The sequence below is a fragment of the Urocampus carinirostris genome, chromosome 13 (genome assembly GCF_059441175.1).
Source record: "Urocampus carinirostris isolate Australia breed hairy pipefish chromosome 13, RoL_Ucar_1.0, whole genome shotgun sequence".
Taxonomy (NCBI): domain Eukaryota; kingdom Metazoa; phylum Chordata; class Actinopteri; order Syngnathiformes; family Syngnathidae; genus Urocampus; species Urocampus carinirostris.
In genome coordinates, this window is record NC_142361.1 from 15,142,154 (window position 1) to 15,214,242 (window position 72,089).

Below are 72,089 nucleotides of genomic sequence, written 5' to 3' on the forward strand. Positions count from 1 at the left end.
ATATCTTTTTTAACTTTAAATGTTTTGACTTTTCCTAGATTGGTACCAATATTAGAATAAACAAAATGTTGTTTTAATTTATATTTTCATGTAAGCTGTATAAAAAGTACAAAGATGGTCCTTAAAATGAGGACAGCACAAGAGTGAAAAAACTGATTTAAACAAAAAATATACACATAGTACACTGTAACACCCCAGGAGCAGATAAATAACATATATAGAAAAATAATAATACTCTGCTGCCACCTACTGATGTGGATGAATGTTACAGTGAATGGGCTGATCACTGGAAGAAAGCAAAGCTACTGAACAATGTCATGCTTTTTTGCAAAGATAAAATTGGTTAATCTAAATTAATATCACGCCACACTAGCTCAGGGGTGCCCAAACTTGCCAGAAAGTGGGGCCCGATTTGGTTAGCTGAAAATGTGTGAAGGTCGATTAGTCAGCCTGGCATTCTTTGTCTTTAATAAATTCACCCTCAGGGAAAGGTTTACAGTGCCTGGCAATCAGCGTCGCGACCTCATAGCTTGCCTTCGTAGCATTTTCATTTGAAACGTAGGGTCTCGTAAAAAATTTTGTTGCTGTGCCGCTAAAACAGCTTCCAGTTGCTTCACCTTCTCACAGCGTTCGTTTCCAGTTGGCTTTTTGTAGTCAGCCTTTTTCGCCTGGTAGTGCTCCCTGATATGATATTTTTTGAAAACAGACAGTCTTTTGGCAAGTTAGGCAGACGCAGTTCGGATTTCGGTGAAGAAAATACTCACTATTCCCACTTGTCCTGGAAAAGGCAGCCCTCACTGTCAACTTTCCTTTTTTCATTTACGGTTGCTAGGTCGGAAATGGGCTTACATTCTCCCAGAAAGCCATGGGTGTTTTTTTTTTTTAATATACACTGCGCTCAACATTACTGGCGGTAGAATAAAACTTTGATCATGTGCCGTGACTGGCCCCAGGGCCGGACTTTGGACACCCCTGCACTAGCTTTTGTCAATGACTCCCATTGTAATGTGGAAAAATGCAACTCTTGAACCGACATTGATTTAAAATGGATGACGAACTAAATGCATTGATTTCACAATAGGTTCAAAATGTCCACATTTTCAGGTTGTTACTGGAAGCAGAAGAAAGAGGAAGGTAAACTCGCTAGCGGCATTTTGAGTAAACATAACGAACCAAATGTTCTTTTCTCTTGTTCGTGTTCTCGAAGTTTGCTTCCCGGGGAAGACTTTAAATGTCAGACGTCCTTCCACTTCTTTAGCCGCGGGCTCTGCGGACAACACGTGAGCCGCAATTCGACATTTTGCTCAGAAGGCAAACGCGTACGGTTAATTCAGCGCCTCTCAATTCTTTTCTATCATGATCCCCCTAGGAAGAAGAAAACCTCCTGTGCTTTAAACCTGGAAAACGATTGGCGAAGCAATAGGTTGAATGGGTGCAGGCTTAACTTGAGGAGTTTTATGAACGTGTTAAAATAGGTTAGAAACTTTATTCGAACATTAAAATAAAAACAGAACCAAAACAATAACGCAACAACAAAATAATGTTACATAATATGTTCGAAAAGGGGTAGTAAGAAGCAAATGCTTATATTCTCTACCCTTTCATCTTCCCTATTAAATAGACCAATGATATAACAACAATTGTAATCATATTAAAAATAACAGTTATGATATAACAATAGCAACAATAAAGCAAAGTTAACCAAAGTTCTAGACATATCATTCCCAATCTATCGTATCACTCATACCCCATTTTCTTCATCTCGGTATTCTGCCATTGTATTTTTTTTGTATTTAAATTTGAACAAGTGAATAGGATCAAGTTCATACAAACAGTACTCCTGTTTAAAGGGGCAGTGTGTATTATTTAGCGCACGGGTGATAAACAGGCGGCCGGCAGGCCGGATCAGGCCCGCCAAGGGTTTGAACCTGGCCCGCAAGACAACACTAAGAAGCACAAGAGAAAAATAAACTGCAGTTTTGAAATATGTCTACTTGAATCAACTGGAGCTGTATTTCACTCTCTCTCTCGCTCTCTCTCTTTCCTTTTTTTTATCTCTCTGGCAATCTTTATCTATTCATTTTTCTCTTTTTCTTTCTTCATCTCCTTTCCTCCCTTTTTTTACTTACTTTCTCTCTTTCTCATTCTCTTTTCCTTTCTACCTCTTTTCTGTTTTCCTCTTTCCTTTTGACCCTCTCCCTCTTTTTCATTTGTTTTTTCTCTTTCTCTTGTTTTCTTTATTTTCCTCACTTTCCTCTCTCTTTCTTCTCTCGCTCACTTAATTTGTCTTTCTATCTCTTCTTTTCTCTCTTGTTTTACTTTCTTAATTTCTTCCTCTATTTTGTAGTTTCTTTCTGTCTCTCTTCCTCTCTCCTTTTTTCTCCCATTCTTTTTTGTGCTCTATGTATTTCTCTTCCTCCCATTTTCGCTCTCTTTCCTTCTCTCTCCCTCTCTCTCCTTTTCTCTGTCCCCTTTCTCACTCTTTTTTATCCCCCTCTCTCTTTCTACCCTTCTGTCTTTCCTGTTATTTTCCAATAAGCAAAAACACATGAGCTACCATATATACGTGCATTTCATTAATTCTTGTGGGATGAGAAATTTGCAATTAAAGTGTACCATAACACGAACATCACCTAGAGACCTGACATTTTACTGGTAAGCCTATCACCCAAAACCGAAAACATTGTAAAACGCAGGAGGGGAAATGAGAAGAGAAATTGTGCAGATTGGTCACTTTAGTTTTCGTAGTTTGTATTTCTCCATTAGCTTTTTAGCTGTCGTTTTTACAGTTGCCTAACACTAGACAGCGTCATATCGTGGTCAGATAATACACACCGTCCCATTATCTATTCAATAAAACTATTATTTCTATTGCTGACTAATACTATATGAAACTAATTTATACTAGTTTGAACTAATATGTTGCCGTTTGTAAAACAAGCATAAGAAAAAATCCATATGCTGAGCTGACTGCTAATCACTCAATGTTTGGATTTATTTCAGACGGAATGAAAAATTCAAGGTGCGAGTTTGTGATCCTTAACTTCAAGCGGGATTTTACTAATTACAAACTGGAAATAAGGTTCTAAACACTGAAAGTAAACAAATGTATGGTATTTTCAGTAGTGGAAAAACTACGGTTCGCGGGTTTTTTTTTTAAATCCAGCCCAATGTCATGTTTTTGGGTTTAAGGATTCAATGCGACAAGATGTGGAGCAACTAAACCACGTTTAATTCACAATTTCCACAATAAAACGATACATGTAGACAATATTCCACCACACCCCCTGAACATTTAATTACAAAAAAAGGGCAACAAATCTTTTTTTTGCTGTTAAGTAGCTCCACTTTTGGGATATTTTTCAGGCATTTATTTTTTATTGAACGAGGAAGGCAGGGGTGGGTAAAGTATGCCCTACGGGCCACATATGGTCTCTCAGTTTTTTTAATTTAGCCTGCTATACAAGAAGAAAATGGTGCAAATGAAAAAAGGTTGGTTCTGCATTTGTCCCCAGTGTCCCTCTATCCATAAAATTAGTTGTTTTTTTTAAATTAAATACTGTGTATATTTTTACCTAATCCAATTTTTGAAATTCAATGGTCACACCCCTGAATAAAACCATCCCAGCAGTTGTTGACTGTAGATTTTTAATGTTCCCTTTTCAGACGAAACATAAAATTACTTAATATGCATACAATTTTGATGCTCAATGCTGACACACAACATGTTTAAGTCATATATAGCAATAATGAAGCTTTTATTAAATAATGAAATTTCACAAGGCAAGACAGGCACAGAAAAAAATTCAGCCAGACTGGACAATTGATGGAGGATGTAGACTAGGGGTCGGGGACATTATATATATATATATATATATATATATATATATGTTATATATGACAAATTTCAGCAAAACCGCTCTCCAGACCTAAATCTAAATTTTCAGCGTGCTTCATTTCAATTTGTGATGTTGGATGATCTGACAACATTTATAAATAAGATCAATGCCAGAGCCTGTGTCCCATATCAACAAATATACCACTTTCAACTTGTCTCCCCCCCTGCATTTTGACCTTCGTTTTGCTTTTTTTTTTCCATAAATAATGGTTTCAAAACAAGGTGCAAGCAGAGATCTTTGGAAAAAATGTCACAAAATACTGCAAATTGCTGTGCTTGGCTGGTGTTTCTGGCTCTTTGATGAGTTTCTGTGGGTGTTTCTTATTAAGTGTGTCAACAGTGAACATACACTTTTGTACTTTCATATGGAGGATTCCATAGCGATGTACAGACAAAACGGGGTCTCTTAATACGACACCTTGACTGTAAACTAACGGGGAGAATGCTCTTTTTTAAGTGGACTGAACCATCTTTCCTTTAAATAGCAATACGTCAGCTACAGTATGTACGCATTATTTCTGCACTCATCAGAATTGGAAAGTTAAAAAAAGAAATTGGCATACGTAGAATTTTTATGTACTCATGAAAGGAGCCATATGTGGCTCGTGAACCATAGGTTCCCTACCCCTGTAGACCGACTGCCAATATTGGAACTTCAGAGGTGTCTGTGTGATGTGTATATTGTGGTCTGCCACATGTTCAGAGCATTTTAAATACACATAAATTGTCACATGTGAAATCAGTTTGTAACAGAAAAAATAGAAGTATAACAATTCCAACACGTTCTCTTAAATTTACACAACAGAAAAGCATTTCAATTCATGCCACTTATGATCATCATATGACCTGACTGGCACTCTCTCTTACCCATATCTTAAAAAACAAGGAAGAGATTTGGCATTTTGTTTTACATACATTCTCAATAGTGCAAATGTCATAAAGGGGAAGTGAAAGGCTATGACAACAATAACAGTAGTGTGTGTGTGTGTGTGTGTGTGTGTGTGGATCATACCATTGCCACCATGTACACCCCAAGCCCTCAACCTTAAATAAAAGACATGTCCTGGGAAATTGTAGAGAATCACTGTGCTGTTGTTTTGAATAAAAGGGCAAGAAAAGTTCGGAAGGTTTTCATCAGGCAAGTATTCATTTCTGCTAAGCGACACGTGATTGCTCGCTGGTGTTCTGTATCAGCAACACATAAAAAAAAAGTAGTGCACGACGGTTTGCCTCTGAATATATAAATTCTTTTAAAAAAATATTCTTAAAAATGAAAATGTCAAATTGAAATAAAATGACCCTACTCTCACTTTTGATCTAGGCTAACCAGATGGATGAAAGGTAAAAAACTTGAGATTCACATCAGTCTGGGCTGATTTCACAAAATGTCCAACAAGGTGCTCGACTTAATTCCAGTCTGACGTTTCCTTCTCTTACAATCGCACTTGCAAGCTGAGGAAGTGGGCCGTAGGTCAGCGAGTTTACCGAGGCGACAAAAACGATCCATACATTGAGTAAGGCTGACAAACAACTGTTGATCGTCTGCATAAAATAGGTTAGTGATGGTGCCTCAATAATAATGGCTTTTTTCATGTAATGTTAAGGGGATTCATTATATCAAGATTTGTCTTTTGTGCCTGTTGAAAAACGAGGATAAGTGATGGAGCCATAGGAAAACATTGCTTTACTTATCTGATTATATTGGAATATATTTGTTAGATTTTAAGTAGGTTAAATTAGGTTCACTTAATGTGCTACTTTTCGAAAATATCAACATTCAATCGGTCCGCTTGTGGCCATTTTTTTTTTTTATTTGGCCTTCATTACATTTGAGTGTGACACCCCTGGTTTACACAATTCTCTATTTAACCTTTTAATGAAGTTACAATCTTTAATTCAAATAGGTTGCTAATAACTGGGTCCGAAATGTAAAGAAATCTGTATTTAATCTCGGTGTTAAACGTCGCAGACTTCAATTCATGATAGTCCATGCAAACATTTTGAAAGACGCTGTGCAAATTTTAGGCCTTCAGGCCTCCTCTAAAGGGATTCAAGCAGTGTTGACCAATTAAAGTGAGCAACTTGTTGCAATGCTCGGACCCCAAGTGTAAAACGTGCGATTTTCTTGCTAGCTTTCAGCCGGTGTAGCCTTCCACCTCCTCGTCGTGTGACACCCTGACAACGGCATTGCGTCTCTCATACGGGCTGTCGTCTTCGTCCATTTGCTCGCCCCTCATGTACACCTGCCTGTCGTCTTCTTCCTGGGCGTCCTCCTCGGAGATCTCTTCGGGCGGCTCCGGCTCGTTTAACTGTTCCGACTCGCTGGGTTCTGGCGTCCTCTCCAGCACCACCAGGGGCGCCAACGAGTCAGGAACTGTCACTGCCGGTTTGCGTATCTCCTGGATAACTTCGTCAAAGTGCTGCGTGACACACGCGTTGTGAGAGTCAGAAAAAGGAATTTGAGAGACTTTAGGATGTAAAGGAACCCACCAGGGAGTGTGGCAAATATGACGAGGCTTTGGTCTTTTTCCAACAGAGCATGAGGAGGATGGCAGGGACTGCAATCAAGGCCAACACTGACACCACGACCCCAATGATTATGTTCCCTGCAGGTAAACATATATCCAAAAATGGCCAGACAAAATGTCACATATCAAAGCTACAACTTTATCCGTTGACAGAATGGTGCATCAAATTTAACTGCAAAATTGAGTCCTGCCATCCATTGAATTTAATGACTAACAGTGAAAAGCTGCAATTGAGCGCACTTAACTGTTATCGTGCACGGGCTGTGCGCAGTAGTTCTGCGTGCCGTGAACGCTGATCCTCTCCAGTTCCCCACTGATGGCGGCACAAGGCTTCGGCTGCCCAGCGTCCACAGGAAAATTGCTCTCGCACAGAGCATCCGTGCAGCGAAGGTCGGCAAAAAGCTTCTGCGGTTGAGTAAAGAAGTGTGTAAGCAGATCTCGCCACTGGGGGCGCCAGATACTCACTCCAAAATTGAGACATACAGAGACCCCTCGCGCTTCAGTTATCACTGCTTTGCGGATTTTGAATTTAACTGTCTTTACGGTCACTGATATCGATGTATCGTTCATTTTGTTCAGACTGAAAGCACACAGCTATCACGAGTCTGTGTGCACGGCTGTGATAGGCTGATGTATGCTGTCAAACAGCCGGGTGGGTGGGCGTCGACGTCTCTGAAGTAAAACAAAGTGGGACCGCTAGCTTTTAGCAGCTCGTTACATTAAAAAGAAATCCATTCATTAAATCGGACTCTAAGGAAAATCAGAAGAGCGCAAAGAAATGATGATCACCACCAGATGCTTCGTAGATGGTTATCGCATCAGGAGAGAATGCAGTATTGAGCCTGCAGGTCTGGCCTAGGGCTAACTCTCTCAAAATCTGGCGAGTCACCAAAGCAAGATCCTTTACCCATGAAACGGATGACCTGGGGCTACAACTAATTCAAGGGAAACCGCTCCATTTTTTTGTATTGGAAAACTCAATGCTAGGGTGCACCGAGCCAGCGACTCTCTAAATTGCTTTCTTACATAAATGAAAAAGCTCTCCACTTTTGTTGCACTTTTGTATAATGACAAAGAAGACCATTCAAACTACAAATCTTTGTTCTGTTTATTTTTAGATCTATATTTGTTATTTTGTTACTGTCTCTCAGTCGATAATGACGCCACCTCAAGTTAAGTTTTTCCCCTTGGGGGCTTTTATGAAAGCATTAAGCTACTTCAGATTCAGATTCAGATCTACTTTATTGTCATTCTAGTTCGCGGATTTCCAATTTTTGTGGGTGGTTGCGGCCCCCATTAACAGCAATAACCAAGGGATCTTAGTATTCCCTAAAGGCAAGAGCAAGCTTGAATCAATTAAGGCAGTTGTCTCCAATCCTTTTGATGCTGGGAACTACTTTTTGTTAAGAACGAGCACGAAGGGCACAGAGTTTGGTATGGGTTTCTAAAATAACCTCTTAACCTGCTATTACTATGTTGTTACTATTTAGTTCCCAGGTCAATTTTTGAAGTAGGGTCAAATAGACTTAGACAACTAGTAAAAAAAAAATAATCTAACTAAAAAAAAAAAATCACAACGACCACGCACTGTTGAGCTATTTTCAGAACTAGTCAGCGGGCACCTAATTTGTTTTTAGGGGGCATCTTGGTGCCCGCGGGCACCATGTTGCAGACCCCTGAATTAGGGTATTATGAAAAACATTTTCTTTAACAAATAATTTCATTTTGAATGTAACAATTGCATTATAGCCTAGAAAAGATTGTTATGCTGTGATTACCATTTTGCACCACAGAACGTCAGTAAAGGACAACTTTAGTAGAGACCTAGCTAAACAGACTTGAGTTGATTACCTTTAGTTCAAAATGCCAGAAGTAAATAAATTTCAGACTACAAGCCGCTACTTTTTTGCTACATTTTAAAACACTGCAGCTATAACTATGGTTCGGCTTATTCTTCGTTTTTGTGGGAAAAAATTTTCCCCAGCAACAGTAGACCTATAAAATGAACGAGTACTTGACAGAAGTATATTTAAATCAAACGATTAATCACAACTTCCATTATTGTAAAACAGTCAGGTTTGCAGGGGCACTTTTTGAAGGAAAGGGGCACGGCGCCAAAGGCAGAGAGTAACAAACATGTTTGATCATTTTGGCGCTCGGTACCAAAATTCCTTAAGTGTGCGGGGGACAGAGGAAAACAGCAAACTGCTCTTTTCAACAACACATATACTCGACATACAAAAGCACGGTAACGTTTGAATACATTTTTAAGGTCTGTTTAGAAGAGAAATTAGTATTAGTTTTTGCCAACATTCTTCATAAAATACATAACAGGTGCAAAACAGGAAGTTCGTGGTACCTTATTCAATATTTACTACGTTCTCACGATATTTCCGCTTCTTCACCCACAACTGAAGTCCTCAATTTATATATCCGAATTGAAAGGCAAGAGATGTTTTTTATGTAGAAGGCTTCTTTACTTTTTCCGTATCATCTGAATCACTGTCAGCTCGCTGGATTTTCTCTTAATCCTCAAGGAATGATGACAAGCAAAAGCAATTAATCCATCACCGCAGAAACCACCAATGACAACAGCGCAAAAACATGTGTGTTGGCCTGGCGCTGTTGTCAAGAAATATAGGGCTCACATTTTATGTGAAGCCGCTCTCATTTGCGTTTTCTTTCGGCGTAGAAGAAAATATGCGCTCATTTTCGTAATCGCTCCTGTAATCTCCATCTTGAATCACATGATCTAAAAACATGTGACGTAAACAACTCGCAGTAAGGGTGAACGGGGGCACAGCGCCGTTGGCATTCTGCAGGTGTCAATACCAAATTCCCTGTGCGTTTGGCGCCAGGTGTGCCTTGGGCTTAAGCCTGAGGCTTAAAATCCGGTGTGGCTTGTACAAAAACAAAATTGAGTTTTGTGCTTAAATTTGAGCATGTGGCTTTCAATCAGGTGCACTCTGTAGTCCGCAATTCATGGTTATCTTAACGCTTCAACATGAGAAAAAAAAATATGTAGACTGTCGTTTTATTCGTTTGTGGAGAAAGAGAATTCGCACTTTATTTTAGAATTCTACACTGACTACAAGAGTGCTGTCCAATGAAAAGGTAGGAGACGGTATACTATTGAGAGGTATACTATTAAAATTGAATTTGTCATTCCGATGGTATACGTTTTTAAATGTTTAATGTGCTACGTTCAGAGTCCTACTTTGTCGATGGTGACGTCATATTTAAAGACGGGCAGATGCGTGACGGTGCTCTCGTGTCTCTTTTTCCTCATGCTTGCAAAGTCCACGCTAGGATGAAGCGCGTGCTGGTACGTGAGCCACGGGTGCGGGAAGCTGAGCAGGATTGAGTTGTCGCCCTCTCTTAAGACGCTCGCAGGAGGGAGATCCAAAGAACCTGAACAAACACCAAAAACACTTCTTAATTTCCGTCTCAAGTGTGCACCTGGCAGCCTGTTCATGATTATTTCACATTTCTGAGTTGCGGGAGAGTTCATGTAGTAGCTGAAGATGATGCCATCGGCAGGGGCAGCCTCAGACTCTTTCTCCCCGAGGACAGCAGTCACCGACAGGTAATAGTCATCCCTCTGGTCAGACAAGAAAGACACGTCTGCTTGGAGATCAGGCGGGTCCACCCATAGTGGACCGAGGTCACTGTTGGCATGTCAGTTCAAGCTTGCATCACTTTGTGTTTGGGTGTCCGCCATTAGGTGAGCAATGGACAAAAAGACAAATCATACATTTGCACCGGGAAAAAAAAAAGGTTACACAAACCCCTGCGAGTCGGAAATCTTGCCGATGTCCACCCGGAACCGCAGTCCCGGAGGCAGGTGGTCATAGCGCCACACCACCTTGTTGTTGAGGTTGCCGCAGTACAGGACCACGTCACTTGGGGGCGTCACTGATATTTAAGAGACAAACAATGTGTTCACATAGCAATCCTTCTCATATTAAGGTCTCTATTGTAGGGCAGAACTTTTTAAACAATACAAATGCTATTTTAAGGGAGGATTATTCCTGCCCTATGTTGAAATAAATAACTACAAATGTATGTGATATAAATGAATAAACACATAAATTAATCACGAATGCAATGTACAGACGCTCCCCTACTTACGAACATTAGAGTTACGAAAAACGGTAGATGCGAACATTTTTTTCAGAATGTAGAAAAATACTCTGCTGTACATTGCTGTAAGTTAGATTTTGTATTGTGCACCTTTTTCAGGACATTACTGTAGTGCTTCTTTCCGCCGCTACCGGCGTGTGGCGCTGTGAGAGCCCAACCAGCATCCACCCCAAAGAAGAAATACGGTTTCCTCTTCCTAGTTCGTGTGTAAACATACTATACTGTACCTCCAGGGCGCTAAGAACGTTGACATTTTTATTGTTTAATATCTCGTGCATCAATTCAATATGGTTGGTGTAAAGTGTAAAGAAGAGGCGAGCCACTTCTTTTGAAATGAAAGTGGAATGAGAAAGCTTGATGCGGTTGAGAAAATGGTTGGATCGCTTTTTTTAGCCACATTCTACCACGGAGGAGAAAGGCGCCTAACTCTTAAAGCTCATCTTCCAAAAGTTAAAGTTAAACTTAACTTTATATATCTTTATAGAGCATATTATGGTTATTAAATGTTTATTTTTGGTAACAAAAACAATACAGGTTACTTATATAAGCCTTAAACATACATTCCATACAAAATATAGCACTGAAGCAACTTATGAACAAATTCAACTTACGAATGATCGTCCTGAACATATCTCGTTCGGAAGTAGGGCAAATATTCATGAATTTTGTCTTTTAATTTTCCATTTATTTATTTTGGTATTGTTTTTGTCATGTATTTTGTTCTGCGTTTTCTCATGCATTTTGTCCTGTATTTTGTAATTTCCTTTTTCATCTATTTTGTTTGTATATTATCACAACAAAATGCTATTCAAATAAGGGGGCCGGTCAAACTGTCTGAGCTTTTCACCAATAAGTATATCAAAAGTTGCACAGATCAACGGCAAGGCTTTTCTTCACTTATCAACCAATAGGTGAAAAGCTATGGCTGGGTCACCTACTCATCGGAGACAAAATATTGCAACAAAATACAAAAAGGAAATACACTTAATGACAAAAAAAAAACAAAAACATAAATAAATTGAATTAATGTCATATATTTAGGTATTATCTGATTTAAGTATGTGTTAATTTATTTATATTGCATACATTTGTAGATATTTAATAAATTATACATTTCTACATTTGGCAGGATCGGTCCTCCATATATTCCCACAAAATTTCATACATTCATTATTTTAGCAATTTATTGCAATGTTATTTTTTATGAAAAGAAAAATGTTTTACAAAAATGCCATATTTATTTTATACAAAGGTTCCAAGTTAGGCTAGACTTTAAAACAACAACAATTAACACAAAATAAAATCAATTCACCCACTTCAATAAAACTAGAGTAGATACATGTTTTAATGTAAAGTATGAAGACACTGTAGAGAAAATTACTTTTTTTTTTTTTTTTTCCAGAGAAATCTAAGAAAACATTTCTTTAACAAAGTGGACTAATTTAAATGTTTATCCTCCACAATACGTGATACATACAATATTTGCATAGCATATGGATTTCCCTTAAGTAGTAGCAAGTTAGAATGCGAGGTGATGCAGTACATTTTGCACGTAACACAACAAAGTGTGTTTCGGATGTTTTACATGGCACAAGACAAAAAAAGTAGATCACCGCTTGTAGTAAGTTAGCATTTTGATTTTGCCATCCAAGAGGTGGGTGCATATTTTAGCATGATGAGGCTAAAGAAAGACGTAGACCGCACACATGCGGTTAACGCATGAAAAGGGCTGTTCAATCACAGCACTTAGTTTCACATCCTGTCGTATTTCTCGTTGTTAGTGATGTGGCTTCACCTATTGTGATCGTCCTCGTGCAAGATTTTGTGGTCTACGGTGCACACAAGAAACCTTCCAGAAAGAAAGTAAATTCAGTACAGAGGTTTCCACAGAGAAGCCCCAAATGCCTGCTCAGGAACATACTCATGGACACTGAACTTTAAGGGAATCCTCATGCCGACCATGTAACCCCCTAACTGTGTGCATAAATAAGTGTATTCTGCTTGTTTACAATAAGGAATGTAGTTCTGTTTTCACAATTGGACACCTTCAAGCTTGCATTGGAAGCAATCTGCTCTTTATTTTGACAATGATTGCTCATGGCTGTTATTTTATTTATGTTATTTTGACTATTATTCACTGTTTACATCATAACACTATTTGCCGATCATGTTTCTGTTCTTGGATTACCACACCACTTAGGGATGATCTCATTACTGTTACATCGTATATTTAATTAAAAAAAAAGTTTAGGGGAGGACTTTTAGAACAGGTTGGAATGTATGTATATCTTGAGGGTCTTTTACAGCCCTCTCCTGGCACTATTAATGCACATCACTTATGTTTATAACATTTATTTTGGAAAATAAGTAATAATCAGCAGCACCGCAGCTGAGTGGTTAGCGCGTCCACGGCAGAGTTTTGAGGTCATGGGTTTAAATCCAGGTACCATCCTTCCTGTGCGGAGTTTGCATGGTCTCCCTGTGCTTGCATGGGTTACCTCCGGATCACTCCGGTTTCCTCCCACATTCCAAATACATGCATGTCATGTTCATTGGCCGGTCCAAATTGTGCATAGGTGTGAATAAGAGAGTGTGTTGTATGTCTCTGTATGTCCTACGACTAGCTGGCAACCAGTTCAGGGTGTCCCCTGCCCACTGCCCTAGGATGGCAAGGATAGGGTCCAGCTCCCCCTGTGGAGCAGATCATGGATGAAAGTAAAAAAATGTTTTTTCTTTTTAGTCCTGTTGATGCCAATTTTTAAATATCAAACGTGTACCATTTTTGAAGGTCATTTAGCACTATGTTTTTAAAGTAAATGTGAAACCATTTTTGGTCATGTGACTCATTTTTACACCAAGAATTGATTTTCATAGCCATATTTGTGTGAATGTAGGACAAAACTAAAATTCTTAGCCTGCTCAACTTTCCAATCTTGTGTTTCCAATGAGAACTGTTTGTATGAACTTGATCCTATTCACTTGTTCAAATTTAAATACAAAAAAATACAATGGCGGAATACACCAGAGCCTCGGCTGCTATGCGGCAGGTGACTCTAGCTGAGCCAAATCGGTGATTGGAATCAAATGGACTGAACCATTTCAAGGCAGTGGAGTATTTCCGATGCTGTATTGTTCACATTTTTGTTTTTTTAACCAGTGATTTTCATCATATTTAAGCTTATCCTACTCTTTATTAAGGAAGAGAGTTTAAAAATGCAAACATTTTGGGGAGTTCTTGGTTTGAATTTGTGGGTACGGGAGCACCGCCATAAACGAGTTGGTTACGCCTGTGGTTTGTGTGTGTATATTTTGTCTCAGTGCATCCGGATGAAAGGGAAACTGCACTAGTCATCAGAAAAAAAACGTTACAATTGGAAAACTTAAACCATAATCAGATCATTATGTGCGTTTGCATGGCCTTGCACAACTTGAATACTGGCAATATTCTGTTTCAATTTGGATTATTGCCTGCATGCAAAGATATTCAGTGTCATGCTAGTTTTATTGTGCTGAGAAGCCTGGAAAAAAAAACATTGTTACCACGATATAAGAAGTTCAATTTCCTGTTCTGTGGTAATCTTTCTACTTTTTTGCAATCGTCGGTGCCCTTCCGTGGTGGCATTGACCCGGCCAATGACACAATACTCACACTTAATTATGTCAAGAGTTATTTGGCATGTTAATGGGCAATGTCAGTTAAAAATGTGACATCTCAATTAACTAATATTTGTCTTTTTATTTGAGGGAGTGGGGGCGTCAGACTCTACGTTATGAATTGATGGATGGAATGACAGAAAATGACAAAGGGAAATGTGAGGTATTTAATCCATCTCCAGCGTAAACATTAGACCCAATGTCAAAAAATAGAACAAAACCCGACGAAATTCGATGGGTGTTTTAACGGCCATGATTTAATTTGATGGCAGTTTATATTTTCAGCAGAAGGTATTTTTAATAAAGAGTTTTTCGAACTTTCATGGACAAAAATTAACACCCACTCACTGAAACCAACAGAGTGATACCTAAATGAACGCCGCCCAATCGTGAGAGGCGTCATTTTCAATAGAGAAATAACGTGTCCTAACTCACGTCGGTTGGCCAGGAATCATTTGAGTCGACTCACCGTGGGCCGAAGTGAATCCCAAGACGATAAATGTGAAGAGAAGAGCGTTATAACACGTCCAATGGCGCTCCATGGTACGGGCCTTTGCCGACCACCCGCGCAGATGTGACTGACCCACCAGAAACGCGTATGCTACTGTGGCTAATGCTAACAACTATCGGGTCATGGAGCCGCCTCCAAATCTTTTGGAAACTACTTCCGCTTGTGGCGACGCGTCAGAGCTAAAAAAATAAAATGAGTTTTTTTCGCTAAATAAACAAAAAAAAACTACATTCTCACTATAACTTCAATTATATCAATTAATGTTATTTAAAAATAAAACATGCAATTCAAACACCACTTTTTCCCTCAAAACTTTCTTGAGCTTACCGTAGACAGACAGACAGACAGACAGACAGACAGACAGACAGACAGACAGACAGACAGACAGACAGACAGACAGACAGACAGACAGACAGACAGACAGACAGACAGACAGAGTCAACATTACTTTTTAGTTTCAACTAAGTTTGGAGAAAATTAAGCCCTGACTTTGTTGACAAAAGCAAAACATTGATGGCACAGACCTTGTTCATTTGTGCGCATTTTTGAATAGGGAATTATCGGTAAATCAAGTCCAGTCACATTTATTTTTATAGTTCTAAATAAATAACAGAGAAACCTCAACGTGTTACACAAGCAAAGTTTACAGATAGATACAACATCCTCTGATCTTAAACCAACCGGCAAAAAAAAAAAAAAACAGAGTGAGAAAACAGGAAAGCAACACTGCAATGGATGTACAGTGGCAACTAATATAGCATCCTTAAAAATCTAAACAGTGTTAGATTTATTTTGCAAAAGACCAACATGGCAAGGATGATGCTTTCAGGAATGTGGGTCACCCCCTACTCCAGATCAGGCCTGGGCTGTCAATTGTGAAGGCCGGACCAGCCCAAGCCTTCATGGGGCTGAAGCAAAATTAGATATGTGGCCCCCTATTACAGTGCTTGATAATTTGCATACTTACATGTTCTACTCCAGGGGTGGGCAACTATTTAAAGTCAGGGGCCACATCTGACATGTTATACTTCTTTTTAAATAGATTAGTTTCATAGAATTGGTTTTGAAACAACCACAATTAGAGTAAAATAGTATTTTAGGTCCATCTTTTAAGCACTTCATTTGTTATTTAGTTTTGAAGTATTACTGTAGGGTTGTTTTTAAAGTTTTTTTTTTAGTATCTCGGAAGTCAGATTTTCCATAGTTTTTTGTTGTTACTGTAGTCTTATTTTTGTACTATTTTGTAGTGTATTTCTTAAGTAATTTTATGAAGTATTTCGATAGTATTTTTATAGTATTTCAGTTGTACTTTTGTTTCAAAAGAAGTTTTTTTTTGTTATATATCTCTAGTATTTTCGTAGTATTTTTGTCTTATTATGTAGTTTTATGATCATAGTATTACTGTAGTATTATTTTTTTTAGTAATTTCTCTTATGTATTTTGTAGTATTTACATATAAGAATGTTTGCTTTATACAGGCAGTATTTCTGTAGTATTTTTGTAGTTCAGTTTTACTGTAGTTTTATTTTTGTAGTATTTTTGTGATATTTCCAAAGATAATTTTTGTAGTTTTGCTGTAGATGTCATTTGCAGTATGTCTGTTGTAAACCTCTTGTAGTAGTATTTTTGTAGTAATATTTCTCTGGTAGTTTTTTTGTATAACAGTATTATGTATTGGTATTTTTTTTTTAGTATTTCAGTAGAAGTATAATTGATGTACTGTACTTCCAAAGAAGTATTTTAGGAGTATGTTTTTAGATTTTTTTTTGTAGTATTTCCATCTTAGTATTTTGGAGTAAATAATTCTGCAGTTGTGTTTTAACATGGTATTACTGTACTTGTGTTTTTGTAGTCATTCTGTACTATTTTTTATTTTCAGAACAAAAGCAAAATAATATATGAGGTCCCTTTTTTAAGCACTATATTTGAAATTTAGTTTTGTAGTTATTGTGAAGTATTTTTCTTGCATTTCTGTAGAAGTATTTTTGAGTGGACACACAAAGTGACAATGGGGACAATGTTGGCACCCAAAAAGTTAACGACTCTTGGAGGCCCCCTAGTGGTTGCAGGGCCCTAGGCAGTCGCATAGCCCGCTTATGCTCTGGCTGAAGGTTCCATAGCACAGCCCAGTGGTGCACTGGTTCACTAAAATTAGTCCAATAATTGTGACTAAAAATATGTATCGCTGAGATTCGCTTCTGGACGCCATGCACGAAACAAACATTTAAGAGTTGGTTTGAAGTGTTGACTTTTGATACCACTTATATATAACATGTAAATAAATGTATTAAAAATATTACCAATACTATACATTTAAAAACACAGAATAAATAAAGATAATAAGTAATATTTAATGTTGTTACCATGCAGTCACCTAATCATAGAGAAGAATGAATGTGACTGGCCTCTTGTGTTTTTTTATTTCCTCTAAATTTTCTTGTGTTTTGACCTGATAAATTCATCCATCCATCCATCCATCCCTTATCCGCACCGCTTATCCTCAGTAGGGTCACGGGGGTGCTGGAGCCCATCCCAGCTGTCCTCGGGCAGTGGGCAGGGGACACCCTGAACTGGTTGCCAGCCAGTTGCAGGGCACACAGAGACGGACAACTCACTTGCTCATTACCATCGAGGGACAATTTGGACCAGTCAATTAACCTGTGGGTGGAAACCCGAGTGCTCAAAGGAAACCCACACAGGCACGGGGAGAACATGCAAACTCCACATGGGGAGGCTGCGGTAGCTGGACTTGAACTCCAAACCTCTACACTGTGGGGCTGCGCTAACCACCCAGACGCAGTGCCACGAACTGAAAAATCATCACTGCAGTTTTATTTACTGGTAAGGGTCCTGGAGGATCAGCAGAACACTCAGTTTTTGTGTTGAACAGTGTTTTCCTCAAAAACGGAATGCAGGGTCGAATCTGCTTCTCATAGAGTCCTTGCATTTGCTATCCGTTTGAAAGCCCCAGATTTACATCTCAGAATGATAATCAAGCCACCTTACAAGAATCTTTACTCGATTCCCGGAAACCGAAACCAAACATTTAATCTAGTGACTAAAGCTTCAAAGGTCACTTTACTGTAACTGTCAACATTCCAAACCTAGGATATTTTGTTCTACTTTTTGAATTTATTGTCGGTGCCAGGTTTGCATTTATCAAAATCCATTTTCATTTGCTTTACTTGTACCACTAAAGCTTAACTCGCTTCACTGCCAGGTATAATAATCAGAGAAAAAAAACAAAAGGGAGTCTTGCATGGCAATGGATGCATTCTTTCAGCAAAATTGCTTCCTCGTGTTGGAAAAGGAGTTTCAAAACGTGTTTTGGCTCGGGGATTGTGTGGTAAAAAAGAACATTTTCATGGGGCACAGACCAATGAATGAATGACATATTGTGCTTTAGGTGGAGGGCTGGTGGTCCTTTGGTAGGCTCAGAATTAAATTATGATTTAGATGTAATAATTGATCATACACCAATTATTTGGGGTTTTTGTTTCCTCAATATTTTTTCCTTCACAGAGATTTAATGTGTGGCATGGCGGATGGGTGGTTAGCACGCAGCCCCACGGTGCAGGGGTTTAGAATTCAAGTCCAGCTAACGCAGCCTCCCCAGGTGGAATTTGTATGTTTTCCCCGTGCCTGCGTGGGTTTTCTCCAGGCAATCCAGTTTCCTCCCACATTCCAAAAACATGCATGTCAGGTTAATGAGCGAGTGAGTTGTCTGTCTTTTTGTGCCCTGCGACTGGCTGGCAACCAGTTGAGGGTATCCCCTGCCCACTTTCCCCAAAGATAGCTGGGATAGGCTCCAGCACCCCCGCGACCCTACTGAGGATAAGCGGTGCAGATAATGGATGGATGGAAGATTTAATATTTTAGAGTGTATTATTTGTGCATTTGTTTAAAAAAAAAAAGCAAAACAACAATTGAATTATTTTCCAATGCTGTTTTTATTCCTTAGAAACTCATGCTGATTAGAAAGTGACTAAAATAGCATACGAGCACTCATTTAAAAGATTAATCATAATGATTAAAACGTTTTTATGCTTTTAATGTTTTTATGAAAATGTTTATGTGAATAAGGAACTTAACGTTTAGATTTTATATCCATTATAGAGAGGAGCTACAGTGTCTTTCAAATCCTGCAAATGCCTCCAATTGCTATTCTTTAATTTTTATTTTCCATATTTCCTTAAACAGTGCTTTCGTGACTTTTATTTTAAGTAAAATAACATTGGAATGGGTTTCCTCTAATCTCTCTGGTTGATCAAACTTGAAAAGCGCCAAATAAGTGCAGACCATTTACCATTTACCATTAATGGTAGTCAGTAAATACTGCGAGAGTGGCGACATCCAGTGGGCATATTTCAATTTTTACGTCATTGCTCACTTTTCTTTTGCGCTTTTCTCAAGTCCTGTTTATTTGTATAGCCCTTAATCACACGGAGTCTCAAGGGGTTGGATTTAAGGGATATTGTGATCCCTTAAAAAAAATGTTTTTCCAACATTGCTGCATCCATATTATCTTAATGTAAATTCTGCTTTTTATTGCAGTAAAACCCTTTCAGTATTGTTTCGCAGACCACATAAAATGATTTGGCAGGCCACATTTGGCTCACAGGCGATGTATTTCACACATCTGTATAGGAATTTTGAAATGTGTCACTGCATTGAGTCATAATTGTGTGAAATTTTCCAGTTACATCCTTTTCAGTCTTTGCAATCATCACATTAATATTTTCAAAGTGAATCATTCGGTGGTAATTAATGCACCCTCTGATTATCCTTATATTCCAATGTACTAATTTATTTGTTTCTTTATTCACTTGTTGCCACAATATATCAATTTTCTTTAAACCACCTACAGGATTCATTCTGGACAAAGCACTGTTTGATATGCTGTTGCCTTGAGCATTTTCCACTAACATCTGTGTTTTGATTGTCAGCCATTTTGAAAGTGCACCTGTGAAACCATTACAGCTTTGTTCTGTACTCAAAATACCAGAATGTTCAGTTTTGTTTATTTTATTGTAATAAAAACCTCAAACTGCTCAATCCAACTTTCGTATTGACCTGCCTCATTTCGTGAACCCAGTGTCGATTTGAACATGTGGAGGAAGAAAAAGTATGTCCTCCTTCGCTAGCAAAAGCTTTTGACCAATATAAGGGATACATTTTAATGAGCGAACACAGAAACTCGTGAAAATTTGCACCAAAAAAAAAATGATTTGAGCTTATCCATTTTCCCTCAGTTTGCAAAGCCCTTTAAACCCAACAATGATATGAGTAATGATTCCCAAAAGTTTCATTTTCCATGATGCAAAACTCTAAAGTGCAAACGTGGGTTTGCCAAAAGTAATGGTGAGAGCAGCACATACTCCAGCTTCTTTTTGTGGGACGCTTCCCACATCCTGACGTAGAGCCAACCCTTGATGTTTTCTTTCAGTACTGCCTGGTGTTCCGACACAGTCACACAGGAGCTCTTCAGAGGTGAGTTACATACTATACTACTACGACTACTTTAAATAAGCAAGTATATATCTTAAGTATGTGCTTGTGTAGGGAACAAGAAAAAGGAATACTCAGTTTTAAAGATTTTGACATTCTTTCATGTCTGTTGTGTAATATTCTTATGCTGATAGCCTGGTCACACTGAAACAATCCAGCTGCCGTGGATGGCAGCCACACTTGCGGGCTCTCTTATTCCAGTAAATGCATTTCATGCAAAGATGATTCTGAACCCTTCATGAGGTTCTTGAACTGTGTGGAATGCAAAATCCAGGCGCAAGTGGCGGGACTCTTAACCTTATGGCAAGAGAGGTAGAAAACAAAATCGGTCAAAAAGTTCCAGTTGTTTTTGACCGTGTTGTTGCTGAATGTCAAAAAAAAAGAATCAAGTCATGCATCAACATGTGTTTTTGTGGAAGTGAGAAATGATCCTCCACAGTAAGGGTGAACAACCTGAGGTGGGACATGCTGTGCAATTCTATATACTACAGAGGAATATTCCGTTTTGTAAAAAAAATACATATATAAAAAAATCCTGCTGTATAAGTTGGCTTGACACAAAATGCATAATTGAGTCAAAAGATGTTATTTTTTTCTCTTGTGATACATAAATGCTTACCCATATTAAAATCTTGACCAGTTTATTTTTCGAAATATGAGATGGCTGGGATGGGCTCCAGCCCCCCCGCGACCCTAATGAGGATAAGCGGTACGGCTAATGAGATGAGATGAGATGTGAGAAACCATATGAAAAAGAGCAAAAATTTTCCTACTATGAGAGGACTATTGAAGATGACCACACAGCGAATTATGCACAGGAAGTTGTTTCTTCTGTTTAAGTGCTCCGGGTCCCTCTAAACAAGTCATGTCAAGTCATTTTTATTTGTATAGCCCTTAATCACTAGGAGTCTCAAAGGGCTTCACAGACCACATATTATTGCAAACGACAATTATTACACCATCCCCTGATCTAAAACCTATACGAGGGCAAGGGAAAACTCAACAACCTCAACATGAGGAAAATGAACAAACCTTGAGAAGGGACCGCACATGAGGTAATCCCCCCTTCCAGGATAACCAGGCTGCAATGGATGTTACAATAACAAATCATACACAGATATTGTCAATGTGAAATATAAGTCATTCATAAGCCATAGAAGAGAAGTGTGTTTAAGCCTAGATTTAAACAGTTCCACTGAGGTTGCAGATCGAATCTCAGGGGGAATAAGATTCCACAGCACCGGGGCCCAAATGGAGAACGTTCTTCAACCTGCGGTTCTCTTCTTGGCTCTTGGGATCACTAGTAGGCCAGCATTTTCAGAGCAAAGGCTCCGGACCGGAACATAGGGGTAAATTAAATCTGAGAGATTTGAGGGAGCAAGTCCATGCATGATTTTGTATACAACCAACAGAACCTTAAAATCACATCTTAAGCTAACAGGGAACCAATGCAGGTTAGCTAAAATCGGGGTAATGTGATCAAATATTCTTGTCTTAGTTAAAAGCCTCGCTGCAGCATTTTGTACCAGCTGCAGGCTTTTGATTTTGGACTTCGGGAGACGGGAATGTAGTGCATTACAGTAATTGAGATGGGAGGTAACAAACGCATGAATTATAATCTCCGCATTGGACTTGGGACAGCATAGGGAGAATTTTAGCAATGTTGCGAAGATGGAAAAAAAGTTTTTCTTTTTATATTCTCAAAGTGTGTTTGGAAGGACAGATTGGGGTCGAATGTGACACCTAAATATTTGACTGAGTCACTCTGGGTGGTACTACATTTGTCAATGTTCAGAGCAGTTTTTGAGAACAAGTCACGGCATTTAGATGGACCAATAACTAACATTTTGGTCTTTTCAGAGTTAAGGCGCAAGAAGTTGAGTGACATGCATTATTTTATCTCAGTGAGGCAGGCCTCCAGATTTCCACAGTTTAGTGGGGCAGATTCCTCCATCGGAAGATATTGTTGAGTGTCATCTGCGTAGCAATGGAAAGGACTAACAGGCTCAGAGAAAGTTTCTTTCCCAGGGTCATTACCACTATAGATACAAATGCAAGACTGTGAGAAAAGGTATATCTTGCCTAGATAGAAAAATGGGTCTTCATATCTTACTTCTCAACCTATTTGGTAATTATATTGCTGCTTAATGTCATTGCACTAATTTTTCTTTGCACTCACAACTTATGCCAGTACTGTACTACCTTGTAAATAATTGCCTATTTATCCTAACATTCATTTTTTTCTGATTTTCTTCTTTTAAGTCTTTATCACGTGTTTATCCTGGAGTGTAACATATTTTCTTGTTATAAACTATGTTTACTGAATTGTGATCAATGAAGATAAAAACAATTCCAAATTTAAGACATACCTATAAGGGCGTTGAGCCACACGGCTTTCAGTGTGCCGGAAAATGCAATGAAGAAGAGTAGTTGTTTAAACAGCTTATGTGTGACAAAAAAGAGAGGTCTTCCATTTTGAATGTTGTAAACTTGTTATCCATATTTGACTCAACTTTAGTGATGAAGGAATCGGCCACGCTAGTCCAATATATTAACAAGAAAACACTGTACAGAAAACAGACAATACTGCACTGCTGGGTTTTGTTTACAACCACACAGACTATATTTACACAAGCTAATGAGACAGCGAAATTTCGCAGACTGTAATTTGGTCCGTCGCAGGAAAAAACATATAAGACAACCCTGAAAAAGTCTTTTCACTCTAAGGGAACACAAATTCCGCAATACATGAAGTGTTGAGGTTTCCGAGAAGAAGCCGCGTTCTGGTTCCAGTTCATCCAAGGCCGGAGCAGGAATGTGGTGGTCAAGTGGGCTTGCATGTCTTGGCCAAAATGGATGCGGCAGAGCAGCCAACGCAGGAAATTTAATCTTTTTTGCAAAGACTCCGAACTGGAGTATCCCCAAGAAAGCAATCCAGAGCCATGCAGCTGTAATTATATTTAATGTGTAGTTCAATGCGGGGTGACAAGTGTAACAGGACGTGCTACTTCTGTACAATTTACGGTGAAGTACGAAAAATAATAGCACGTTATGCCAAATCAGTATGCTTTCCTTTGAATGACTATTTTTGAGGATGTTTTTGTAAGATATGAATGAATGAAAACTTTATTCGAACATTAAAATAAAAACAGGACAAAAACAGTGAGTCAACAACAAAATGATGTCACATAACATGTTCGAAAAGGGGGAATTCAGAAGCAGATGCCTATTTTCCCAACGCCTTTATCTTCCCTATTAAATACATTTTACAAATCCTCTTCTCCTCTTGTGTCTAATATAACAAAATCTCATGGATATACTTATCACATAGGTCAGATATCAATAATTATAATAATTACAATAATCACATATTTTATACACTAATCTCGGTAATACCCATCCCTCAACATCATAATGGGCCCAGTTACCAAATGTCACTGCGGCACCAATTATAATAACAACAATAAAAATAAACACAATATTTATAATAACAGTTATGATATAATAATAGCAACAATAACAACAAGTTAACCATAGTTTTAAAAGCAGTATTCCCAATCTCACTCATATCCCATTTTCTTCATCCCTGTATTTCGCCAGTAATGTTTTTTTGTATTTGAATTTGAACACATGAATAGTTGGACATTGTTTGATCTCATCTTGTAAATTATTCCAAAGTTTGACTCCACACACAGACACACACATACTTTTCCTGGTTGTTCTCGCCTTTGGGATCTTGAATTTACTCCAGCCCCTTAAGTTATAATTTCCCTCTTTCCGAGTGAATACTTTTTGGATGTTTTCTGGCAATATGTTTTTGTTGACCTTAAATAACAGTTGTGAAGTCAAAGATTTATAAAATCATCCAATTTTAATAATTTGGACTGCATGAATAAAATATTAGTGTGATCCTGATATCCTACCCTGTGTATGGTTCTTATTGCACGTTTTCGAAGGATAAAAAGGGGCTGTAGTGAATTTCCCCTCGGGGATGAATAAAGTATCTATCTATCTATCTATCTATCTATCTATCTATCTATCTATCTATCTATCTATCTATCTATCTATCTATCTATCTATCTATCTATCTATCTATCTATCTATCTATCTATCTATCTATCTATCTATCTATCTATCTATCTATCTATCTATCTATCTATCTATCTATCTATCTTTTGTAATTATTGCCCCAGATATGTTTTACTCTCTGATATGCAGAGTGTAAATAATTGCCAAGAAATCCTATATTTGGCCTTGTATCCAGTCGGATACAAAATATCAAGACATCATAAAAAAATATAAACAAGAACATATTTACTAAAGTTACTCACAACATTTCAATTGAAATGCTATAATCAATGACAAAGATCAATGAAAACTGAATACAGTGGCCTTAAAATCCATCCATTCATTATCTGCACCACTTATCCTCAGTACTGTTGCGGGGATGCTGGAGTTCATCCCAGCTATCTTCGGGCAGTGGGCAGGGGACACCCTGAGCTGGTTGCCTGTCAGTCGCAGGGGACACAGGGACGGACAACTCACTCGCTCATTCATACCTAAGGACAACTTGGACCAGCCGATTAACCTGACATGCATGTTTTTGGAATGTGGGAGGAAACCGGAATGCCCGGAGGAAACCAATGCAAGCACGAGGAGAACATCCAAACTCCGCAGAGGAATACTGGTAGCTGGATTTGAACCAATGACACGCTAATAACCACTCAGCTGCCATTTTATAATAATCTTGTTTATCAAGTTAGTATAGTTAAATATTCAATTACTATTTGAATGTGTTTTTAGCAATCAGAAAGATGTGTTTTTGTCAGAACCAGAACAGACGGTAGAGTGTGGTCTGAGGGCGGAATTGAGTCGAGCAGCCGGGACGGGAGATGGGAGCATGGTCGGTGGGCAGAAACAAGGCGGGCAACCAGGACGGGAGATCGGAGCGTGGTCCGAGGAAGGAATCAAATCAGGTAGCCGGAGAAGATCGGGAAGTCAGGTGGAGACGAGTAGGATACAGGAAAGGACGGGACAGACGGGAGCCAGAGTCAAAAGTGCTTGCCTTGCATGTGCGGATGTTCGCTGACGGAGTGAATGAGAATACTGAGTTTATATAGGAAGTGAACCAATCAGGAAACGTGCAGCAGCTGGAGCCAAACAAGCAGACACAGGTGATAGCAATGGGGAAATCATGACAGTTTAATAGCTATTTAGGGTTAACTTGGAAGATTTTGTAATGCCAGTGTTAAGTGTAAACTTTAGTAGACGCCTAAAATAAGGAGAGAAGACATCTATAGATTTTGGACTTGCAAGTAGGGCCAAGGGAAGAGCCTAAGATAAGAGAATTCCATCTTGTCCTAAAGCTGTTCCCTGAGCCCTTTTTTTAATAATATCTTCAAGGTTACAAAAAACAGATCAATCCCAAAGGGTGTGGAAATCAAATAACTACTGGTACATGATTGGCCAATAGCGACAATGATGTAGTAGTCAAAACAAATCAAAATGAGGAACTGGAATTCTGTGAAATCTCCTTTGCATTTGTCCAATAGTAAAACATAATAAACTTATCAGCTTGGAACAAATTAATAGGTTTTCAGTTATTTATTATGGGGATAATTGATTCGAGTTACAAGAATTTCATCGATACGAGCTCGAACAAATTAATCTCGTATAATGAGGGGCGACTATATGTTCTGTTTCATGCTAACTGTCATGGTTGCCATAGCGCCCAATTGGCTGCGCCCGTGTGTGTGTCACGGTTGCCATGGTGCCCAATTGGCCCCGCCCGTGTGTGTCACGGTTGCCATGATGACAAATTGGCCCCGCCAATGGGGCAACAGCTGTGGCTCGTTGAGAGATTGGATTTCTGTCTATATAAAGCTTAGCACTCTCTTGCTTCGGTTGTCATTGTTCCCGTTTATTTTTGTCCCGTTTAATTTCGGGTTCCAGTTTTGTTTCAGTCTATTTTGGTCCTGTTAATTATTTTCTCCAGTTTTCGTCCCCGTCTAGTTTCTCCTGTTAACTATCGATATCCTGATTTGTTGTCAATCCTGTCTATCCCTTCCCTTCCGGTATCGACACCATCTGTCCGATATCAACTCGGGCAATTGGAATCGGTCTCGTCGGTCTCTGGCTTCCTGTCTTTCCATGCCAGACCGGCTTCCTAACGTGCATGACTCCCCATTTCCCGTAAAATAAAATGTTTGTGTGAGAACGTGACGTGATTGGGTCCTGTTTCTGCCCTGGTTCATGACACTAACAGTGTATTTTTTTCAGCAAAATTTGAGCCCCCCCCCACAGAAACTGCAGCGTTTGTATATTTCGCAATATTTTGACTCTTAAGTTGACAAGGTCAGCAGGTGTCTTGCGCTTACGTCTGTCAAACTCGCTCTGGAGACCGAGGCGGCGCAGTCAGTGGCGAAGAACCTGATTGAGTCCAGATGTCTGAAGACTGTTTAGTTTATTGGCAATTGAATATTCGAAAGACTGAGAGTGAGAGACACGCTCATGTGCGGTGCAAAACCCCAATTACTGAAAAGCACATGTGCTACAGGCACAATGTCAATGAAAACATCAGGAACGCTCACGAATTAAGCATAGCGAAGTTTTGTTGTTTTTCAAGACGCCTAACTTAGGTCAAGGCAACTTCTTTCATTTTATTTTCTTGTAGCCAGAAATAATGCCACATCACACACCCTGGATATTCGGCGCTAATGTCTTTTCATGTGCACTGCATGCTTGCTGCATGTGTTCTTGTCACCGCCAACAAAATTAAAAGCTCGCTTTCATTTTTCTTAACAAATTCTCGTGCCATCTGTTGTCATTAGTCAGAGAAGGGGTGGAAATAAGTCAGGGGAAGAGAAAAGTATAAGTTTCCATACCAGCATATTTTAAATTCTCTTCAAACTAAGAATTTTGCACATGTTCAAAGATACAAATTGATAAATTAAAAATGCAACTTCCTCCTCAAAACATTTTAAAAAAAAGTTGTGCTTTCTGGACTTATAAACCCTCTTCACTCTGAAAATGCTGGTCTATTCATGATCCCAAGAGCCAAGAAGATAACCGCAGGTTCGAGAGCGTTCTCCATTCTGGCCCCGGTGTTGTGGAATGCTCTGCCGCCTGAGATTTGATCTGCAACCTCAGTGGAACTGTTTAAATCTAAGCTTAAAACACTCTTCTATTCTATAGCTTATGAAAGACCTATATTTCATGTTGACAATATCTGTGTATTAAATGTTACTACAACATCCATTGCAGCCTGGTCATTCTGGAAGGGGGATTAAATCATGTGCAGTCCCTTTTCAAGGTTTCTTCATTTTCCTCATGTTGAGGTTTTTGAGTTTTTCCTTGCCCTCATGTCGGTTTTAGATCAGGGCATGGTGTAATAATAGTTTGCTACCCTTTGAGACTCCTTGTGATTAAGGACGTCACAAATAAACATGACTTGACTTGACATGTCTTAATAAGTTCCGCTCCCACCAGCTCAAATTTAAGGGGCAGCACCCTTTGGCTGACTTCTTTTTTTGTGTTTGTGTGTCGATGAGTATTTTGTGTGGGTGTTTGTGAGAGTGCGCATGTTTATGACTGTGAGTTCAAACACGGATACAGGGGAGAACGTTTTAGCAGATAACCTTAGTGGTCTCAGAATGGAAAAAATGAGACACATCTAATTGATTTTCCCGCAGTCGTCATGGTTGTCTTGGAAAAATTTAGAAGATGTCAAGTCTTAAGTATTCCACCGTTTTTTCTGCGTTTTTGAGTTGGTTTCAATAGAGGTTGTGTCTCATAGAAAACAGTTACAACCATAACAGTTAAAATATAAAAATAACATTTTGACAAATTGAACTGGATTCATACTCATTATATTTAATTCCAAGAGAATGTGAGATTTTGCCAACACTTCTGCTTCATGTGTTTGAGTACTGCTCTTCTCGCCTTATAACGCATACCGTTTTTAAAAAAAATCCACTACTTTAAAAAGAAAAAGAAAATAGTCTTGATTCAAGACTAGTATTTTAGTCTACGGGTGCTTCATTTTGAAGCAAGACTAAGTCTTTGTGCGTGAATAAACCGCTCCAACAATCGCATTACATTTCTATTTTGGTAAAAGTTTGCCACTTCTGGTTTTGAGCAAGTCTCATTCTTTGGAAACAGATTGTGTTTCGCATGTAAATTAGTGTATGATAAAAAAATACCACTCTTTCATTGTCAAAAGGTTTATTCACGCGCAAAGACTTAGTCTGAATCCATAATACCAGCAGTGTCTGAAACTCATGACAAAAAGTTACCGGACACCGAGGCAGACAACTCTGAAAAGTTGCCTGCCTAGCCATAAAGTTGCCTGTCCCATTTTTCACAACTTGAAACACAATAAGACAACTAATCGCAAAATAAAACATTGTTGCAAAGTATTAAGGATTGATCATCAGAATATATAACAGTCCAACACTTTAAAAAATTTTCGGCAAACATTTTTTTATAAATCTATAGTGGAACCTCGGTTCTCGGCCATAATCCGTTCCAGAACCCTGTTCGAAAACCGATTTATTCGATCACCGAAATCATTTTTCCCACTAAAAATAATGTAAATCGTTTTAATCCGTTCCAACACCCTGAATGTTTACCTAAACGTTTAGCGTAAACAAAAAACTAACTCAGGCTAGTTGTACGTTCACGTTATCGTAATCGTCAGTACGAAAGATTACGCTAACATGAACGTGTAAAAATAAAAAAATCAGGTTGTTTACAAGTCATTTAGCACCCGGGTCTCCACAACAAGTGGTGAGCGGTTCGTTGAAAATGGGGCTGCATTCCAACACCCTGAATGTTGGGCTCCGTTCCAACACCCTGAATGTTTACCTCAAATGTTTAACGTAAACATGAAGCTAACCCAGGCTAATCGTACATTCGCGTTATCGTAATCTTCCGTATGAAAGATTACGCTAACATGAACGTGTAAAAATTAAAAAAAAGGATAAAGAAAATAATTATGCATAGGATTTCTTACCTTTGTGGTGGTCAGCAGAAGGCGCAGGTGGACAGTGGGGAGAGGATCAGACACTCGCACACCTCCTTCATATTTTGCAATTATTTCTTTCTTAAATGCAATAGTTGTACGCACTACTTTTCTTTTTTCACCTGTAGCAACTTTGCTTCTTGCAATGACTTTCTTCGGAGGCATAATCAGGGGCTAAAACACTTACGTACACCTATATTAAAAGCGAAAGCAAAACGAAGCACGTCCGCAAGCGACAACAGTTGGTCACGAAAAGAGCAATCTACACCTGTACGCTGCCCAGCATCGCACCCTAGCGTACGCACTCACGCATTACCGGCGTTCGAACTCCGATTTTTTGACCGAACAGCGAAGCAAGAATTTCTTTGAAATTTTTGGTCGGACTCCGATTTGTTCGAACCGAGAGGCGTTTTTTCTTTCTTGGAAAAGTTGTCGGCCACGCTGGCAGAGACATTGTGGAAGTTGTACGCCAGACGTAAAAGATGCAAGCCCCGGGCGCCTGGGCAGACGTTATTTCAGACACTGATGCTAGTCTCAAGTCAAGATTTTTTGTTGTTGTTTAGATTTTGAAAAAGCGGTAGGATTTAAAAGAAACCGGTAAGTGTTTTTAAAGAGGAAAACAGTGGTAGACTAACGAGTAAAACGTAAGTGTTGGTGAATATGCTTATTGACAGTAGGGGCACTTTCTGTTAGCACAAAAATATAAATATATGGCTAAAATTGGTACATTTCTTTGTACAGTAAGATTGTCATAACTGGAAACGCATACGTTTTCGCTTTATTTTATGTGGTTTTTTTTTTAACATTTAGATTTTTGTTCCTCCTATAAAACAATTCAAAGGGAAATTTTGTTTTTTAAATATACTGCTACGTATAATAAGCAACACTAAATGTACTGCCAGTGTGGAAAGAACAGAGCAAGTATTAAAAAAAATGTTGGTGTAGATTATTTGGTATATTAAATAAACTTGTTTACACAATTTTTATTTTTTATTCTACATAGTCTGCCTCTGTTGAGTATGTAAGTTGTGTTTATAAGGTTAATTCTCGCATAATAAAGGGAATCTCAACCATTAATAAGAGGCGCACTCGTCAAAGGTGGACAGCTTTGGACTTATTAACATGAGGCACTCATGCGGTTGCCACAAAATCGAAATATGGCTGTATAGTATAATCTTCAACTTTAGGATTGAGATATCAAAGGTTCAATGCTTGTCCTAGTCCGGATAAGACTTACAACATCGGTACCCATTTCCTCCGTGCTTGGTGCTTGGCATTAGGGATTGGAATTGGGAGGTTTGGTCACCTAATGACTTCTAAAGAGAAACAGTATCATCTTCAATTCTTTCGAGTTTTCTAAATTATCATATTTTGTCACTTTTGTTTCAGAAACCCATGATGGTCACCAGGCGCCTACTCGAGTAGCGATGGGCACCTTGGGCCCTCCGACGCCCCTGCTCTTCGTCCTGCTATGGGCGTGGGTCACGTCCGAGCGCTGGGACACACACTTGGCATACGTGACGCACAACAGCTTCTTCTATTACTCTTGCAGCCAGGAGCCGGCTGCATGCAGTGAGGCCTCGCTAGTTGACTGCTGCTGCAGGGACGTCACCCCACCCGGTCTGCGGTGGCCCCTGACGGTGCCCTACCCCTCGCCCATCTTCCACATGCGGCGACTTACCGTTTGGTACACGTCTGCACGGAACGCTGCCCGTCTGCTCAACAACTCAGAGGTGCTTCACCTCACCTTGATGGACTGCGGAGGCGGGGAGGAGAGGCCCAGAACCCCTTTAGAGGGACACTTTGCGGTGCAGCACCTGGAGCGATTGAGCGTCATCGACTTCCCACCGATGCCCCGGACCAAGTCGGAAAGCGACAACGAACTGCATTTTGATTCTGCTTGGTGGAGGTGGCGGGCGGCGGCGCAGGTGCAGGACATTTTCCTTGGTCGGGAGTTGGGAGCGGCTTTCCACGAGCAGGCCCGGCTGGGCGTTATACATGCTTCGGTTCTGCAGGGCGGTGCTGCCGGCGTCAAAGTGTACACAGTGCAGACGCAAATCGACAGCGACGGAACCATGCCTTTCCCCGACCTGCAACTGCCCAAGCTACCTGAAACGTCTGTCATCTATGTTAGCTTCGTGTACAGGAGAGAGCCCCGTTAATGGGTTCCGCTTTCCATCATCCAACGGAAGATAAAGTTAGCAATTACCCAGATTGCATTTATTTAAAAACAACTACTATGTCGATTCAATTCAATACAGACATTTCTAAATCTTAGCATATTGACCACTTTCCATGTTTCTAAACAAATATGACGTAGCCAAGCTGTGTGTGCATTGTTGAGGCAGAACAGCATAATACATATCAGTTCACACCAGCCAATGAACAGGGAAATGTCACGACCAGAACGGAATTAGGACCCAGATGCGTAGCGTTAACCACAAGTTTATTGATAGAAAGAGGAAGGGCTGCGCCCGCGATCCGGTGCTCGCTGGACGCGGGAAGCAAGCCGCTCACACAATCGGATTGTGATCCGAATACAGAAGTGGATCTTCCGAAGAAGGAGATGGCGGTGTCAAGGATGGAAAAACAAGTGAATAGCCGGGACAGGAGAGCAAAAACGTGGTCGGGATCAAAAACAGGTCGGAGCCAGAGACATACGGGGAGATCAGGAATGGACGGCTACAAAAAATGGGAAAGGCGGGAGTCAGGGTCAAAATGCTTGCATTGTAACAACAGAGATTAGCTGACAAAGTGACAACCGGAGAGTGAAAGGGCTGGACAGGGAACCAATCAAGTAGCCCGCAGCGGCTGGCGCCAAATGTGCAGGCACAGGTGATGCTAATCAATAATCATCACAGAAAAGATAGTGGATGGTAGAAAAAAATGTCTCAAACAAGCACAAAGTATGTATAAGCAGCAAGATAGCAACTTTATCATAGTAATCCAAGTCAACAACAACAAAAAGTTATATTGACTGGTTCGACCGATAAATTCTGCAAGAGACTTTGTGCAGCTTTTGTGTGTGACTTTTTGCCTTATTTACGACGCCAGTCAAAATCGGGTAAGTATCGAGTAAAATCCTTTTTTTATGCTAGCAAGTTAAATGGACCAAAAAGGTGGCTCAGAAGACGAGTTCATATTTACAATAGCTTAATTCACACATTAGTTAACCCTTAAAAGATTGACTCTTCTCAGTTTTTTACCCACCTTAAATACTTTGTTAGTGTCGGTGGGATAAATAATGATAATGATCATGGTTATTTATCAATAATTCTTATTAATATTATAATTATGTTCATAATAATAATAACCATGATCATTATCATTATTACTATTTGTAGTAGGATTAAAGATGTACCAGCAAGTGCTAGTAGTAGCAAACTTACAGTTTACACTGTACAGCAAACACTGAGCATTTCCCCGACACTTATGATACTTACACTTACTAAGGCATTCACCATTCAAGTACCTGTAAATCAAAACAAGATTGCCACGATAGCTTACCAGATATGGACTGGACACCGCAAATGTGGCGCAACAAGGGTTGCTGACTAGTTAAAATGTTACATTTACATTATGTTGTGTAATCTGTATTTGACTGTTAGGGGAAGTCAAGTCAAGTCAAGTCATTTTTATTTGTATAGCCCTAAATCACGAAGAGTCTCAAAGGGCTTCACAGATTGTTACACTATATTACACAAACTATTTTCAACCGACAAGAGGAGTAGGTTATTCGTATGCAATGGAGTAGAAGTGAGTTTTAAGTTTAGATTTAAACATTTCCACTGAGGTTGCAGATCGAATCTCAGGGGTAAGAGCATTCCACAGCACCGGTGCCCGGATGGAGAACGCTCTCGAACCAGCAGAAGACTTCTTTGCTCTCGGGATCATCAGAAGACCAGCACTCTCAGATCGTAGGCTTCGGACCGGGACATAGTGGCAGATCAGATCTGAAAGATAAGAGGGAGCAAGTCCATGTATGATTTTGTACAATACTAAGAGAACTTTGAAGTCACATCTTTGGCTAACTGGGAGCCAATGCAGGTTAGCCATAATCGGTGTTATGTGATCGTACTTTTTTGTCCTAGTTAAAAGCCTCGCTGCGGCATTTTGTACTAGCTGAAGAGACTTGATTCTGGACTTCGGGAGACCGGAGAGTAGTGCATTGCAGTAATCGAGACGGGAGGTAACAAATGCATGAATTATTGTTTCCGCATCAGACTGAGACAGTATTGAACGGATTTTAGCAATGTTGCGAAGATGGAAGAAGGCAGTTCTAGTAATTTATTATTTTTCAGGGTATTGAGTTTTGTATAGCAGAAAGGGTAAGAGTAGTCGCAGTATATCACCGCTAGTTAGCAAAGTCTCACAGGTCAGAGAAGGGTGCTTGGGCCAAGTCTCATGGGACCTCACGTGATGTAGTGAGACTTGCTCAATAAATGATCCTTAATGTCAACAATTAAATGGTGTCGTGTGAGACTGACATTTATCATCTATTTTGCAGGTGAGATGTATATACTGGTAACACACTTACTGTGAAGATGATAATATGTGAAAATATGTGTGTAAAGTTTACAAAAAAGTTAAATCGTAAGAGTGAGTCATCCGTTAGCATAAGCAAAAAATAAGGCCTTGGGGAGGTATGCCATGTTATACTGGACTGGTTTAAGAGTGTACTGTGATGTTAATCTGTATATTTTGATACCAATTAACACAAGATGGGGTAAAACAACAACAACCAAGAAAATATATTAAACAAATGTGTAACACCAGCTGGAGCTAGCCCATCCACTTGGGTCCTGTTACACGAACGTCAGTTCTTTAAATGGCTTGCAACCACAGGCTCATACGGTGCTTCTAAAATGGCCTGTTTTCTCTTGGAATTGCAAAAAATATGTGTTTCATAAAATGGCGCGTTGTGCACCCATATTACACAAGGAGCATTTTGTTTTTGTAAATTGCGATCCTAAAAATGCAGCGCAACATACAAATCTTCTCTCGCTCCATTCAAATTCATACTGCTACTCCTGCTGTTTTGGGTGAACAATGTGCATGAGTCTTGTGGTGATTTTGTGGTTGGAAAAGGGTCTATCAAAGAGTGATCTGAATCCGTCTAAAATTCTCATTGATTGAGTACCAAGTTTCTGTTCCTTTGTGAGGCTGGGCCTGCTAGGTGGAGTGATGTAAGCAAGTCAGCGTGTTTTGTGTGAGCACTTCTGTTCTTCCGAAGTTAAATAAACATTAAAGCGACACTGTCTATAATTTGACCACTAAAAGTCACTGCATTGTGTTGTACAACAGAAAACGAGTGCTCAGAGTAAAGAAACCGCACCATTTTTTTCTTATTTGTTTGCTTAGCCTTTCACAGGGTTTTTCTTTTGTTAATTATTCAACTTATTATTGTTTGGGGTTTTTTTTAACGATGAAGGGTTTTTTACCACTTTTTTATGCTAAATAATGCACTTCCCTTTAAAAATTATAGCGACAGGTTCTCCTTTACCATATATGAGGACCTAACAGTTTTTACATATAACTTGTCACAAAACAAAAGCCTGTTTTTAAATGGATTGACATAAATCACGTTATCTTCTCCATTTTTTTAACGATGAAGGTCTTTTTTACCACTTTTCCTGCTAAATAATACGCATCCCTTTAAAAATGATAGCAACAGGTTCTCCTTTGCCATATATGAGGACATAACGTTCTTTACATATAACTTGTCACATAACAAAAGCCTGTTATTAAATGGCTTGACATAACTCACGTTATCTTCTCCATTTTTATCCGTAAACTTACACATGTAAAACAAAATTGCGTCATTAAAGATCACTCATTCAAATAGATTAACTTAATTCACATACAATATTAATTTCAGGAAGAATTATATTTACTACTTTAATCAAAATAGTTCTACACAATTAAAAAACTTCGTTAATGGCCTTTTGAGAACACTTATTCATCCAGCGTGTCAGTAACCATAAATAACCACGAGAGGGCAACAGATACACGTCAGAGTTAATGCAGCCAAGGTAAGGAGTTAATTAAGTAGGACTTAAAATAACGTTTAGCTAAACAATGAGTTCAATTGAAGAACAGTTTATTGATTCAGATGGGCACATTTTTGCAGCTTAATCCCAGAGATTCAAGCAAAGGTTTTCAAAATAATTCTATGATCTACGAAATGATCTGTCTAACATTTAAATCAACTAGTCCGATTTGTATCTGCAAGGGCCTTTTTTTTACACAGAATGTCCACAAGGACGCGCAAAATATCTAAAAAACACAACGCCGTCAATTCAGTAAGAAAACCATTTTCACAGTACTGACATGAAGAATTACCGTACTTACAGAGTTAATAACGAACAAAAATAATTAAAGTGGAATGACGAGCTGCGACCCAGATCAAGAAATAATGTCCACTTCTCAAAGTTACCCAAGGAAAGGATTGTGCCTTTTAAAACAAAGATAGTAGAATAGATTCACCATTAAAAAAAAACAAAAACAAAATGACCAGCAAAACAAAAATGACTTTAAGTACCGTACATAGACGCATAATGCCTACAAGCGCCCTCTTCTATGCGGCAGCGTGTTGGGGAGGCAGCGTCAAGAAGAAGGATGCCTCTCGTCTCAATAAACTGGCTAGAGAGCGAGCTCTGTTGTGGGCAAAGAGCTGGACAGCCTAACAACAGTAGCTGAGAGACGAGCACTGAAAAAGCTGAGGTCAATCATGGACAATCCATCGCATCCACTACACAGCATTATCTCCAGACAGAAGAGCAGTTTCAGCGACAGACTGCTGTCACTGTCTTGTACTACGGACAGACTGAAGAGATCTTTTCTTCCTCATGCCATGAGGCTCTTTAACTCCCCCCGGCAGAGTAAAGGCCCACATTAAACCACACCACCTACATTGGATATTACCGAATCTTACTGCAATATGTATTCTGTGTAGCACTATTTAGTTACTCTATATAACACGCTACAGTGGGCATTTGCACGTCACACTGGGTATTTGTATATTGTATTCTTTTGGCTTTATTATTGTATTGTTCTCAGCTCAGGGATGCTGCTAGAAATGTGAATTTCCCTTAGGGGATGAATAAAGTATCTATCTATCTATCTATCTATCTATCTATCTATCTATCTATCTATCTATCTATCTATCTATCTATCTATCTATCTATCTATCTATCTATCTATCTATCTATCTATCTATCTATCTATCTATCTATCTACCCATCTACATCGCATATGAGCGACACCCTAAAACTGCTTTAAAATAGCCACATAATAATTCAAACTGAAAATATTAATAAACCGTGTACTAAACATTGAGGATTATTTTATAATGTAGTTAATGAAAAATAATACACTGGGCAGTCAGCAACACCATTTTATCATATTTAGAGATATTGTCAGCTCAAGGAATTTTTTAAAAACTATTATATGTTGATAATGTATGTGTATTGTCTGTTTAGCCTTCTAAGACTTTATTAAGGGCGATGCAAATAAACATGACTTGCCTTAATGTGAAAGGCTATGACATACTGTGGCCCTCGTGTCACAACTTTTGAACATGACAAAAAAACGCATGTCCAAAGCAATGTTTTTCATCTAGTGTGCCGTGAGACCTTGTCTAGTTTGTCGCAGGAAACTGGCCAATTTTATCTTTGCAAAAAAGCAAACTAATGTTCAGAGTCTTTCAGTGATCAGCTGTAACATTTGTTTATATCAGTAAGTGGTAGCATATTACTTTTTTGCTTGCTCATGAAATAGTCCAGGGACATATATTTTTTTATTTTGTTTGATCGAGCTGTATACAATTACACTGCAAGAATTTTTTTTTTTTAAATGGGAACTTAGTAAAACTTAATTTCCACTTGGAGAACATTTTGCTCACTTTAAGTACAGTATTATTATAGCTATTATTATTATTTAAAAAAAAAAATCACAAAAAAAGGTTAAACTGGTAAGAGGGGTCAAAAAATGTAATGTTAAAAACAAAATAATTGACCGGTATTACATCCTCAGCCACGGTGGCCACAAATGATAAGAAATAAGATTCAGATAACAATCTGCAACCTCAGCGTAAGTGTTGAAATCTAGGATTAAAACACACTTATATTTAATAGCTTATGAATGATATGACCCCAAATGTGCAATGGAAGTTCTTGAAAATTCGGCCAGGTTCATACCAGTCAACGTATACGTTTTTCTTGTATTATTACGTTTTTTGATCATTTCAATTTTTTATGCTGTATATCCTTTTTGTGTCTGGGATTTTTTCTAAACTCGATATTTTACTTAGACATATGTCATCTTGCCCATTTTGGATCGTCTGGACAACAACATCATCCTAGATTGCTAATATCGTCACGGTTTTCTACATAGTCTGTCTTGCTGTGAATAAATAGGTGCCAGGTTATGTTTGTACGGGTTATTCACGACTTATAAGGGGAATCACAATCATTAATAAGGAGAGTGATTGGCCGACGTTGACAGGTATGCAGAGTAAAAGCTAAGCATACTTGCTCTGAATTAGAGCAGTGTTTTTAAATGGTTTATATGTATTCAGTGTTGAGGTTCCTTCACATTTAACTTCACAATCTTTGTATTTTCAATTTTTTATTTTTATTTGTTTATTTTTTTTCAAAATTGCAAATTTTTCATATCCATCCATCCATTATCTGCACCGCTTATCCTCAGTAGGGTAACGGGGTTTCTGGAGCCCATCACAGCTATCTTCGGGCAGTGGGCAGGGGACACCCTGAACTGGTTGCCAGTCAGTCGTAGGGCACAGAGACAGACAACTCACTCGCTCATTCACACCTAGGGACATTTTGGACCGGCCAATTAACCTGACATGCATGGTTTTGGAATGTGCCAGGAACATGCAAACTCCACATGGGGAGGCTGTTGTAGCTGGACTGGAACCCTTTTTTTTTAAAATCAAGTGTTTTCCAAATAGTCAGGTCAAGTCATGTTTATTTGTAGAGCCCATTATCACAAGGAGTCTCAAAGGGCTGCATAGACCACAGTGTATTGCAAACTACAGACTATTATGACACCATCCCCTGATCTAAAACCTACATGAGGGCAAGGAAAAATGCAAATACCTCAACATGAGGTAAATGAAGAAACCTTGAGAAGAGACCCAATTGCTTCACAATAAACCAAAATATCTGCAAATGTATGCAACTGCAAATATGTTAGATTTTTTTTATATACGGTTTTGAGGCGCCCTTTGCCAGACCAGAGTGCTAATAGAAGTGTCTCCCATCAACTTAATTCATAATTTGAATTAACGTGCTGAGTGGCTCACAAATCATGTGACGCTAGGAATCGATGATGAAATCTGTAGCTAATGCTTTTAATAACTGATTTGTATCGGTTTTATCGATTAGTTGTTGCAGCCCTTACTACAATGTGATAAAAGTCTTAGAAATGGACAGAAACGTGATTATTTTCCAGCTCAAAGTTGATGACGACTGACTTGAAGTGACTCTGCAGCGCGTTTTGCAGCACTAGCAGCCAGTCAAAGTTTGTTGCCGGCTAGTGTATTTTAGCCTGCCAGTTTATATGATTAAGTGTCCTTATGATCAATGTGAAACCTGTCTTTTACAATCTTTTCCTTTCATTTTTCATTACGCAGGTGTATCATTGGATAGCGCACCTGACAGGTGAGAAAAGAGCACGTTAGCTCAATCGTCATTGGCCGCGTTTACGATCATTACAGGCCCAGCTGTAAACGGGCCTGCGTTTACCCGTCTCGCGCCCACTAAAGCCTGTTTATCATCAGACGTTATTGTTCGGCCGCCTCCTTGCAAGCGGCGCGTTCGCGTTGCTCTTTTGAAAAGGGCAAATCAGCCATAATTCAGTTTATAAACGGCGGCGCGGCCAGGAGCAAGCGAAGAGGGGGGCGAGGCGGCGAGAGAAATGCCTGCATGAATATTCACGAGGGCCTCAACTGCCGCCGACGGTGATTCATTAGGCATATGTAAATATCACTCACTTTAATTGCCCCGAAACCGACTCAACATAATGTTACCATTAGCAAATTATTACTTATTTGTGATACTAAACGCTATACAGAGACCAAGCCGTTGCAATTACGATGAGTTTGACAACTACTGCCTTGACATTTGCGCACGCGTGTATGTGGGTAGTGGGCTTGTGCATGTGTGCATACATCACACCTTTACAGTGGAACATATTTGTCTTTGTGGGGAATTTAAGTGTTTGGGGTTTATTGCTGTGACAAGCAGTGAGGTTTGTGTCAGGTGAGGCACAGTCAGATTTAAAAATCTATGAACCTGCTACCTACATCTTTTTCAACATTCGACTCACATGGAAAAATATGTTTTATTGTCTTAACTTGCACCGCTCCTTTTGAATAAAAACATCAATAAACAGATTTCTTTCTTTTTCTGTATTGTTTGGAGCTGAGACTCAGAAACTTTGGTCTCACTTTCGCCCTCTGGCACGAAGCAAAGAAAATGAAAAGAAAATGGGAAGTGGCACGCAAGCGCGCGTAAATGCGGCGGGTCCGAAATGCCGTATTTTGAAGTCGAGTCGAAGTTTTTGTTTTGTTTTACTCAATAATTGAACTGAGTTTTTGATTTATTTGATAAGGCGCCTAGAAAGGCAGTTTCTAAACCATGCTTTTGCGGTGCCGTGGACCATGGAGCAATGATCCAGTGCAGTCACTGCAAACACTATATACACTATGAGTGCTCTGGACTGTCAGTTCAGGACCTAAGCCTCGCGATACAGGATAAGCAAGCTACTTACATCTGCAAGTCCTGCGTCCCCGGCTTATCCGCTGATGATAAGGATTCTTACGCCTCTCTGAGTAGCTCTGGAACGGTGTTCACCTACGTGGATAGCACTCCGGTGCCTCTATCCGGGTCGTCTGGGCCGTGCGGTGCCCTGAACTCTGCTGATTTGGTCTCCACTGTCCGTGAAACCGTGAAGGCCATGGTACCAACTTTGGTCCGAGAGATCATGACGCAGATGATGCCAGAAGTTGCCAGAATGTCGACTAGCCTAATGGAGGAAATGCTAGCAAAGGAGGCTAGGAAGCATAATCTCGTGGTGGTTGGAGCAAAGACACATCGAGAAAATGGGGAAGCTGTCCAGGATACCCAGCTCTTTCAGGAAGTTGCCAAAGCAGTCCCGGGAGTAGAAAAACAGGACATTCTGGAAGTTTTTCGTGATGGAAGGCTGAGGAAGGATGGTAAACCCAGGATTGTGAAGATCCGATTCCGGAATACAAGATCAAGGCTGGCGTTTCTCCGTGGATTCAATCGGGTGAAAAGTACCTTCCCGACGTTGTCTTCTGGATTTGTTCGTCCAGATATGACACCAAAAGAAAGGGAACGCGACAGGGAACTACAGGACGAACTTAAGCGCCGTCGGGACGAAGGTGAAGTAAACATTATTATACGGGACGGGAAAATTGTTGTCAAGCCGGGAAATGCCTAAAGTCGCCTTCGCCTTTATTGAACAGCCCTTTGATTCATCTCATTAATGCCCAATGTTTGACTTCTAAGGCAGATGACTTGGTCTCGTACATCAATTTCTACACCCCTGATATTTTGGCAATTACAGAAACTTGGTACTCCGCTGGTGACACAGGGCCAACTATAGAGAAATATCAGTCCATTAGAACTGACCTTAAAAATGCCCAACACGGAGGAGTTTTGCTCATGGTTTCTCATGGTATAACTGTGTTTTCTGTCGCTAATTATCAATTCGATAGAATTGAGTTATTGAGATGTGATATTCTTATTTCTGGGGTGAAGCTGAGAATAGTGCTTGTATATCGCTCTGGTCTGAGCTCTTTTCAGGCCAACGTCGCTATGTTCGAACATCTGAATTCTATTTTTGATACTAAATTGCAAATTCTACTTATGGGTGATTTTAACTTTCCTGACCTTCACCACAGTTTTCTTCAAAATTCTGATACTAATCTAACTTCAATGTTCAAAAACTTGGTTTCAAATGCAGGTTTCTTTCAGCATGTCGATAAACCAACCAGGGGGTCCAACGTATTAGACCTTGTGTTTTCCACTGACAGATATCTGATTAAAAACATTGACGTTGGGCCGAGTTTCTCTACCAGTGATCACGATTCTGTTACTTTCCAACTTAACCTGGCTCTTAAAAAAGATACCGCTGCTCAGAATTACATAAATTTTAAAGACTGTGATCTACATGGCATGAGATACTTTCTGTCTAGTGTCAACTGGTACCTCTTATTTGATAATTGTGGGAATATTGAAGAAATGTGGGCAATATTTAAATCTGTTGTTTACACTTTGATATCTGTATACGTACCCTCAGTTGCTGTTACACCTCACGTCAACCGTGATATAGCTGAATTGCATAGGCGGAAGCAGTTTATTCACAAGCTTTATAAACGTGATCAGTGGGCATACTTGGAAAGTTATCAAGATGCTTCAAGGGAACTGCGGAGGGCCATCAGGCGGGAAAGAGTGGCTGAGGAAAATAAAGTTTTAGAGGCTAATAATCAGACATGGGACCAAGTCACACATGTGCAAGTCTCAAGTAAGTCTCAAGTCTTCACCTTCAAGTCCCAAGTAAGTCCCAAGTATTTTTTTCTTGGGCAAGTCAAGTCACAAGTCAAGTCCCGAGTCTTAGATTGCCAAGTCCAAGTCAAGTCACAAGTCATAAAAACAGCGACTCGAGTCGACTCGAGTCCAAGTCACTAAGTCTCAAGTCCCCATGTCTGCTAATAATACTCGTAAATTCTTTTCATACATCAACCGCAAACTAATTTCTAGGGCATCTATTCCCAACCTGAAGGCATCTGACGGTACCGTTGCTACAGATAATGCTGACAAAGTCCGTATATTAAATGATCAGTATGCCAGTGTTTTTGGTCCTGACAATGGTGTTTCACCCGACTTTCCCAGCAGAACTTCAGCTGTTCTAAATTCTGTGGAACTTTCAAAGGAGTTAATTCATAGATACTTGATAAAACTTCCCAGCAAATTTTCAGCCGGCCCTGACAAAATTCCAAATTTCTTGCTTAAAAAGCTAGCTGACTTTTTATGTGAACCATTATTTTACCTGTTCTCTAGATCTTTTGAGGATTCACAGCTGCCTGAGGACTGGCTTAGTGCTATTGTCATACCGATTTTTAAAGGGGGGAGCACAACAAGTGCAGCCAACTATAGACCAGTTAGCTTGACTAGCTGCGTCTGTAAAGTGTTTGAGAAAATTATCTCAGATGCCATATGGAAATTTATACAGGAGCACAATCTTTTTACGTTTAAACAACATGGGTTTAGGTCCGGAACTTCTACCATGACTAACTTAATAGCTCATTTGAATAATATTACCAGTATGTTTTTTGTTCACAATATGGCTGGTCATGTTGTTTACTTAGACTTCTGCAAGGCTTTTGATAAAGTGTCTCATAACAAGCTTTTACAAAAACTGAAATGCTATGGTATTAGGGGAAAACTGCTTGAATGGATAACAGCATATTTGTCAAATCGTAAACAATGCGTAAAAATTGATGATGTTCTTTCAGCGTGGTCGGAAGTTTGTAGTGGGGTACCGCAGGGCTCAGTACTAGGACCATTATTATTTCTGTTTTTTGTGAACGACCTACCTGAGGCCATTCAAAGTAGTGACATCTCAATTTTTGCCGATGATGCTAAACTGTCGGCTTTCTTACCAAAAACCCAGGTGACAGGAACAATTGATTCTCTCCAAAATGACATTAAATCAGTTTTTCTTTGGTCCGAAAAGTGGCAACTCCAATTGTCATCTCATAAATGCTTAGCACAGTCGTTTTTACATGGTTCTGTTCCGCTGTATAACATTAATGATCATGATTTGCATGTTGTTACTGAACATAAGGATCTGGGTGTCACTCTTACTTCAAACTTAAAGTTTATCACGCATATCGCCAAAATTACCAACAAAGCCAATAACATAGCATCAAACATTTACAGAAACTTTTACAACAAGAACCCAGCATTCTTAGTTCGAATGTTTTGCGTTTATGTTAGACCCGGGTTAGAATATAACAGCGTTGTGTGGAACCCTTACTTACTCAAGGACATTAACCTACTGGAAGGAGTTCAACGACGGTATACGAAGCGGATACCTGGGATGCACAGCTTGTCATATCCGGAAAGACTACAAAGACTGAACTTGGACTTTTTGGAGCTCCGTAGAATTCGATTTGATTTAATTTTCGTGTTCAAAGTACTGCATGGAATGATCGATGTGCCTTTTGATCAATTTTTTGAGTTCTGTCGTGTTGATGGTTTACGTGGTCACAGATATAAGTTACGGGTGCCTAGACCTACCAGCAACTTGCACGGAAACTTTATTTCTTTCAGGATACCAAAAATTTGGATTTTTTTGCCTGACCGGGTTATTAGTGCAAATACGGTGCAAACCTTTAAGCAAAGGTTGGCAGAAACAGATCTGTCAAATTTCCTTAGGGGAGGGGGCGTAAGGTGACCATATTTGGCCATGCTCACTCTCAGCATTAGTTTTTCTTTTTGTGTCATGTTTTGATGAATGTATCCAACAATACCTTCAATAAACATTTCATTTCAATTCGCGCCCCATTCTGCGTATGCAAAAGGTAAGCACAGGAACCTTTTACTCTCTGCAGCGCTGTTTCTGCGGCAGTAGCTCAGGAGGTAAAGCGCTCGTCTTGGGATCAAGGGATCCCAGTTCGAATCCCGTCTTGTCCGTGTTACATGTCGAAGTGTCCTTGGGTAAGACACTGAACCCCTAATACCCCCAATAAGCAGGTTAGCGTCTTACATGGCTGCAATACAAGGCCGCTATTGGGAAATGTGAAGCGGACTGTAAAGCGCTTTGGGAAGTCATTGACTTGAAAAGCGCTATACAAATGCAGATCATTTCATTTCCTGGTTTGTGTCATCATCGCGAGTTCTGTATGCGCATTCTTTTATTTTGCTAGTTATCCGGCAAAATCCTTTCTAGCTAGCCATTTAATTTTGGGTCTAGCTATTTTTTTACTCTTTAGCTAGCTATCTAGCTCCCATTTAGAGTATGAACTTTACATTACAATATTATTATCATCGACGTAATCATATTTGGCATTTGGATTCTATGTAAACCAAGTTACATATTTACTTTTTCCATATTTTCCTTAAAATATTCCCGTTCCTACAAAAATATTTTAAATAGCTGATGGTATATTTTACTACTTATACTGTTGTTTTTGTGCTCTGTACAGCCCTTTGAGACTTTTTGTGATCAAGGGCTATACAAATAAATGTGACTTGACTTGACTAATACGTAAGACACTAATTAGATTAATAATATTCAGCACGGTGGTTAGTGCGTCTGCGGCACAGTTTTGAGGTCATGGGTTCAAATCCAGCTACCAACCTTCCTGTGCGGAGTTTGCATGTTCTCTCCGTGCTTGCGTGGGTTTCCTACGGGCACTGTGGTTTCCTCCCACATTTAAAACAAAACAAAACATGCATGTCAGGTTAATTGGCCGGTCCAAATTGTCCATAGATGTGAGCTAGCGAGCGAAATGTCTGTCCCTGTGTGCCCTGCGACTGGCTGGAAACCAGTTCAGGGTGTCTCCTGCCCACTGCTCGGAGATGGCTGGGATGGTCTCCAGCACCCCCGCGACTCTACTGACGATAAGCATTACAGATAATGGATGGATGGATATTCATAATATAACGTAAAATATTATAAATTTTGAAAAACAATATAAAAATTGTGAAGTTAAATGTGAAAGAACTTCAACACTAAATAAAGTAAATAGTAAACAGTAAATAAAGTATCTATCTATCTATCTATCTATCTATCTATCTATCTATCTATCTATCTATCTATCTATCTATCTATCTATCTATCTATCTATCTATCTATCTATCTATCTATCTATCTATCTATCTAACTAACTAACTAACTAACTAACTAACTAACTAACTAACTCTGAAGTGCTGTCATGCACTTTCCGGACAAATGTTCAACATGTTACCTAGTGTTTACTATGTTTGTGTACTGTAGTGCTAAATCTAATTCACCCTGGTCATCCCGAAAGGGGGATTACCACTTGTGAGGTCCCTTCTCAAGGTTTCTCTTTTTCTTCACGCTGAGGTTTTGAGTTGTTCCTTGCCCGCATGTTGGTCTAAGATCAGGTAATTGTGTCATTGTAATCCTGTGCAGTCCTTTGAGATATTTTTGTGATTAAGAGCTATATAAATAAATGTGACTTGACTTGACTGAATAAATCTAACTATTTAATATGTTTTTAACTGCATATATTAATGATGACACACACTGCACATCATTGGTTCATTGTGGCTGGTTAAAAAGATGGCATGGGGTGTTAGAGGTGCAGCATCTCATTGACTGTCTGACAATTAATAGATTATCAAATGATTGGCCAACTATTTTTATTCTCGGGTATTTGTTTGGATACTTTCAAAAATAATTAAATTAATTGCAGTTTCTCAACCGTTAATGTGTTTTGGTATTCCTAAACGATAAAAGAGGGATCATTTGCGTTTGATTGAAATATGTCATAGTGGTGTCATTGGTAACAATTTAGTTTTCCAGAAATGTGTACAAGGCTTTGATGCTAGGTCCTTAGCTTGGCCTGGAATAAGAGCTTGCTCTGTCCACTCCACGCATCGGCCCGGTATTGCAGTACCCCCGGGAACGGTGCATTCGCAATGATTGCAACAAGGCTTTAGGGCTAGGACCTTAGCTTGGCCTTTTGGCTGAGAGTAGGTGTCCCGACTCCTAGGCTTTGTAGCGTATTATGAACTGACCGATAAAGGATAATGAATAATGAATAATGAAGATAGATAAATAACCCTTAAAAACCCCCTCTTAAAAATATATGACATTGGTCTGCCCACACGTTTGGGTTTTATTTCGGCACATTATTAAGAAATGATTGCCATTCTTTAGAGGTCTGATTAAAAACTATTTGGGAAAGTAAACAGTGTCTGCCTGATGCCTTCAATTACTTTTAATTTGGAATATTTTGATTATTCTTTAAACTAATTTCCTGACATCGTAAATTCTTATGAATTTTGAATGAGATCAGTTTTTTTTTCATCTGCACATTTAAATAGACATTGGGGTCGCAAAACGAGACAGGTGAAAACGAGGGCTGGGGTTAACAGCTTGATGTCCTTAATACAATAACCACATAAAATAGATGAAAAAGACTATTCTGTGAAAACAGACAAAGGCAGTAATGGTTTCAAAAATGCGCTTCCAGAATGACTGATAAATATTTTTGTTCCAAAAGGTCGGAACACAGAAAGAAGTTAGTGGAAAATTTCCTAGGCACAGGCTTCACGCCTCAAGGCAAGACTCAAAGCCTCCCTCTCAAAAGGAAATCAGAACACCCCTTAGAAAAATGTAAAGACTATATAAAGACTAGATAAATGGTTATATTGTAGTGCTAAGTGAATAAAACAAGTAGTAAATAAGTAATTGGGTGCATTCAAAGATATGGATAATCATATAGTGCAATAATCACTACTAAATAAATGGTTAACTTGATTAAAACGTTGATGTTATGACTTAAAAGAATGAAAAGGTTATACCTGGAAAACTCAAAAAATTATGACTTTATGCAGAGACACATTTCAATATTCTAACAACATATATTAAGTTAATTTGTAATTGAATTAATATTCAGTTTTAGAAAAAGTAGGTTTTAAATAAAAAATAATTTCAGGTAATCCGTTTAAATGATTAAAGTTGGGGTTTGTCCTTTAAGAGTTGAAAGTTAAATATTTTCTATATTAAATATGAGTTACTAATGCCCATTGAGTTTAAAAAGCCCGTACGCTTTATTTTTTACTGCGCCTATCTGCTTATCTATTTTATTTATTTATTTATTTATTTATTTTTTTGCAAAGTTATCCAGGGCGGAACACATAAGGTAGCACGAATGGGGGGAGTACTGGAGAGTGACATCATGCCCATTTTTTTTTGTTTACTTTATCTTTGTTAGACTAGCATGAAAATGGTGAAAGTAAACAAAAGACCTGTCTCAAGTGCAGTCCAAACACAAACCCAAACCCCTAGAAAGAAGAAAAAAAATCGTTTATTAAAGCACACCTAAGAAATGCACGTACTTGCACACGCATCATAAACGAGCTGACTGAGGTTGCAAAAATGACATGAGCTAGGGGTTGGCGGCAGCGAGGCTTTAAGTTCAAAATTCCGTATAGCTCCTTCAATCACAAATACATTAATCGAACATTAAAATGATGTTGTCGTTGTTTTAAACGTGTGTTTACATATACGAGTGTCTTTTGTCCGGGGAAATAACCATCGACAGCCTGTTGACCCACAGATAAACCCAACACACCCGAACAATTAATTTCTGTGTCATATGGTGGACTGAAACGTGTATTCCAAAAGGGATTTAGCTGTCACTTATCATCCCTCTACCCCCCAAACTAAAATAATTTGTTATGTTCTTGCCTCAAACTTGCTCATTTTAATTGACATCTTTGTAAACGTCTGAAGAAGTCATTAGCAAACAAAACAAATCACCGGCAAATGACGGGCGGCTAAATGAGCATCATTACGCTCGTCGACAACAGCTTGCGTCAGGATAAACCATCAAAAATTTAAACATTTCTGAAGGAGCGGGATTTTGAGTCGTAATCTCCGCTCCAGCTGTCTGAGTATCAATTATTCAAAAATTGTGGCACAATCAAATTTAACTAGACTTGCCTCGGTGGCATAAACTTGGCCAAATTAAATGACTTCCAAATAGTAAACAAAGATTTTTTTATAGCTTGGTCGTCAGGCGCTGATTTAATATGCTCCGAGTTTGGAACGAAAGCCTTCCTGTAATATCGTCCGCGTTTTAGATGGAGTCACACAAATAAAGAGGGTGAATTTTACAAGAAAATAAAATGGCATTGATGTAATATACTACAAGTGTACTCTTAAGACTAAATGTTGGTGCCATGTAAACACACAGGGACAAAAATATGTGTATTATCCTAAAAAAATAGATACAAATAGTTTTCAAAGATTCTAAAACTATTATTATAAATATTTCTTTGCATAGAGCAGTGGCCCCAAACTACCCATACCGGTAGGGGCCACGGATCATTTGGTACCAGGCCTCAAAAGCAGAATTATACATTCGAGCGACTCAAGTTCTGAGTAATTCGAGACACGAGATGGCATTCGAGAAATAATGTAGAGCGGCACACGATAGAAAATCCAAGTAACGAGAATTTCCACACGCTACCACTAGAGGACTTAGTGCTTGAAATGGACTGGCATACACTTGGCGGTACAGTGAGTGCAGATACCAAAGCCGAAGAAGTGTTTACGTAGTGTTTTGCTTCACCAATTACTGAAGGTTATTATCCGCAGAAAGTCTTTAACAACGACTCGACGGGCTTTTTTGGAGAGAAAAATGCCACACAGGACATCATGACAGCTGAGGGTAGAAACCTAACGGTAAAAAAAAACGTTCATTCATTAAAATTACAATATGTATTTAAATAATAAACAAAAACACATGAGCTATAGACAAGCCGGTTTCAAAATACTCTTAGGTCAAGACATTACCTTTTGTTCTGCATAACATGGCCTCTCCTTAAAGAGAGCTGACATAATTGTCTTGCTGCTATGGGTACCCAAAACCTTCACAAAAATAAGAAGTAAAATGGTTTGTTTTTGTCTCTTGAGTCTCCGCGGATTGTATTCTTCTATGTGCTTTTCAGCATTTCTTTTCTCGGTTGCACTACACCTTTCAGCAATATTTAATGGTCGAATAACACACACTGTCCCTTTAATAAAATTTCAAAATACTGTATATCTAACTAATTTAAAACCTATTTCAAATGTTAAGCTAGAATAACCTCAAATCTGGTCGTTTTATTATAGTAAATAAGAAAATATAAACCATCAACTTATATAACATTTACTTCAACTTCCTCAAATGATCAAATTATTAAATGAAAGTACCATGTAACTTTATTTCACTTTAATTTCAATTCAATCCAATGTCGGTTTGGAAATTCTATGAATTAATAAAATACATAAATTATCACAAAATGTATACTTTTGTTAAATAGGATTTTTTTGTACATGGACATTGATTTAGTTTAAAACACATTTTAAATATTTTGAATTGAATTGTTTATGTCAATAAGGTCTCTTAGAAACTGTGATTTACTCAATTACAATTTATTTCTCTAATAGTTGTCATTAAATAGAGACAGCATTTGTAATGTATGAATTGTGCAAATTCAAAATATTTTTTCTTAGCTTTTTAAAAAACTTACCGATCACAAATAGATTAGTTTATAAAATAAGATCTATCAGTACTACTAGGTTGTTTACCATCTTCATTGATTTAAATCATCATTTATTCACAAAATTATTGAATAAATCAATGTAACAAGATTCGACAAAACAGCAGACTGAGTGTGCGGCGACTCACATCGGCTGCGGACGTGCAGCACATTTTACAACAATGTTGTCGAAGTTGAAAGGGGCAAGAAAGAAAAAAAAGAAAAGGAAAAATGCCAGCACCCTGCCAGTTTCCGTCTGCCCGACCGGCCTCGGAGATGTTTTATCGAGGCAGCAGCGGTTTGAAGCATTGGCGGTGGCAAAACAGACCGACGGGGAGAGATAAATAAGTCGTGTCGTGTGCATGTGTGTGTGTGTGTCGGCAAGTAAGTGAGAGAGTGTGAGGGAGCTCATAAAGTAGCGTGATGGATGATCTCCTTCCCCCCAGGGGGAACAGCACCATGTAAATTGGCCCACACAATGCATTATGGATAAGGCAGTTGAGATTATAGCTTGTTAATGTGTCCCTCACTGGTTGGCCCCCACCTTCCCTTCCCTTGTCCACTCTCCATTCCTCTGTTTAGGCTCAGGCGCTGACATGGTCGCCTCATTGCGGAGGCCTATTGGGTGCAGATGGGCCAAGGAGCTCGCGGCTGCTGCTGCTGCAACTTGTGTATTTTACGCTTTTGAGGCACACGCTGATTAAATTCACATTTTCAGGAATTTTGCATTGATAACTTTATACTGTGTAAAATGTGGTTTAATTAGGATTACAATCTCAACCCTTTAAATAAAAGCTTTAAAGCAAAGTGACTGATTTCCTTTTTGTCTTATTGGCTTCTTGAGAATTTGTTTAGGGGAGTGGATTTTGAAATATAGATGGACAACAACAGTTTACAATAACCTGTGCAGCCCTTTGAGACTCTTTGTGATTAAGGGCTATACAAATAAACATGACTTGACTTTATGCTAGTCTCTAAAGTAGCTTGTGGAAGAAAAATTCTAGTAGTGTCTCGTCACAAAGTAGTCAATTATTGGCATAAAAAAGTCTGCCTTACCTGTAGGTGTTGTGAAATGTGGATAATAACTAATGATAAGTATGTAGGCATCTGGAGGAGGTTGTGGAATGACGTTGTTGCAGGAGGTCACATGCTGAGTGAGCCGGTGCGGGCGACCTTTATGGGATATCACGAGTTGATTTGAGGACACTATCTAAAGGCCAATGTAGAACGTCTGGAACTTTGAACGTGTCCTCAATGCAATAAAGAGCGTTCCCTTTTGCCACATAACCTCTCTGCGTATATTTTGGGGCGACGTCCAACGACGTTCTCTCCAAAATAGGGCTGTTTTTTTTCCGAGGCTCACAATTAAATTATGATTCAGGGATGTAGGTTTTTATCATCAAACAATTATTGAGGGTTTTTTTATCAATATATTTTCCTTCATTAAGTTTTAACCTTTCAGGTGTTTAACTCCTGTGCATTTTTTTTATAATAATGAATTTACACTAAGGTTTATTTAACAAGGGGAAACTCATGCAGACTAGAAAGTTACAAAACTAGCTAGCAAACACAAATTTTAATGATTGATTTGGAGATGAAAAGTCTTTCTGCTTTTTATGTTTTGAAAATGTTTGATTGAATATGACAACTTTACTGTTAGTTTTTATATCGATTATCGAAAAAAGTTGAAGCTTCTTTAAACATTTGCAAAGACACCTAATTTTGTATTTTTTGTATTGTCTCAAAAAGAACGTCCATGACTTTTTTTAAAGTAATATAGCATTGGTAAGGGTTAGAAATAATCAGTCAGCAAATACAGTGGGTGCATTGCGAGTGGCACCTGGCTTTGGCAGCATTCAGTTGACATATTTAAAACTGCACATCACTGTGTGGCGCGATGCAGCCCATTTTTCTCTTGAGCTTCTCTCAGCATTGTCTCGTGGGCCACAAAAAAATGATTTGGCTGGTCAAATTTTACCCGCGGGGCATTTCTTTTTTTGTGGGTCCATTGATGGAAAACATGCCCATTCTCGGGTTGCCATATTGAATTGATTTAATTGATTTGTTTATTGATTTTTTTAATTTTTTGTTTGAAAAAGAGGGCCAGATAATAAACACCTTGAAAAATGGGAAGTAATAGAGTCAGGTAAACTTTTCTTCTTTCACCGGCTAATCATTTTTAGTATCCTTTAAAAATGATTCTTAAATTTCTTTATCATACATCTTTCTTTTATTTATTTATTTTTTAATTATTTTAGAATTCTTTTTTGGGGAATTGTTTAACGTTGGTTATTTAGGGCCTCCTGTAGGTAATAAAGAAACCTTGATTTGTTGAAAAATAGCAATATTGATTTAGAAATATACAAATCATCAAATCATATTCATCACAGCTGACGAGAAAAAGCCAATGGTAAAAAAAACATCATTCATTAATAAAAACAATATGTATTTAAATAATATGTAAAAACACATGAGCTGTTAACAAACATGTTTTAAAATACTTGTAGGTCGAGAAATTACCTTTTGTTTTACATAACATGAGCTGCACCTTAAGGGAGCTGACATAACTGTCTGACATCTTGCTGCCTCTGAAAGGCTGGGAATGAAAATTAAGAAAAGTTGCGTTTTTTAGTGACTTTGTAGTTTCTGTAATTTGTATTCTCTCTTTTTTTGCACTCATTTTTTTGTTTTAACTCCACAATTCTGTGACATCCAGACATCAAATGATACATACTGTCTGTTTAAGAAATATTTTATTATAACAAGAATATCGAATTGAAATTATTTAAAAAATAGAATTTTTAGGAACAAATACAATTGACAAAATTACCTACATTAGAAGGTATTATTATAATTAAACAAGTCTTGTTCTAATTATCTTTTTAGAAAAAGAAGTTTTAAATGTTATGAAACGAGAGACATTTGCAAAATAATTTGCAAGTGGAATAATAATTTATAGTTTACAGTGAAGGCGTTTGAGGGAGTGGAGTATTTAAAAAAAGTATGACATTTGGTTTTTCATGGTAGGGCCTAAAATCTTGTCACTAAGCTAAAAAAAAAAAATCACCACAGTAATTGAAACGTTTTGACCGCCTAGATCTAATGTATAAGCGATCAAAATTCCTGTTCCTCTCGACACATTTTTGTGCTGATTTTTATGTTGACTAGCCGTGGCTACTTGCAAAAAAAGTTATAGTTGCTTGAGAAACTTGTCAAAACCTTATCTGGAGCTTGTTTTTAGATTTTAAATACCTTTCAATCTTTTGCACCCCCCTGGTGTTTGTGTAAGTGATCTAACATGCAAACAGAGCTTGTCAGCACAATCCTTTGCTGTGGACATATGTCTCCTCCCTCCCCGGCCCACCCTGTGAACCACCAAAGAGGTGGCTATCACCCCCCCTAGCTTATGGAGCTGTGTCTTCCCTCTTTTGAGTGCTCGCTTTACCCTCGATTATCTACCTCGTGGGTCTGTCCGGGGAGCTGTCAGGCCATCTGTTGATGACCACTGAGGCCCAAATCTGCCGTTGCTCACGATCCTGGAGCCGTCTGTGCTGTTAGTGGGAGTCCGATTCAAGGAGGTTTTTCTCCAAGAGTCTGTGTTAGAACCCCCCACCGCAAGGCATCACTGTATTGTCATCGATATAACACCGAGCTCAACCACCGAAGAAGGAGCGTGAAGAAAGTTGACCTGTAACTGAAGCGATAAGTCTCTCTCAAAATGGTGAAAACTGCAAAGTACAATACACTGTATGGAGACCATAGGCAAATTAGTTCACGAAAATTAAATACGTTTGACCTCGTAACTTTTTTTTTAAAAACTTTTGCAATATCAAGTGCAATTGCACCTCCACTACACTAGGGATCAGCGGCGCTCCCATTGGCAGTGTTTTGTTTTCAATTAGCTTCCATATATAAAGCATATAGCACAAAATAAGAGCATTGAATGTGAAGTGTCGATCCAAAGTGGAGCAGACCCTCAAGCGACCTTATGAAAAAAATATCCAATACAAATGAGGATACAGGCATAGAGAGACTGCGCCAAAGTAGAAAACAAATGTTTCCTCCCGAAAGCAAAGGAGAAAAACTGTCAGAACCGGAACAGATGGTAGGCCCAAACGTGTAACGTTTCACACAAAAAATTATTGGGATATCGAGCAAGTCAGGTGCGAGGAAACAAACGCCAGCGATCAAATGATCGCTGGACAGGAGGAGCGAGCAGTTCACAGGATCAGAGCGTGATTGGAATGTGGAAGTGATTCGCCGAGTTGGAAGATTGGAGCGTGGTCAGGGGCCAAAACGGGTTGCTAGCCGGAGCGGGAGATCAGAACGTGGTCGGTGGTCAAAAACAGGTCGTTAGCCGGAGCAGGAGATTAGAGTGTGGTCAAATGGACAAAACGGATCAATAGCCGGAGACAAACGGTAAAGCAGAAACAGACGAGTAGGGAACGGATGAAGTTGGGACAGACGGGAGCCAAAGTCAAAGTGCTAGCCTTGCGTTTGCAGAGGGTCTCTGACGGACTGACAAAGCCAAAGTAGAGCTTAGTTTCACTGCGACCACAGAGTTGGAGACGAGAAAAGACCAGATTTCTTGCTACGTTAAAACTTTTGGCAACTCCCATTTTTTAAGATGTCACTTCAAAACATCACACCTCCATCACGCTGATAAGAGTGCTAAAGTTTTCTTTTCAGTGAACAAATTCTCGAAAGGCGGGGATCTGGAATGGGCGGAAGTGACCCGTTACCACCAATATCAAAGAATAATAGTTTTGTCCCCACAAATATCATGTGATTACTTTAAAAAATGATCGTTCAATCAAAGCAGCGCAGAATGGGTAAAATCACATTCTCTCCTAGCGCGCATGGGATAGATGTAAATGTTGGTGACATCGCATTACTGAGCAAGAGCAGAGAGTTACTTGGCCCTGCTTCCCAAATTTTTTTCTTTTATATTGTGCACTCAAGTTAATATTGGTGATCAGTTTGAATGCATTAGTATTTATTGATGTCATGTAATTTTATCTTTAATCAGTGGTGTACTTCAAACAATTTTATAGGCAATTTACAGGACTGTCTCAGAAAATTAGAATATTGTGATAAAGTTCTTTATTTTCTGTAATGCAATTAAAAAAACAAAAATGTCATACATTCTGGATTCATTACACATCAACTGAACTATTTCAAGCCTTTTATTATTTTAATATTGCTGAATTTGGCTTACAGCTTAAGAAAACTCAAAAATCCTATCTCAAAATATTAGAATATCATGAAAAAGTATACAAGTAGGCTATTCAACTAATCACCTGAATCATCTAATTAACTCGAAACACCTTGCGAGGGTTTCCTGAGCCTTAAAAACACTCAGCTTGGTTCAGTAAACTAAATCACAAGTATGGGGAAGACTGCTGATCTGACTGCTGTCCAGAGGACCATCATTGATACCCTCCATCAGGAGGGTAAGACACAAAAAGAAATTTCTCAAAGAGCAGGCTGTTCACAGAGTGCAGTTTCAAAGCATATCCACAAAAAGTCTGTTGGAAGGGAAAAATGTGGCCGGAAACGCTGCACAACCAAGAGAGATGACCGCAGCCTTAACAAAATTGTGAAGAAGAGCCGCTTCCAGAATTTGGGGGAGCTTCAAAGACAGTGGGCTGAAGCTGGAGTCCAGGTATCAAAAGCCACAGTTCACAGACGTGTCCGGGAAATGGGCTACAATAGCCGTATTCCCATGGTCAAGCCACTTCTAAACTCAAGACAACGGAAGAAGCGTCTGACTTGGGCTATGGAGAAGAAGCACTGGACAGTTGCAGAGTGGTCCAAAGTCCTCTTTTCAGACGAAAGCAAGTTTTGCATTTCATTTGGAAGTCAAGGCGCCAGAGTCTGGAGAAAGGCTGGAGAGGAGCAAAATCCAAGTTGCTTGAAATCCAGTGTGAAGTTCCCACAGTCAGCAATGGTTTGGGGAGCCATGTCAGCTGCTGGTGTTGGTCCACTGTGTTTCATCAAGTCCAGAGTAAATGCAACTGTGTACCAAGAGATTTTAGAGCACTACATGCTTCCATCTGCTGAAAAGCTCTATGGAGATGAGGATGTCATTTTCCAGCATGATCTGGCACCTGCCCACAGTGCCAAAACCACCAGTAACTGGTGCACTGACCATGGCATCACTGTCCTTGATTGGCCTGCTAATTCCCCTGACCTGAACCCCATTGAGAATTTGTGGGGTATAGTTAAGAAGAAGATGAAAGACACCAGACCTACAAATGCAAATGAGCTGAAGGCCGCTATCGAAGCATCCTGGGCATCAATAACACCTCAGCAATGCCACAGGCTGATTGCCTCCATGCCACGCCGGATTGATGCAGTAATCCGTGCAAAAGGATTCCCAACCAAGTACTGAGTGCATCAATGGACATTTTCAAATGTTTGATTTAGTTTTGCTGTTATAAAATTATTTTTTTACTTGGTCTGAGGAAGTATTCTAATATTTTGAGATAGGATTTTTGAGTTTTTTTCAGCTGTAAGCCAAAATCAGCAATATTCAAATAATAAAAGGCTTGAAATAGTTTAGTTGATGTGTAATGAATCCAGAATGTATGACATTTTTGTTTTTTTAATTGCATTACAGAAAATAAAGAACTTTATCACAATATTCTAATTTTCTGAGACAGTCCTGTATACACAGGTGTGTTGTTTGTCTCAGGTTGGGTGCGAGAGGGTTTCTTCTTCCAAGGGGGCGCGTGACAGAAAATGGTTGAGAAGCACCGGCATACCTGTGAAATAACGTTTTAATTATGTTTTAATACATAGATCAATCTGGATTACATATTTTAAGAACAACCAAACTATTATAGTGTGATTCATAATCCCAAAAATACAGTAGTACAGTTTACCGTTAAACCGGTTGATAAACAAAATGACAGCAATAAGTTTGTGAGTGTTTGTGTGTGAGTGTGCCGCTCCCATTAGAACGGGTCATCAGCCTCTCATGGAGAGTTTTCACGGCTGTGGAGCGGATTAAGCGGTGAAAGCGAGAAGAGGGACCAGAGATTAGGGATGGAGGTGGGAGGAAGCAGACGGGCACAAAAAAAAAACTGTTTTTAGCATCTGCACTCGGCCAGATGAGAATAAGCAGCGTGACAGTTAGAAATAATTTGCTGTACGCTGGATGAAATTAGTCCAAAGACCCTTTCAGTTTTATTTGTTTATTATGTAAGTTTTTGTTTGTACGCGAGATTATACATAGACACATATAGGCAAATAAAGTCAAGACACGTCTTGTGAGTTTGAGATATTTCTGTCACGACCGGTACAAGCAGTAGACTAAAATGCGTAGCGTTTAACACAATGCTTTATTCAGGGCAAGAGGAAAAAACAACAGTGATCCGGTGCTTGCTGGGCAGGAGGAGCAAGAAGCCTTCGTGAACGAAGCAAGTCGGGCAGCCGGGACGGGAGAACGGAGCGTGGTCGGAGATTGGAAGCAAGTTGGGCAGCCGCTACGGGAGAGCACGGTGGGAGATCATCAGGTAACCGATCGGGAAGCCAGGGACGGATGAGCGGGATACAGGGCAGGACGGGTCGGGACGGACGGGAGCCAGATTTAAAAAGTACTTGCCTTGCCTCTGCTGAGGTTTGCTGACGGACTGTCAAGGAGTGAATGAGAATGACGTGTTTAAATAGGAGGAGAACTAATTAGGGAACGAGTGGCAGCTAGGGCTGAACAAGTGAGCGCATGTGATAGCAATTGGCAAATCATGACACTTTCACCATAAACTATTGGCATTGAATAATTGTGTCTTACCCTTTATTTATTTTTTTAATCAAACAAAAGTGCAAAATTCTGGAATTTATTCAGTCGGTTGATAGAGCAAGACACCACCTTGACTGGGTTTTTAGTTAGGAATTTTAAAATGGCAAAAAGTTTCAAAAAGGCAATTCGGACAGATATTTCTCCTGTAAAACGTCACATTCTTGTCTGAGTGAGTAATATAACTTTTTCTTGCGATTTTTTATGGCAAGTCACACAAACCACAATGGAGGAAAAATACAGATTAATTCCCATTTATTTAAATTGAAATAAAGTCGTCAAGAAACAGGGCCCCTCTGTGCTGCTTCCATCGAGTTTATGCCCCAAGAAAAACTTTCATTATTACTGTAAAGTGGTCCACAACTTTTTCACAAAAATATCTAACAAAGAATGTTAGTTTTTGAGCGGGTGAGTTTTCTGTCTCTCTGTGCCCTGCGACTGGAAAACAGTTCAGGGTGTCCCCTGCCCACTGCCCGAGGATAGCTGGGATGGGCTCCAGCACCTGCGTCCCTACTGTGGATAAGCGGTGCAGATTATGGATGGATGGATAAATAAGTGGAGTAAAACGCTCAGTGGCCTTGGGGGTAGGGCGCCCGCCCCGAGACTGGGTATATATATATATATATATATATATATATATATATATATATATATATATATATATATATATATATATATATTCAATAATAATCAATAATTGAAGGAGATCAAAATGACTAAAATATGAAAAAGTTTAAAAATGAAGAACTCATACAATAATGATGATATACATATCTACAGTATGTATTTACACATTACATTATTACAACAATAAGCTACTGCATTCCACCTATAAACTTTAATAAACTGTAAACATTTCCCATGAGAAAATTTTGTAGTTGTAACAAAATAAATCAGTTTAATTACATAGGCAAGCAAATCCTAATGGGCGAACGCTTGCCATTAGTCGTCCTTTCTCTGGAAAGAGCGTGTGAGTCACCTGAGAAGCAATAACGGCTGACAAAGGACAGGCTCCCCGGACGTGTCGTACGCTCATATCTTTAACGTATTGCCTCAGCGATGCCGTAACGGGCGAAATATGACGACACTCTTTATGGAATGTTTACACCGTCGTCGCTTAATGGCCCCACAAGGGAAGCTGATGTAGACGTTTTGCCGAACATTAAGATGAAGACACACACGGCATGTTGCTCTGAGTTAACTCACTCAGAGTTCTACTCACTGATTTTGAACCCTTAAGGTCACATTCGTTTAGACTCCCACCCTTTTAACTTACACACTTTTACAGAAACTCACACACGCTTGGGAGCATGCAGTCAGGGGAGGTCGATGAGGCTGTGCCTCACCTGTTATCGTGGAGATATGACATAATTTTTGGATTTTCCTTTTCGAAATAGTTGAATTATCACATTATATTTTGTATTTTGAATGAGTGGAGAGGTGTTGTAAAAGGATCCTGGGATGTTTAAACGTGTTATAAGGGATGGGCAGGGCACCCGTATGATGCGGCAGGGGTAAACCAGTGAAAGCTGTCGGGCGCTGCTGTTGAACAGAAGAGTGTGTTGTGCCACCCTGACCCAAGTAACATGGCCGCTTTCTTGTGTCCCGTTTCACCTGGAGGGACGAAAGCATGACCAACTTGGGTGCCGAGGTACTTAACTTGTTTGGGTGTTTGGGCATTTGGGTTGGCCATGGTCCAAAAATCTTTGTGTGTGTTTTCTACTTTTTCCCTTTTTTAAAATTTTCTTTGTTTTTGTATGTGTTTGTCTTGCTGTCAGTCACCCCTCTTGAAGGATATGACCAGGGTAGGTAGGTAGGTAGGTAGGTAGGTAGGTAGGTAGGTGGGTGGGTAGATAGATAGATAGATAGATAGATAGATAGATAGATAGATAGATAGATAGATAGATAGATAGATAGATAGATAGATAGATAGATAGATAGATAGATGGATGGATGGATGGATGGATGGATGGATGGATGGATGGATGGATGGATGGATGGATGGATAGATTAAAACAGAAAATGTTAGCTTAATGATGGCTAAAAGGTACGAGTACAGTTGAAACACATCCAAATATAGATAAAGATAGACAATTGCGACATAAAGCATTACTGTGCTGAGTGTCTGCAGATGTGAGGTGAGGCATGCAATTCTCTTTTGTTATAGCAGAGGGCAAGAGTGAGATTGAGGATTCTGTTCTGGTGCACACCTCAGCCCCAAACAATATAGTTAATGATTGTATTAGCAAGCTCACAGTAAGTTAAGCTGTGTAGTATCTTTTTTTTTTTTTGATACACAATATTTTTTTTTCCATAAAGAAGGATTACCTATCCATTGATGCTTTCATTCATAATGAGACTTAATTCATATTTGAAGGTAAAAAAATAAAACATTTTGTTCTATTCTACAGCTCATATATTGCTTTCTTGCTCCGCCAATCAAACGATAAATACGATACATTTTAGGTTAATGCAGTTATAAATCAGACATTACCACAGCAGACACGTACCTCATTGCATTTCATTGCATATTTCTCATATTTTCACATACACATTCTCTGTCAAATACCAAACCCACACACATTCACTCACAAACATCAGCCCCTCTTCGACATATGGACCCTCACTTTTATAGTATTACATAGCCTCTCTCACATTCACCCATACAGATTCAATAAAACTCATTCTCTCTCACATTTCTTCTCTTAGATTCCCTAACATAATAATCTCTAATACTTACTCGCACATACCTTTTTAATTTGACGCACATCACTCAAACACTGCCTTTCTCATCCTCACTCACAAAATTTCACACAGATGCATAAAACAACTTTGTACAATCTCAAATATTGTTTTGACCTTTCCCTTCATCACATAGTATATGCGCGCTCTCACCCCATATAGTCCGGTCCGGTGACCATACAATCTTACCTAAATGCTGCTACTTTTCAGAATTAAAGAAAAAAATATATATATAAATTTTCCTAACGAGAAATAACTGAAAACCAATTAATCATCCCTGGCCTCCAAAATTCCAAAGTTAACCTTATTTAGCTAGTAAACACTTCTTCCTGATCACTACAGATACATTGAAATAGTAATGGAAAATAAAAACACAGTAATAAGATAAATAAGATGATATTAGCAAAATTAAATGCAGTTTTATTACAAGCACATACCATAAAGGAAGTCGGCGGGTGCTATCGGATATGTGTGCATGGAGATGGAGGAGTGAAGAAGCACAAGAGGGCGCGATAAAATTAACAGAACACAGAACACAGGGACGAGGTGATTCTGGCGGTGACCCAGTGCGCATGCATGCTCCCAGCATGCTCTTCATGTCACCGTCACAGTTCATAGTTGCAGAGGACTCCTGGGAAGGTAGTGGGGAGGAGGACCCAGCCATCATTCAATGAGCCAAAATTAAGGCTATTTTAGCAAAATTCCACAAAATCTCCGAAGTTTTGAAAAATAATCTCCTGAAAAAGGTATTCACAAGTCGGGCTATCTCTATGTCTGTCTCGCGCGTCTCCCAAAGATGATCAAAAGCCGGAAAAAGCAGACTTCATTGGATCAGTTTTTCAAAGAACGCGATGCAAAAAGGTAAATTAATATTTAGGCACATTATGTGCCTATTGTGTGGCAAAAATTTTTTAACATGTATTTGTTACATGTTCTGATGCTCTTTTATGATTCTTAGAAACATATCATACTGACACGGAATGGATTAGCGTATTTACATTCAAAATGGGTCCCTACTTACGAAGTTTTCAGGTTACAAAGTTACTCCCAGAGAAGATTAAATTCCTAAATAGCGGTACCATTGTATTGACATAAAAGTATGCATTCTATTACGCACAGTCATTCTGCACCATTCCCTTTCACATTTTCAGTCTCCTACACAAATGATCTCACACACGTGCTTGCCCATTTGGACCATAAGAGCTTAATTTCTCGGCAGCAATTCCCGCACATCATAAAGCGTATGCCACTAAAGTCGCGTATTTCAACCCGTCTGCCCAACTGCGACAATTCCGCATTGCTGCGGAGGGCGCCGGCATCGTTCCGCCGTCAGGGGTGGGCAGATTTGCACACCATATGCCATTCGTTTCAAACTTTGTCGTTTAAACGGGCCGCGGCCTTGCATTCGTTAGTGGGTAGGCGTTATTCGGGCTTGCTGATCGGGAGGCGCCTTGTTAATGTTATTTATTAGAAATCGGCATGACCGCAGCCGCTACCCTCTATTATCACCCCCTACCCCATGCAAAAGAGACGGACATAAGATATGCAAATGCCGTCATGGACTCAACTCGGTGGCAGTAAAAGGCAGCATTTGCATTTGATGTAGCACATAATAAAGGGGTTATTAGCATTTTAAATGTGTCAAACAAACTTGAAAAATGTCGTCGGCGCCTGGTGTCGTTTTACTGTCGGACGTGTGTGCCGCGCGTGTCTCGGAAAGGCCTTCCACAGATTCCCGCTGCATAAATATTAAGCTAGCCAGTGAACTAACCACGACTTCATAAAGTCGGCTATCGTTTTGACGGTGCAGTCATTCACCTGTTAGGTGGCAACACCCTGGAAAGGTAGAATGACCAATCACAGAGCAGCGCTTATAACTGAAACTGTGCAAGCCAAAACTCATCAGTCCAAACCTGGAAGCAACAAATTATCTTTCTCAATCTTACACACTTACTCATTTTTACTCTCACGCAAACCCTCTTATTAACACCCATGCAAGGAAGCATGCACTCATACTACGGACACGCACATCAACACTCTCACTCTTAATGTATATGCAGTTCTCCCTCACACTATCGCCTAGGTAATACTGTACCTGTGTATTAGCTGAATTAATCTATCTATCCATTATCTGTACCGCTTTTCCTCAGTAAGGTCGCAGGGATGCTGGAGCCAAACCCAGCCTTTTTCCTGCAGTGGGCAGGGGACACCCTGAACTGGCTGCCAGACTGTCGCAGGGCACATAGAGACATACAACTGTTCTCACGCTCACCTAGGGACATTTCGGACCACCCAATCAACCTGACATGCATGTTTTTGGAATGTTGGAGGAAACCGTAGTACCCAGGGAAAATCCATGCAAGCTCGGGGAGAACATGCAAGATCCGCACAGGAAGGATGGTGACTGATTTTGATTCTGTTTTATTAATGTTTCTTTTAGTATGTGTTAGAGGTGAGATTGAGTCTAAAAAACATCCTTCCCGACCCAGCCAGGGCCCGCAGGTATTATAGCGCATAATTTTAATCACCATCGTGATCGTGGTCGCGGAATTCCTCCTATTGGTGATTTGTCATACTGAAATCCTTTCCGGAGGCTGACTGATTAGAAGCCCCCAAAGCCTTTATCATATTTGTTTGAAATGACATTTAAAAAAAAACATTTTTATGTTTTGCACTCTGGAACAATGCTTCCGAAAACGTATTTATATGTGATGGCACTGAATGAGTTAATTTTCCACCCGTCATTGCCGAGCGCTTGGCGGCATGAGAAGGGGGATGAAACAATAGCACGGATCTTTAACAAAGAAAAAGAAACAAAGAACAATGACAGCTGGATAATTATTATTTTAAAAGTCAATGAGAAAGAAACCCAGCCTGGCCCGAACCAAACCTAAATGTAATAATTCATATTCTAAGCACGACCTGATCCAAATTTCGGGCCGGGCTCAGGGTTAAGATCTCACCTCTAGGTTAAGATCTTACTTCCAGTGTGCGGCTATTAAAGCAGTTTTGGGGGGTCGGTTTATATGTAATTTAGGCCTATATGCAAGTATATACTGAAGGATTTTGTACATTTTACTATAGAGGATTTTGTACAATTGAATACAAGTTACATTTATCGAGTGCAATGAAAATTTTCACTAAGTGAGCTTCAGGTCACGCCATTCCAAATGCGGAATGTTTTGGCTGGGGAATTTTGATAACAGGACTCTGACGGAGAAGGCCAGACGCACAAGGACAGACATCGTGACGCTCTTCTCCGGGATGGTGGAGCCCACGTGGAGGGCTTTCCGGGCGCGCCCATGGGAGGAGCCGGCACACCAGCTTGTGGGAAAAAAAACGTGGGCTAGGAGAAGAACTTCAGAAGATCAAGGGAGAATCGAGAAAGGAGGCTTGACGGAGACTCAAGCGACACTAGTTCGGCTAATTCGATGGAGTTAGTTAAATTATTTAAGAAATTAAATCTGCCCCCAGGCTGAAATGCTGGTCTGTTGTCCGTCTTTTCACATCAAGAAACGAGCACGCGTTGTTAGGTGAATGAAGGTTGTGTTTGGTTAATGGAGTCAGAAAACTAATTCAAACAATTTGTTAAACGGTACATTTTAATATTAAATTCCTAACAATACAGAAGTCACGTCATTGTTCAATCTTACACACTTTCGTACTGTCTTGCACAAAACCATTTAATCTCATTGTGATTCATATTTTTAGCTACCTCACACAAACTCACAGGTACAATCTTCCAATATTTCTCACTCACAGAGGCTACACGAACTCACTCATACTCAGAGTCAAGATTTCATCATAACGTCGATGTTAGCAGTATCTTACACACCCACACGCACGAACATTAGAAAACACACAGCCATGCCTACGCACACATGCACGCATTCCACGCACACACTTTCGAGAATCCAGGCAATATATTCGCAACAAGGTTCTCCTTTTAACTCTCTTTTTCTTGCTAGCACAATCCGTCCCCTCCCATCCTCCAGTGCGACTGCGTCACTTTGTGTCCGCTTGGGCCCTTTGCAATAGGTGCACATGAGCAGAAAATGAGGGAGGGGAGTTGGGGGGTTCGTTTGTGAAAAGACACCATGTTTGTGTATCTGAGAGAAGGGGCCAAGGGGGAGATTAACATGTAAGATTTAAAACGGGTTAGGGGGTGAGGCGGGCTTATGAACGCATGAGTGCATATGCGTGTGCGTTGCCGGTGTAAAAGGCTCCACGACAATCTGCCGGCTGGACAGAAAACTCCATTTCACACCACAGTATTTTTTTGTCTGTTGTCGGGCCTCAAAGTTTAAGGCGACAGCAAAGATCTGTTCTTTTTCGGCCTGTCTCCTTGTCTGGCACCTAATTAACATTCAAGCGGCGCAAATATCAATTAAGACTTCAATGCTCGTGAATGATTGTGAGGTGTGCGATTAACAAGCTCCCCACGGTTTGATCATCATTAATTAAAAGACGGGCGCTTAATCTGGAAGGTTTGTTTACTTGTCGGGACACAAAAAAAGGTCTAATTGAGATTTTTGCTTTCAAATCCGGATCACACAAAGTGTATCGAAGGGAAAACTTCTTACAATTGTTACAGGTTGTGATTTTCAGTTAGAAACAGTGTTTTTCAAAAAGTGTACCGGGGCAAATTAGCGTGACGTCTGTCTTTGTCTCATGTGCCTTATGACAATGCCCACTTTCATCTTTGCAAAAAAAGCATGCCGTACTTAAGAACCTCTGCTTTCTCCCTGTAACTGTAATATTCATCCATTTCAGTAGGTGGCACCAGATAACAATTACAGTGGAACCTCGGTTCTCGACCATAATCCGTTTCAGAACCCTGTTCGAGAACTGATTTGTTCAATCACCGAAATCATTTTTCCCATTAAAAATAATGTAAATCGTTTTAATCCGTTCCAACACCCTGAATGTTTACCATGAATGTTTAACGTAAACATGAAGCTAACCCAGGCTAATCGTACGTTCGCGTTATCGTAATCTTCCGTACGGAAGATTACGCTAACATGAACGTGTAAAAATAAAAAAATCAGGTCGTTTACAAGTCATTTAGCACCACAAGTGGCTAGCGCTTCATTGGAAAGGGGGCTCCGTTCCAACACCCTGAATTTTGGGCTCAGTTCCAACACCCTGAATGTTTATCTGAATGTTCAACGTAATCATAGAGCTAACCCAGGCTAATCGTACGTTCGCATTATCGTAATCTTCCGTACGAAAATGTACGCTAACATGAACGTGTAAAAAAAAAAAAAGATAAAGAAAAGAATTATGCATAGGATTTCTTACCTTTGTGGTGGTCAGCAGAAGGCACATGCTGTATTCCCTAGCAACATCGGAAACCCGCACACCTCTTTCATATTTAGCTATTATGTCTTTCTTAAAGGCAATAGTTGTACGAACAACTTTTCTTTTTTCACCTGTCCTGCTTGTACCGACCTTCTTCGGAGGCATAGTTAGGGGCTAAAACACTCCGTTCACCGATATTAACAGCGAAAGCAAAAAGAGGCAAGTGCGCACGTGATAACAGTTGGTCACGAGGGGTGGGGGCGATCTACACGATCTACACCCGTACGCCGCTCAGCATCACACTCTAGCGTACGCACTCACGCAATACCGGCGTTCGAACTCCGAATTTTGGACCGAACAGCGAAGCAAGAATTTCTCGAAATTTTTGGTCGAACTCCGATTTGTTCGAACTGAGAGGCGTTCGAAAACCGAGGTTCCACTGTACTATTTTTATTTTTTATATTCTTGTTATCTGTGTCACAACCAGAACGGAAGTAGGATCCAGATGCGTAACGTTAATCACAAGTTTAGTGAGATATAGAGGGAAGGCAGCGCCGGCGATCCGGTGCTCGCTGGACACGGGAGGCAAGCCTCTTAGAGAATGCGGAAGTGGATCTTCCGGAGCGGGAGTTCGTAGTGTAGTCATACCTGTCAATCTGTACGGTTTTGCCGTACAAAGTATATTTATCATGCATTTGAAGACATGTACGACGTACGAGAAAATCTGTACGGAAAAACGCAAATCAATTATGGGTATAATCAGGTATACACCGACTATCACAAAATGGCAAATCAATCAAGTCAAACGAGTTTGCAGCGGTGGCCTCTATCTCGGTATTGATTTTTCGTAGCAAACGAAGCGAGCAGTTGGATGCTACTGTGCGCATGCGTCTGCCGCCTGGGGATTTCCCATCATGCATCATTCCGATCACACGTGATTAAAGCAAAAACAGAGCAGTAGGCCTACATTACAACATAGTTTTGAATTTTCTTTGGATACAATCATCAAGTCGCAATGGCCGAACCTGAATTAAAACGCCGTAAGTCATTCTGATCTGAAAACAACACGCGGGATTTATTGAGTACATTTGAAATTCATGCGGTCTTAAAAAACACAGAATTTCATGTGGTAGTTGTGTAGTGAAAGGAAGTCCGTCTCTTTTCAGAGAACCGGCTTTTTCGGCTCAACTCATTAAAGAGAGCCGGCTCTCAAACGGCTCTCTTGCTTTGATGCATTATATTACGAATTATTATGTTGTATAAAGAAGTTAAGAAAAAAGAAGTATGAAAGGAGAAAATGAAAAAAGAACGGGTGTGCGGTTATCCCTTTAATCAGTATATTACCAACAATGACTCAATGCAGAAAATGAATTAATAATTTGAATAAGAAAATGTATTATTGTACTTAATTATATTTGCATGTATTTTTTCCTTCTACAATGAACGTCCAAGCTACTTAATTTTTGAACTTTTTTAAAAATAAACCTCATTCATGTCAAGCAGCTCAGTATCTCACAACAAAATGGTAATTAACAATATATATAATGAAACACATGTACAATATAATATGTTCAACTACATAAAGTAACACGTTTGAAAAAAAAAGTATGGTGTAAGATTATTTTGTATTTTATAAGGGAAAATACGACAGTTTGTAAGGGCAGGTTGACATGTATGTGTAGTAGAAGGAAAAAACTTGTCATTAGCCTGGACGGGAAATCAGAACGTGGTCGGGGTAAAAAAACGGGTTGTTAGCCTGGACAGGAGATCAAATCATGGTCGAACTCAAAAAACGGGTCGTAGCCGGAGACAAACGGGGAACGGGTGGAAAAACGGGACCGACTGAGTCAGAGTCAAAAAATGCTTACCTTGTGAAAACAGTAGTTCGCTGACGGACTGACAACAGGCGAGTGAAAGGACTGAGCTTACGTAGGATGGGGAATCAATCAGGTAGCCAGCAGAAGCTGGCGCCAAACGAGCGGGCACAGGTAAATTTAATCAGTCATCATGACAATCTGCTCATTGGGTGGTACAGTATATTTAATAACCTATTTTGTTTGATGAAGCTGTTTAGGATGACACTGCAAAAATAATGAAAAAAATCAAATAAAGTAATCTTCTTGTGCATACTGTTGCTGATTTTATTTTTTGTATTATTTAAACTAAAAAAGGGGAAAAAAAGAAAAAGGGTTTATATGTTACATCACAATAAGTGAGGCTCTCAGTGATGATGTGGTAAGCAGGAAGTATGTTGCCAAGTTACAAAAAAGTGTTAAAGGAAGGAGCAAGCTAAACACGAAAAAGTGGCTAAGGGAAAAGGGAAGCAATGGGATTGGTCTTAAACGTCATCATGATGTGTTCAATTTGTATAACACTGCTTATTCTCAGAGAAACCAATAATAGTAGTTTAAGTATATTGTTTATGTAGGCTTTTATCTCCTCTCATTTAGATTTTTTGATTCCGTGCTTCTAAACTCCTAAAAAAAGAATATTGCAAGCAAGTAGCTATTGCATGATTCAGCAGAACGTGTAACAATGGGGCCTGGGTGTCTGATCACATTGCACCCATTTAAAAATCCTTGCATTAGCTCCCTGTGCGTTTCAGGATTGATTTTAAAGTTGAGTATTTGTTTGCCTGGAGAAGGATGGGTGCCACCGGGCTGCACTTTCCCAGGATACACCACAGGTAATGGTGCAACCCTAGTGGTTAAGGGATCACATATATAGAGTAATAACAGTACATACATACATACATACATACATACATACATACATACATACATACATACATACATACATACATACATACATACATACATACATACATACATACATACATACATACATACATACATACATACATACATACATACTAGTTTTAGTTTTTGTCCTAACTGTCTTGGGTCGCTGTCTGACTGGCTTTTATAATATTAGCCCTCTCGCCCTATAGTTCCTCTGGTCGCAGTTTTTAACTGCTCCTAGATTGTGGACCAAAACCTATGGCAAGGCAGCATTCAACTATTTTGGTCTGCCTATGAAACTTTCTGCCGGAGGACATCAATTTGCCAGGGACAGTTTTAAAAAGAGGCTTAAGACAAATCATCTTAGTACAGTATAGCATTTAATTCATAGTCTTTCTTAAGTTTGATCATTTTTACTTCTCTTGTCTGTCCCTGTGTGCCCTGCGATTGGCTGGCAACCAGTTCAGGGTGTCCCCTGCCCACTGCCCGGAGATGGCTGGGATGGGCTCCAGCCCCCCCGCGACCCTAGTGAGGATAAGCGGTACGGCTAATGAGATGAGATGAGATTTTTACTTCTCACTTTTGACTGTATTACATTTAACTTTCTATTTAATTGTTTTATATCTTAGATCGCTAATTTTTTTAGTCACCAGCATTGCTTTTAATTTTTTTTATTTGTGTTTCCCTTACTGTGTTGTTAGCTGGCTGATTGGAGCTCCTTGATGCGGCAATCGGTTACCATCCATATGAGGTCCATTTCCTTACACTTAGGCTGTGCCTTGCTATTATGCTTTTCTTCGTTTTGGTTTAGGATAATTGTTTGTGTCTGTGTATCTGAAGTTCCAGTATAGTGGGTGAGAAGAAAAGTGGGTATTTGTGTGATTGTACATTAAATGCTTTTATACAGCACTTTGAGTTGCAGATCATTGTTTGAGAAGTGCTATACTAATACATTGCAATTTGATTTGGTTTCGTTTTTAGCGGGCTAGGAAAAAAAATTCCAATAATTTCGACCTGATCTCCATTGCGGCATTGACCTTCCAACGTCCACAACCAAGCATCACCGTTTTCTCAGTTGGATGATGTTCCGCTGATATCATTTGACCACCAATTACTGTCATCCGCCATTCAAACCTTTACAACCCTGCACTCCTTGTTAGAGAGGATGGGCGGAGTTGTGTCGTTGCTGAGGGTTAGTGGGGATGCTGAGGGGGTCCCAAAGCCCACCCATGATGGTTATTAGCTCGTTAAAAGTACATGTTCACTGCGCTTGTTTTCTAATTATACACAGCCTGTTTTCTCGTGGGATTCACACTTGTAGAAAGAAAGTTGAGGAGCATCGATTTGTAAAAGCAAAAAAGCCAATGGAGGCGCCATGTAGTTCTTGGTACTTTCTGAAACAAAAAAAAACAGAATTCAATCAGAAAAAAAATTACAGTAGTAGTCAGAAGTGCTACAGGTCATGCTACGTATTTCACCGTTAAAGGACTGACTGAAATCATCTAAGGTTGGTGGCTGTATAAAACATAAGTACCTATAGAAGTGTTAATGAAAAGTGAAAATAAAAAAAATAAAGATGGAAACATCCACTGTTTAATAATATCAGTAAATTTGCTGCATATCTTGTTGTTGTTTTCTATCAAGACTCATGCCAGTTTCTTAAAGGCAAGTTCTACCCAAGCCTTACCCCAAGCTCAAATGTTGCGTGTGGTTTTAGACCCCACCACCAACAGAATGGAGGATGCACCGGCGAAAAAGTGCATGGATACCCCTTTCCATCAACGATAGCTTGATAAGTAGGCCCGAAACCACATATATTTTTGTTCCATAGTCAGTTAAGACCATGGCACCTCTGCTTGGTGGAGTGAATGATATAGCCACACGATCTGCCCTTAGGAGCTCACTAAGAGTAAAACAAACAACTGGTTCCATGAGTTGGTCAGTACATACATGTTTAACGCCCCATGAACAGAGAACCCTTGCATGCCCTAGGCCTAGGGCTTCAAGTTGCTGCTGTACACACAGACATGATAAAATGTTAAATAACTATTTGATTTGAATTGCAACCAAAACAAATGCAACTACCAAGATGTCAATTACTCTAAGTCACTAAAAGTTATCCTTTTCTCTCCTAATTCCATCTGTAGCTACATCTCTTCAATACTGTGAAAGCGAACCGATTTAAAATAAAAATAAAAATCAGGATCAAGAACTAAAGCTATTAAATATAGTGTTTTTGTAAAACGAATTAGTTGAAAGAAGAATCACACTGAAAAAAATAAACTCCAAACACATTTTCTGAAATGACTGCATAAATCAATATTATCAAAAGGAATTTAATATCCGGTCATTTTGTTCATTAAAATTGTTAAAATATCTACAACTAAATGATAAAAGAAAAGAAGAGATAAAAAAGCCAGTGCATAACCTGCTGAGAGATTCAAAATATTGTTTATTTTTGGTTTTGTTTTGTATTATTTTGTAGATTTGAGGATAAGGAAATAAAATGTCTGGCACCTTTAAGATTGTTTGATGAGGCATAAAACCTTGTCATGTGTCTGTCAGGACCAGAATGGTGACAGGAGCCATTTGCTTTTTGTTCTCACAAGTTTTATTGGAAGAAAGAGAAAGGGTTGCACCAGCAATCCAATGGTCGCTGGACTCGGGAAGCAGGTCGCTCTGAACGCAGAAGTAGATCTTCTGTGACGAGCCATGGCGGTGTCGGGAACGTAAAAACGGGTCAGTAGCCGGGACAGGAGAGCAAAAATGTGGTCGGGGGTCAGAAACAAGTCGTAAGGCAGGAAAGAAGAGTAGACGTGGTCGGGGACAAAAATAGGCCAAAAGCCGGGACGGGGGAGTAGACGTTGTCAGGATCAAAAACGTGTCGAAGCCGGGGAACAGACGGGAGCAAAAACAGGTGGGAGTCAGGGTCGAAAAAGGCTTGCCTAGTGTTAACTGAGGTTCGCAGACGGACTGACAATAGGGGACAGATAGGAGTGCGTTTAAATCGGGACAGAGAGACATTCAGAGTCTGAGGCAGTTGGTGCCAAAGGAGCGGGCACAGTGACAGTGTCATTTGTGCCACTAGTGGTAAAGTGTCAGCACTCTCACAGCCACTCCTCGTGTTTGATTCCAAAAGCATGCAATGTTTTGCAATTAAAGACAGCAATGTTTATTGATTTAATCAATCAATGCACAATGATTGCTCAAGTACGGTATTACCGTAAAACATCGCATCGTAACGAATTCCCATCAAGGCTGGAGGCATTTCCAATCTTACCCGTTGTATTCCTGTATATATTAGGCGCACTTACAATTCCTGACAAAATTTGGGTTTTAGGTGAACCTTATAGTGTAGAAAATATGGTACTATGATAGCATCTCCAGAGATTTCTCCAGTGTCCTTAAAAATAAATAAAACAAATAAAGAGAACATTTTGGGTTACAGAACAATGCTGTGTTGGTTTCAAAAGTGCGCTATCAAAATGACTGACAATCATTTGTATACTGGAGGAGTGAAACACAATGTCTATGACAATAACGAAACATAAGACAGTGGAAATGTCCCCAAATCCCTGCTTCCCATCGTCCTTTTGTCCAGAGTGAATCATGTAGGTGGTTTGATAAAACACGAGACCTACCTTCAAAAGTAATTCAGAACACAATTTAGAACAATGTGGAGACTTCTTAAAGACTAAATCAATGGATACATCGTGGCAAAGGGGGCAAATGAGTTACTAACTACATTCGAATATAGGGATAATCATAAGGTGCACTAATAACCATGATTCACTTGATTAAGATATTGATGTGATGAGGAAAAGAATGAAAAGAATACAATCTCCAGTGCAAAACAGGTGACCTTATTTCAACAAGTTTTCTCTGGCTTTTTCATTGGTGTAGA

The 72,089-nt window shown here is 39.4% G+C and overlaps 2 protein-coding genes across 3 annotated transcripts; one reads left to right on the forward strand and one right to left on the reverse strand.

Moving 5' to 3' along the window:
- Window positions 1-3,741: 3,741 nt before the first annotated feature.
- On the reverse strand, window positions 3,742-14,871 carry LOC148353805 (interferon gamma receptor 1-like). Of its 2 annotated transcripts, none has more exons than XM_088351592.1 (7): window positions 14,693-14,871; window positions 10,215-10,341; window positions 9,913-10,094; window positions 9,644-9,837; window positions 6,672-6,831; window positions 6,389-6,504; window positions 3,742-6,318 (listed from the first exon to the last, which is right to left on the reverse strand). In XM_088351592.1, the coding sequence occupies exons 1-7, from the start codon at window positions 14,763-14,765 to the stop codon at window positions 6,034-6,036; spliced, it is 1,137 nt and encodes a 378-aa protein (XP_088207718.1). In that variant the 5' UTR covers window positions 14,766-14,871; the 3' UTR covers window positions 3,742-6,033. The 2 variants fall into 2 exon arrangements, with proteins under 2 accessions (XP_088207718.1, XP_088207716.1); XM_088351590.1 differs by lacking the exon at window positions 14,693-14,871 and adding an exon at window positions 14,110-14,248.
- A 5,321-nt stretch (window positions 14,872-20,192) lies between these two features.
- LOC148353806 (uncharacterized) lies at window positions 20,193-34,756 on the forward strand. The gene is made up of 2 exons (XM_088351316.1): window positions 20,193-20,224; window positions 30,654-34,756. Exon 2 carries the CDS (start codon window positions 30,692-30,694, stop codon window positions 31,424-31,426), a length of 735 nt encoding a protein of 244 aa, XP_088207442.1. The 5' UTR covers window positions 20,193-20,224; window positions 30,654-30,691; the 3' UTR covers window positions 31,427-34,756.
- The last annotated feature ends 37,333 nt before the right edge of the window (window positions 34,757-72,089 follow it).

Excerpts from the sequence above, each read along its gene's own strand:
- LOC148353805 (XM_088351590.1), bottom strand. The coding sequence starts at position 14,191 with ATGCCACCACGGAAGGGCACCGACGATTGCAAAAAAGTAGAAAGATTA. Across the intron at positions 10,095-10,214 it reads AAGATTTCCGACTCGCAGGG|TGACCTCGGTCCACTATGGG; the intron begins GTTTGTGTAACC and ends ACATGCCAACAG. Across the intron at positions 6,505-6,671 it reads ACAGCCCGTGCACGATAACA|GGAACATAATCATTGGGGTC; the intron begins GTTAAGTGCGCT and ends GTTTACCTGCAG.
- LOC148353806 (XM_088351316.1), top strand. The coding sequence starts at position 30,692 with ATGGGCACCTTGGGCCCTCCGACGCCCCTGCTCTTCGTCCTGCTATGG.